The sequence below is a fragment of the Curcuma longa genome, chromosome 19 (genome assembly GCF_044706935.1).
Source record: "Curcuma longa cultivar G26 ecotype Majalengka, Jawa Barat chromosome 19, ITB_CL_G26_1.1, whole genome shotgun sequence".
NCBI classification, from domain to species: Eukaryota; Viridiplantae; Streptophyta; class Magnoliopsida; order Zingiberales; family Zingiberaceae; genus Curcuma; species Curcuma longa.
In genome coordinates, this window is record NC_133879.1 from 1,885,664 (window position 1) to 1,957,105 (window position 71,442).

Sequence of the window (71,442 nt, forward strand, 5' to 3'; positions counted from 1 at the left end):
TTTGGGTGGGCCCTTGCGGATCTATCTCGCGTTTCTTGTGGATTTGGGTGAGGTGGCGTGAAACGTGGCTTGTCTGGATTGGCAAATCATTTGTAACAAAATAATTGGTGCAAAGGAGTTTGATAACAACGTCTTTGAGACGTATAAGATAAAGTCACCAATATGTTTTAAAATATGAGCCAATTTTATTTTCCATGTAAAATAAGTTTAGTCAAGGAGTATGCTTCTGTGCTAGTACTCCTTATTAGTAGATGTTTTTTAATCTTAGCTTTTGTGTGATTTAAGTTTGACTTAATCTGAAACCAATTGGCTGATATAGGTTTAAACTAATATTAAACTACATTGATTAATTTTAGTTTAGGTGAGAATTAGGTTAAAAGTTACATTGAATTTTAGGAGTATCTAGATGATCCCTCCCTTGACATTAGAATTTTAAGACTCATTTTTGGCTTAATATAGTGCTCAATCAGTTGAGCTAGGGTTGAATAGTTATTGATTTATATTTTATTTTAGTTCAATTAAGGTGAAAATTAGATTCAAATGAGTGTTAATCTTTTCTAAAAGTATTTATCCAACTCTTTTTTTTTCTCCTTGACATCTCATATTTACAAGAATAGGATCTCTTCTTATTCTCCTCTCTTATAGAGAAGGATATACTAAAATCTCGAAAAGAGGGAAACAATCTTGCATATTTTTCCTTGAAACTTTAGATAAATTTTCTTATTTATAAATCCTTGTTTAATTGTTTTTAGATAAATTTTCTTATTTACAAACGTTGCTACTGTATTCCTTTCCATACTTGATGATCTAATTTTATTTTTCAACCGAGTATTTAATTACTTAAAATATATCTTATCTTTTACCATCACACCAAACTCGTATCTGATGACCTGATTCTTGGTTAATATGATATTGGGCATCTTGATTTATAGAAATAACTTATTGTCCATCATATTAATTGGTGTTAAAATCACATGTTCTGGCTAATATATCATGGATGATCAAGCTATCGATTCACGAACTGTTGACATGTACGCTCTTCGACAATAGCCGCTAAAGAAGATAAAAGAACTTGAAAGATACTCAAAAAGAGAATTAGAATGGTATCGGAGATAGGTTCCGACAAACCACTCCGATGCTCAAGTTAAGGTTTTGCATGAGGAAGGAGATTAAGGACTTAGAAAAATTAGAGTTTGATGTGTGCATACCTATGCCCACAGATATGGGTCTTCTTTTGTAGAGTTGTTAATATACGTTTAAATATTATTCCGAAATATCTGTTCCAGTTTTAGAAAGATTCTGATCGTCTGTGTCTTTTGAAGATATTTTTTTATTTTTTCGGAAGAACTAGTCTTAGGCTCCCTTGATTTCGCGGGTCGATTGCCTCCTGAGATTAAGCAAGCTCTAAGATTGAAACCTAAGGCTAGGATAAGATTGGCACGTGATGTCGAACAAGTGGTGAGGTCGAAACTCGAGGTCAAGACTCGAGGAGGAGATGAGGTCGGCATGTAATGTCAAATGAGTGTCAAGGCTAGAGCTCGAGGCCGAGACTCGAGGAGGAGATGAGGTCGGCATGTAATGTCGAGTGAGTGTCAAGGCTGGAGCTCGAGGTCGAAATAAAGTTGGCATGTGATGTCGAGCAAGTGCCAAAGCCGGAGCTCGAGGCCGGGATGAGGTTGGCACGTGATGCCTAGCGAGTGCTGAGGCTGAAACTCGAGGTCGGAACTCAAGGTCAAGATGAGGTCGACACGTGATGCTAACGAGTACGAAGGGCGGAACTCGAGGTTGGGACTCGAGGTCGAGATGAGGTCGGCATGTGATGCCTAGCGAGTGTTAATGCCGAACTCACGGTCGGAGTACTCCAAGCCCAGATGAGGTTGGCACGTAATATCAAGCTAGTGTCGAGGTCGGAACTCAAGATTGGGACTCAAGGCCGAAATGAGATCGATACGTGATGTCGAACGAGTGCCGAGGCCAGAGCTTAAGGTTGGGACTCGAGGTCAAGATAAGGTCGGCACGTGATGCTGAGTGAGTGCCAAAGCCGGAACTCGAGATCATGACTCGAGGTCAAGATGATATCGACGCGTGATGCCGAGCGAGTGTCGAAGTTAGAGCTCGAGGTCGGGACTCGAGGTTGAGATGAGGTCGACATGTGATGTCGAGTAAAAGAAATCTGGATCTGAGGCCGAGATGAGACTGACACGTAAAGTCGAGTAAGTGAAGTCGGGACTTGAGACCGAGATGATGTCAATATATGAAGGCGAGTGGATGTAGAGACTAGACCCTAGATCTTAGGGGCAATTACTATCCGGATCTGAAAATGTTGATTTATTAATTATGTGTCTTTTGAATATTTTTAATCTTTTAAATGATTTTACTCTTTTTTATTTTACAGTCATATGATTTTACTATACCGTGTCATCACAATTTCTAGATGTTTAGCTGCTATTTTTTAAAAAAATATAAAGTGGTTGACAAAGATACAATGGATACTAAACTGTCTTGTGGTGTGTGATTTTACTTTTGAGAAAAATATTTTTAATGGGAGGAGTGACGTTTTGTACGCATTCACATACACAAAAAAAAAAAAAATGCAAACATTCACGCAATCGATAAGATTTAATCAAGTTAATTATATGCCAACTATAAATTTAAGCTTCAAAAAACTAATGACCAATTAGATATTCATAAGTATTGTTATTTAATTAATTGATAATATGTGTTTTTATCAAAAATAATTTAATATTTTCACCATTCAACTATAAAGAGCAAATCCTTATTTCCTTTTTTTTAATTTGCAATAATTTTTATTAATAATATTAATAGATTGGTGTTTGAAAATTAAGATTTTATTAATATTTAGTTAATCTATATTTTAATTTTAAATTATCAAAATAAAATTAATTTTTTATTTGGTTACAAAGTGAAATAATATGATTTTAGTTGAGATTTTTTAAAATAAAAAATTTGAGTGGAGTTTAATTGTCCTAACTAAGTTAATAAATCAAAATATGTATCCTCAATGTGTGAGAGTGAACAATAATAATGATCATGATCAACTGTAATTTTTTGATTTACCTCCTCACAGATGGTTATCGGACCGATCGTGTGAAGCCGCTGGGGTGACGGATTTCACCTTTTACAAAAGAACAATAATAATGATGGTCATAGGTGATCAATAATGACCGTTCGATGGTGACAAAGTTTAGAAGTTCTTATTGTGAAAAATAAGATAAAAACCAAGCTAGAAGAAGATGGTTCGAAATCACTTAATTTATTATCAATAGTATTGTAGTATGACACTTAGATTGAAATCACTTAATTTTTTTTTTTTAGATTGAAATGTAATTATTAGCGAATTTTTTTTAGCTGTAATATTGTGTTAAAATATTAAAGAAAATTATTATATTCATGGATTAATATGCCCAAGATATACAAAATATAAAAATATTATCTGAAAAAAATAATTATAAGAATATTTTCAAATAATAATTTTATCAATGGTCTCTTGTGATCCCTTTTGGTCAATTTTTTAGAATTTGTTAATTGACCTAAATAATACCATTCCTACATTTTAGATGTGCTCCTCATTTAGGCCTCTTTTGCAACTTTAACCGTCTGTCTACTCGAACGGGGAGAGAAATAAATTTACAGTGGAAAGTGAGAAAATGAAGAGAGAAAAAAAATCTCGAGGAAAAGAGAAAAAGGAACGAGAAAAAAATAATATTGTGGCCTTGCACGGGGCCGCGTCTCGCGCCCGTGCGATCGAGGCGACCTCTCGCCTGAGGGCAACCGCATGCAACCACGAGAGGCGACCTTCGCAGGGCTACTGACTGTTGTGGCACGGGGTTGCCATCCACTGCTTTGTGAGGCTTGGTGGCGAGGTGAGGTGAGTCTGGGGAAATTCGAGTACAGGAGTTGTTCGATTTGAACGAATTAAAAAATGATTCATTTGCCATTAGGTAAATAAAAGAACGAAAAATAAAACACCCATTTTCACAAAGTAAATAGGAAAAAAAATTTCATGGTAAGATGTTAGGACTCGTACGAATTAAAGGAGTGAATAATTTCGATCATTTCTCGTTTTGATTTTGTAATCGTCATTTGATTATGTAGTAGATTTCTTGAATCAAATTTGATGTCATATGTAAAACATCTTAATTTTACTTAATATGCATTTTTTTTGATGTGACTAATCTAAAGGACCACCTCTGATCTCTCTATTAAAAAATTCTCTTTTTCGGATAATTTTCGGAAGTAAAAAATTCTCTTACAATCTTCATCTTATAAGAACACAATAAGAAAAGTAAATATAAATACAAATAAAATCGAAAACGACTTACAAAAAAAAAAAATCTTATTTTGAATGCTTTCTTGTTGCTTAGAATAAGCTCTTGTTGATCAAATTAAAAGATGCACTAGCTTCACTCTGAAATCTTCAAGAACTAGCAGCTTTAAATGATCATGAAACCTCATTTTCTAGGGTTGACATTGGGCTAATTTTTATCTATTAATCGATTGACCTTACTCAACATTTGATTGGTAGCTCTCAGTCAAATTGGTCAATCGATTTCGAACCCTTCTGTTCGCTAGCCAAGGTTGAGCATTCGATTGCACCAATCGATTTATTTGTCCTATTAATCGATTTTTGACCCTTTTGTTTGTTGGGTAGAGTCGAGCAATCGATTGTTTGATACTATCGATTGTTGATCATTGGCAAACCTAGAATTTTAGGGTGAGGATTTGTTAATCGATTGGTGAGGTAATTTCGGCCTTTTAAATATTGAATTCACGTCTTGCCTAGTATCTGATTAATCTCAACCTATCACAACTTCCTCTATTCAAAATTCAGTCATCTGTGACCTGTTCGAACTTTCTGTTGCTTAACATTCGGCCGACTTTGATATGCTAAGACTTCCTCTTCCCAACATCCAATCATCCGTGACCAAGACTGAATTCGTGTCTTGCCTAGTATCCGATTGACCTCCTATCAAGATTTTCTCTGTCCAATATCCAGTCATTCATCACCTGTTGGGACTTTCCGTTGTTTAACATTCAGTCAACTTTGACCTATCAGGACTTCCACTATCCAACATCCAGTCATTCGTAACCTGCTAGGACTTCCCTCATCACTAAGTGCTCGGTTCTCCATGATTCACTTAGACTTTTTGTTTCATGCCAAGTGTCTGGTCAACCTTGACTCAGTTAGACTTTCCTTTTACTAACTTTCCATTGGACTTTCAATCATTAAGTGTTTACGATTTTATAGCTGCTACAATTGAGCTATCACATGGTTGTGGCAGCTATGGTTTTGTAGCTGTTACAATATAAAAATTTTTTAAGACTAAAATTGTTTGAAGTCTTCGAAAAAATTTAAACAATGTTTTTTGAGTCTGAAATTGAGTTGTTATGAGTTCCACCCCATAATCAGTTATAGATCTCTAAACGAGCTTTGATTTGATATATTATGTATCTTGTGGTTCAACCCGAGTCAAAAGTTATAGTTTTTCAAAGTTTATGATTTAACATTCATATTGTAGTAGTTACAATTTCGTAGCTGCTACAATGTGAACGTAAAACTTTAAACTTTGAGATATCATAATTTTTGACTTACACGTGACACATAATATATCAAATTGAACCTTGTTTAGATATCTACAACTAATTTTTAGGTGAAATCCATAACAACCCGATTTTAGGCTAAAAAAATATCGTTTAAAGCCTTTTTAGAGGCTTCAAACAATTTGTCTTAAAATTTTTCCCATATTGTAGCAGGTATGATTTCGTAGCTGCTACAACTGTATAACAATTACAGTTTCATAACTATTACAACGTGCATGATCAGTTCAAGATTTAAGTGGGAGATATATGCAGGATAATAATGAGAATGGTACTAGAAGGTAGTTATGTCATTTTATAATAAGTGGAGCGCCTTTTTGATAAAAAATCAACATAGAGTGTCCCTTTGACGATTTGGTAAAAAATGAGTGCCCTTTTGACTTTTATCCAAAAATGTTTCCATAGTTTTTTACTTTGGTAAAAGTCAAATGGGTGTCCTTTTTTACTGAATCATCAAAAGGGGCATTCTATGTTGATTTTTTATCAAAAAGGTGCCCCCACCCCTTATAAAATGACATAAATATCATCTAGTACTATTCTCATTATTATTCTATATATATCTCCCATCTAAATCCTAAACAAGTTGGATGTGTTGTAGTAGTTACAAAACTGTAGTTGCTATACGGTTGTAATAGTTATGAAATCATAACTGCTACAATATGAAACTTTTTAAAAATAAATTATTCAGAACCTCCAAAAGGAATTTTAAATGATATTTTTAGAGGCTTGAAATCAGGATATTATGGATTCCACTCAATAATTGTTGTAGATTTTTGAGCGAGTTTCGATTTGATATATTATGCGTCGTGTGGTTCAATCTGAGTCAAAAGTTATGACTTCTCAAAGTTTAGAATTTAACATTCATCGTCACAACTACAAAACTATAGCTGCTACAATTATATAACAACTATAAAATTGTAGCTACTATAACTATGTGACAGCTTAGTTGTAACAACTATGAAACCGTATCTGTTACAACGTAAATATTAAATCCTAAACTTTGAGAAGTCGTAATTTTTGACTTTGGTTGAACCACGAGATACACAATAGATCAAATCGGAACTTATTTAAAGGACTACAATTAGTTAAGAGGAGAAACGTATAACTGCCTGATTTTAAATTTAAAAAATATCATTTAAATCTTTTTCGAAGATTTCAAATAATTTTAGTCTTAATTTTTTTTTATTTTGTAGCAACTACAAATAATTTTGTAACTGCTACAATATATCCGATTTAGATGGGAGACGTAATAAAAATGAGAATAATATTAAAGGATAATTATGTCTACAAAGATCTTAAATGATTCAATAAAAATTATGACAATCTTTTAACTATTTACCTTTTTTACTTTTGTAGTACATAGCGCCTAAAGAAACATTATAGCTATGGAATGACACATTATTATTATTTTCGTTGGCATTAATATCGTTCCATGACCTAATTAATGCTAAACCTTCATCAAGGTTTTCTTAGAGTCTAATTAATGCTAAACTGTCATCAACGTTTTCTTTGAGTAGGGTAAAGAGGAAAATTAATTATGTAACAAGTTTAAAAAAAAATAAAATTTTAAGGTAAAAAGTTGATTAAATCTTTTTAAACATTAAAGTTATTAATATTCTTTTAACATAATTGTTTAGATTTTTTGTCTTAAATTTTCAACTTTGGATTTTATCTACAGATACTGAGAGAGAGGGCTCCACCTAGTGGCCGCCAGCTGGCATCCAGACTCGAACTCCTCCCGCACAAACATACACAATGAAATACCATCCACTAGAATCGTTGGCCCCTGGAAGTGAGAGTGGTGACGCTCCTGCCGGCCATGTTATCTAGTGTCTTTACGGAATGGATCACGACAGCTGGATTAGGAAAAGTGGAGCTGTCATTGCCTTCGGCGTCCTACGGCTCGGCTCGCGCATGGAGTGGCCGGCGCAGCTCGCAGCAAAGTCACCGTCACGTGACTGGTGGTTCCTGGCGTCACGTATCGACTTCGGATCGTAACGTTCCTTAAAACCCGGTCCGAAACGTTACTTACCAATTTGGCAGTTTGCCGAGCATTAGTTTACTGAACGCCCACTCTCTGCTGTCCTCGACTCCTTTCTCCCCCTCCCTCCTCTTCTGCTGCTGCTGCTGGAAACCCTACTCTTCTTCACACCCAGATCCCGATCTCCTCTCTTTTAACATTCAATTATTGCAGATCCTCTGGTTTTCCGCTGATCGATCGCTCATCTATGTAATTCCTATATTTGATAGGTAAATTTCAGGCTTTGCTGTTTCTTAAGTTGGAAAACCGCCGCATTTCGACGGTTCAATCAAGCTCGGCGTTTCGCTTCGCTGGATCGCCGCATTGTCGTATGAATTGAATGACTGCGCCTTTTAATTTTTGCTGCCTCTACTCTCTTGATCCTCTTGCTCGATTTCTTGATTTTTTTTTTGTGTGTGGTCTATGCATGCATTTGGCGATCAACTCAAATGTTTAGCATTTGGACACATAAATGAATTAGATCTCTGGGATTGAAGCCGATTTTTATTTTCCTTTGCGGAAATTTGGTGTTTTTAAACGGGAGAATCAGAAATGGCAATGTTTGATTTGTTCGATTCCAGAATCATTCGCATGATTTTATGCATGTGTAGAAAACGATCCATGTTTCATGTATTATATTCTGGGCGAGTGGGTGGGTGGGTGGGGGACCTTCAACAACTGAACCTCCTATACCTATGTTGAAATCTTTCCTTCTTTTTTAACTCTAAATCATTTCAGTAGATCCGAACTGTGAAGAGAAATTTGTATCTTAAAAATATGTTTTTTTTATTATTAATTTACTACGAAGTTTCTGATTGTAGAATTAGATTAGTTTCGAATTTTTAAAATCATATTTGTGTTTGCTTTTTCCTTGCAAAAATACATCGATTAAGTACTGTACCATTTAAGATTTTGAGAAAGAATTGGCTTTTAGGAAAAATGCTATTTATCTTCTTTTAATGCGTTGGATGGTAGCCTGTCTGTGGTCTTCCTACTAATTGGATTGAGTTGAGTTTTCATACGTTAGCTTAGTCAGTATGATGTTGATGGCGTTGCTGTTGGTTTTTCCTTGTGCGGCCTTTTTCAGGAAGATAATGTCTCCACCTAAAAATTGTACTGCTTGTGAAGTGTTGTTACTTGCAACTGACAGTATTGCTATCGTAAAGATACTATCCAAAGTCTGGTAGGTGTTAATAGAACAATTATAAGCAACATTAAAAGAGTGTTTATTCTTCAATGTTCTATTTTCTTAATTCCAAAGAATTTTGGTAGCTCAGCTGATATTTTACTTGCTAATAGTTTGATGGTGACTCAGTTGGTTGGATATCAGGTTGTAAATTTATTGCTAGGTATGGAGGCTGAGCTTTGTTCTGTCAGGACAACTCTATCTCCTTCACAGTTTGAAAGTGGGGATGAAGAGCTTTCTGTGCTTCCCAGGCACACTAAAGTCATTGTAACTGGTAACAACAGAACTAAGTCTGTCTTAGTTGGACTTCAAGGTGTTGTGAAGAAGGCAGTAGGGCTTGGTGGCTGGCATTGGTTGGTTAGTGATTCTCTTATGCATTACAACTTAGAAACTCTATAGAATTTTGTTATTCAATGATTTACCCACATGCTACTTTTGTGTATCATTAAGAGTTGGATGATAACAGGAAGTGGTATTGTCACGTTGGTGTTTTATGAATTGGACCTCCAACTAGAATTTTTCTTTGAAATCAACGTACAGGATTATTAACTATTATGGTTAGAGAACCATTTCTAGAGCACTTACCAATAATGATGCACTTGCACTCATCTCATCAATGATAAATTGATGTCGCTGCTGCTGGTTCCTGAGGTCCTCAATTCATCTTACTTTTGATAACCTCCACAATCAGGGTTATCTTAGCTTTTGCACTCAATTGTGCCTAGGTTAGGTCTATCGCCTAGAAGAGATGGATTAGATGCAGACTGTAGTTACCACCAGTTATGAAATTATGATTGATCCCGAATTGAGTTTTGGACACCTTTGCTTAGTCACTTTATGACAAGCTTTGGATTATTTTTTTCTATGCAAGTATTTGCACAAAAGGAAGGATGTAATTCATATTAAGGCAATTTGTTGGCATTTTATTAGGTTCTAAAGAATGGGGTAGAAGTGAAACTGCAAAGAAATGCATTGAGTGTCTTGGAAGCTCCTACTGGAAATGAAGATGACGATGACTTCGAATATGATAATTCATTCTGCAGTAGTTCAGATGTGGGAGACAAAGACATTGATTACTGTAAGTTCCTACTGTTTACTAATTGGTAACTATAATTATCTTCACTAGTTAAATACCACTTGGCAATTAAGTAAAGCTGGCAGTGTGCCTGCCTGTTTTAAATGTTTAATTGTTATAATGTCTCAATAGCTAGCTTAGATTTACATAAGCCCACAAAGCCAAGGGTTAGGCATACCAGGCCGTGGACATCTTTCGTGAAGTCAAATGGTCAAAGCAGTTATCAAGACTCTCATACTAATGGCCGTAAACATCAATTGGTGAGTAAATATCATGTTAAGTAATTCAATATGTTCACAATGAATCCCGTTGTCGTGTTTGGATTTTTTTAGAAAGTCCATCTTTAAATCCTTTTGACTTGTATGGTTGCATATATTTTTCATGGGTGGTGGTTCTTCATCATTTGAATCATTCACATGATTCCTGAAGAATCTTAATATTGGCCATCTTGGTTACACAATTTTAAAACCAGTATATTGCTGAGAACTTATGCTAAACACTTCGTAAACAATGAACAGAGACTTAACTTGGCTAAGCTTGGGACGCCGACCTTACGGAAATACTGGAGGCACTTCAATCTCGTATGTTTCTCGACCATATTCTATTCATTAGAACCCTTATCTTATACTAAGCTTAACGCCAACTAATGAACAGGTAAACATCAACCCCAACCCAACAAAGGAACAATTGATTCTTGGGGTGCAAAACCATCTCCTCTCTCAGGTCATCCTTCTCCCCGATGTTTCTCGTACAACTTGCTCCTAACAACTAACACGTCTTTTAGCTGATCTCTTGTTCGTCTTCCTACTCGCAAGCAGCATTTGGATGAGATGCAGGTGATCATGGGCTTCATCCACTCTGCCAAAAGATTGAAAACAGTCAACCCATGAGAGGAATTAACAAGGTGGCGCTGTTGGATATATGGTAAAATATGAAGTAGATCTGGTGAAACAGAAGCGGCTCAACCAATGTGAGAGTCATATGCCATCAAACCAGTTCTACTTCTACAGAATGAACTCCACTATACAAAACCATGCTACATGATGGCTAGTTTTGTAGCCTAGTTAAAAAATACATATATCTATAAATTAGTATTGTTTCATTGAGCAATGGAAAGGACATCTTGGTTGTGGTGGTGGGGACAGCCTGCTCAAAGGATGAGTCGGAAAAGGTGCATAACCCCTCCGGCTTTGCAGTGGACAATGTGGCAATGTGCCTTTAACTCCAGCGCACTTGATAATCAGAGGAGAAAATTATGTAAAGGTACATTTAAATAATTAATAGATGCTAAAGTATCTTTGAGTGATTTCATCTGGCCTGGAAGTTGCAAGTTTTTTCTGTGCCTCTATCCACTGTCCCCAGCTCGAGTCTTCTTGGAATGAATGAACAATGTGTCTTTATTGGTGTACTTGGAAAACTCTCTCTCTTACCCCAAATCTATGGAGTTATGGAGGTCACTTTTGTCTGTGTGGTGAAAATTATTCACTCCACTGGTATTTTGAGTGAATGGGTTAAAATTCAGTTTTAACTATAGTTTAAAAAATATACATATGACAAAACTAATCTCTAATGTTTGAGTTGGTCTCTCTGGTTAGGTTTTCACAAAGGTTTATTATTTATTTATCGTCTAAAAACTTAGCGTTTTGAATGGATTAGGCAAGTAAATTGTAAGGCGTGGAATGGAATAAGGATGAAATAGTTATTTTTTTTAGAGAATATAATTATAGTATATAGTTCTTTACTTTGATTTATGGAACAAATAGATAGATAATTATTTTTATATTTAATTTTTAGGAATTTTATAAGAAAGAGGTAAGCAATCATTAAAAGTTTGCAATCATTAAAAGATTAACTTTTCTATCTTATCGACTTATTTTCTTTCAGCGGTTTTGTACGGTTAATTTCGGCCTAGATTAAATTGAGAAGTTGCAGTTGACCATAACGAAAGAGGACATTGCCTTGACTTCACCGAGATTCGATCCTTGTCCATTTCAACAACTCATTCATCGTAAAAATATATAGAATAAAAGAGTTCCTACCCTTTATCACTCATCTTATTTGAGTTCCTACCCTAACTTGTTGATTTGTTTGCCTCAATCTAATTAGTTCATTCATTTTACTTAAACCTCCCAATTAATTCAAGTTGTTTGAATTGTCAAACTTGATTGATCCAACCATGTCGGGCTACCTAGCTCACTTGAACTATTTAGGATTGCCCGAGCGACCTCACTAGCCCATCTAGCTTAACTAAACTGTTTACACAGTATCTCAATTTCATTAAAATTTAATATTTATCCATTTTAATATTTATATTCCAGTCGTAACTAATTCCCTAAGGAGGTTTTTTGACCTAATTCTAAATATTCGTTACATGCATCTAAATCAGCAACAAAATGTCATTTGGGTAAACCACTAATTCAAAGGATTTGCTCCCGAGCAATACGAGGAACTCCTTCAAAACCTAACGCGAGAGAGAGAGAGAGAGAGAGAGAGAGAGAGAGGCGATGCATTCGTTCGGTTACAGGGCGAACGCGGTGGTGACGTTCGCCGTCACCATCCTCGCGGTGATGTGCGCCATGGCCTCCCTCTCCGACAATTTCAACTCTCCCTCGCCGACTGCCGACGTCAAGGTAAGAACTCACGACTTACTCCCTCCTGCTTGACCGGTTTTCAGATCATCGATCCCTTGTGGTTCCATACTTACAACCAGTCATCCAGTGTGTTCAATTGCATCGCTTAATGTCGAATAATTTGGATTTCTATACGAGCTGTCGACAGATTTCTTGAAGATGAACGGATTATGTTGTTAGATGTTAGATGCTATTTATTTCATAAAAACTGATTCATTTTGAAAATAATTGGCGTCCATCCTGTTTCCAGAGCTGTAAAGGCATACAAGGTATTCGCACCAGGAAGTATTGTTAACGTAAATATATTTTGAGTGAAAATAGGAAGTATTGTTAACGTAAATATATTTACTTCAATTGACATCTTTTCCACAATAATTTATAAATGGAACCTTAATGGCAATAACTTATAAACATAATCTTGAAAATAAGTTGTAATTTTAGCATTAAAAATCATGACTTTTTTAAAAAAAATTTATGTCAAATTGTTAACAGATGACTATTTTCATGTAGAATTATTACAAACAATAACTCAACTTCTAATACATGCATGATTTTAAGTCAAAGGAATCTAACAAACATTGAAGTGGATTTTTTCTTCTTTTTTTTGTTTCATTCAATTCACAGAATAGCTATAATGCTGTATCTTTACACCTAATCAAATATTACAATCAGGAATCTGTAGTTTGGATATGATAATCCACATTTTCTATGTGGGTAAGATGTTAAACCTGGAGAAATCTAATTATGCAAAGGTTCCAATGCCTGGAGGAATGAATAGGATAGCTTTGAGTCACAGGCCTTGTCAGTTGGTAATAATAATGGCTATTGGTGTCACTGAACTTGATACTGTGATATATGCATGATGACCTGAATTTCTGAATGATGCATTTAAGATCATAGTTACAAATCTGGAAAGAATGATGCTGACTGTTGGCTGTTCAATCACTAATATTTAATCTTGTTTGAGCAATGCTCATTTTCAATAGTTTTAAGCCATTTTAGGATCACTTTGCGCATGAAATTTTATGCATTGTTCCTTTTTATTGTTGTTGAGAACACATTATCTTGACAAACATGGAGAGAAGACAGAGGGAAACAAGATACCACTCTGCTGCTGAAATATTTTATTATGGTTGATTGGTTAACTATTTATTCCAAAATCCCAAGCTATTAGGATAAACATCAATCTTTTATTTACTTAATACTCCCCCATCCCTTATCATGTATGGGTGGCATAATTGACTCGACTGACCCATGATTTGATGAGGCAATATTTTTAACACGGGTCATTCTAAACAGGAATTCTTGCTTTGATATTGTCTTACAGTTAATGGGCTAAATATGTATGCTAAAAACTCAATCTGTTAGGAAAGGAACCAATCTATCTATATTCTTAATATAGTTGACTTGTTCCCTTTTGGTTCACACATTATAAATAATATTTCTCTAACTCTAGATAACTCCATGACTAACTCCCTAGATAACCACATGTAACGAATGGCAAACTCTCAATTAACTTCATGGCACAAAACATGCCTAGATAATTATAGAAATAACAAAGTGACTACTTGCTCTGTCCTTTCAATCATCATTAACTTTTCATAATTAATAATTTTCAATTGAATTGCAGGATCTATTTACAAATTCATTGACTTTGGTTTAACAATTTCTTATTGGATTATCTAGGTGTTTGTTTTTGTAGCAGTTGAGTATAAGACACCTCAGAATGGCTTGAATCAGGTGAACTTAGTATATTATATTTACTTATCTTAATTTGTTTCCACTACAACTTTAGTAATGGTATTTGCTATCGTCATGTTTTTTTTAATTTTATTTTTGTCATGTAGACTGAAATCATGCAATTATACATTATCATCAAAACTCTGTTTTCTAGTTTAAATATGGTTATTGACTCTGACACTTATGCTCATATCTTGGTACTAATTGTCTCTTGATTTTTTTCATAGTTGCCTAGGTAAGGGTTTGACATCATGTGAGATGTTCATTAAAAAGTGAATCCTAGTCATCAGATATCTGTTATCATTTTCTTATTGCCTTTCATGTAAAAGGACCAAAAAGAGACTGATAGATGTTTGCTTTAGAAAGTTGTCCTCTATCTACTAGGGGCAACACTTATTATTCTAGAAAAAATTGATTCCATATTCCCCAAAGGAACCCCAATACATTTGTCTTCAGTATGCTTACTGATGCAATAAAATATGAGGAGGTAATTAGCTGTGATTCATGATCTGATCATTTGCTTCGAATGCTTGTTTGCTTCAACAAAATTGGGAAGGACAAGGGACATGTAAGCTTAGTGATTCCGCTTTATGACTACTGTTGAAGGCTTTGGTGTATCAAGAGCAATACCCTTGTTCAGTTAAGATGAGTTCCACCATTTTGTTCAAAACTATAAAACGAGTTTTTTTTGTAGCATGCATTTCATGCTTCCTGAATCCTGCAGTATGTGTTGTAACGAGCATGGGATGCTAATTGTATTATGCTTGCACACAAGTGGGGAGTGAATTGCACACCACGAGATGCTGAAAGGAGTGTGTATTTGTGCTGCTTCTTTTCTACTTGAAACAGGATTAGCTCAGACCTTTAGTGAAAAAAAATGTATGCATTATAAATTAATCTACAACTTCAGATCAAAGATGTAATACATCAAATCAAACTTGAGATTTTCTGTAATGCCCTATTTAATGATGGTAAGTACCATTTGGAAGAATCATCATCAACATCAAACTTGAGATTTTTTATATCAAGGCATTCCTAAATTGAGCTCTATGCTAAACTATATATCGTTCCTAAAATTGAGATCTATGCTAAGCTATATCATTAGTAATATTTAAATCAATTAAATATATTTCTATTTCTTTAACCAAAAAGTTTTCTTTTGTTTTTTTTAAACAAATTGTGCCTACAATTTAACTCTTTCTATAAGAGTATGTTGATCATCTTTGATTGTATCCATAGCATCTCAACCTAATAGAGCTGTGTCTGATCGAGTCTCAGATATTAATATTTTTTTACCTCACCCTTTCTAGTTGATGATTGGAATAGTTTACTTGGGACACAAGTAATGGTGATGAGTGATTGAGAGTTGGACCATTCTACACTTCTGTACTAGTGAGCATACTCCTTGGGATTTGGCTTTAACTACACCTGTCTGCTAAGCATGTTAGTGTAACAATTATACATAACATACCTGGATATTTTGTCAAGTTTCCGAAGAGGCTTTCATTTTATATGCAAGTACCGTGCATTATGCTGAAGGTATTAGTGACTGACAACAATCAGTGCATGTCTCTCAGAACATCTTCTATGACTATCATCAGTCAACATACATCAACTAGTTTAAAGAAAAGATTTTCTATATGGTTTATGTAATTGGTGTTTATGCAACGGAAGCGGTTCGAATCGTTAGAGGGGAGGGGTGAATAGCGACTTGCAAAACAAAAGCTCAATTTCTCTTGCTAATGTTTTAGCAAGGACACATTAATTAAAAACACAAATATAACATAAAAAATTACGAGGCACGAATATACTTGGTTACAATCCTCGGATTGTTAGTCCAAGAACTATGAAAGCTCCACTAAAATCTCTTCATCGGAAATGATCCGGAGGCGGAGAAACCTTGTACAACGGTCGAGTGTAAAACTATAAAAACAAACTGAATGAGAATGAAAATCGAGTGTCTTCCTTTCTTTTTCGAGCTTCAGTCTATTTATAGCCCTCACCTCGATCTGACGTTGTGCTGACGTGGTACTTCCGGGCGCTTGGACTCGTTGAAACCCCATCCACTTGGCAACGGTCTATATAAATGGCTTTGGCTTATTCTGGGAGCGCTTGGAACTTGCTGATGTGGACATCACCCTTATCCGTTCGACAACGGCTCGCGCTGACCTGGAATTGGTATCTGGGCACCTGGACTTGATCTGAGCACCTTGAACAACTCCAGGCACTTAGAATGGTCAACCTTGGCTTGACCATTTTCCTCCGTTCTGTCTTAGTTACCTTGCGTAGTCTTTTTTTTGACTTCTCATCCCTCGGATGCATTGAGGCCTTTCGGCTCGCTTCTGTGCGTCATTCTCGATTCGTCGGAGTACTCTTCCGCAACTCCTTGTACCTCGGATGCACCGAGCTCGTCGACTCCTTTCTCGTGTCATCTTTTTCGCTCGCTTGCGTCTTCTACCAAAGTTCGTCATATGGAATATGTGTGTTATCCTAAGTCTCTGTACACTTAGACACACATAAAATATAACTCTGACATAATTTCAAACTTAATTTACTACACATCAAAATTTCACTGAGGTACTAAGAATCACTCTTTTTTTTGGTGATGGTCATACTATGTTTGGAATTAGGATAAATAAATAAATAAAAATAAAGCAAGCATAATGTAAATAAGTTAACCAATTTAAAAAAATTCTAACTCCCCCTGCATTTATGCCTAATTCTCTACTTTTCTCTCCCTTTTGACAACAACAAAAACTGGAGTTATAAAAAACTCAACAAGAATTATTCAGGCCATAGAAAATTCTAAATTTTTTATTAGATATAGAAAACAATATCTTCAATCATGGAAAATTGATTTTCACCGAAAATGCATTTTAATTAATTTTCTAATTTCAAGAAATATGATTTTCTTTTGATAATTATTTAAAAATATTAAAATGTTCAAAAATGTTGAAATTTTATATGTTGACAGAGAACATGCCGTATTTTCATAGAAAAATAATTTTCATGAAAATTTCGTATAGAATATACCGAAAGATTATTGTTACATATAAGTTTATAAATAATCTTTTTCCTTGGTTGACTAGCTTATAAATTTTTCTAAGTGGTGAAAATAGATTTTGGAACTCAAAATGAAGTTAAATTTACAGGATTTATCAAATATATTTCTGGAATAAACAATTTTGGTACTTTTCTGATTTGGCTCCTGAAATTTCTATAATTATATCTTGATCCTTTAAATTCTAAGTCTTTTCTTCCATATTTTGTTCTTTTGTTCAAATTATAATGTGAAAGTTTTTCTAATGTTGATTTTAGGGAATCTACCTAGTCCCTTAGCCTTAAAATTTCATTTTCCAAATCTTTAAATTCTTCTTTAGGACATGTACTAGCTAATTTATTATTTAGTTCAAGATTGGTTCATTTTAACTCTATGCATTTATTCCTTACTTTAGAAAATGGCCTAGATAGCATTTTAATTGCGTCATATAATTGATCAGAGGGTAGGTTATGTACCTCACTTATCGTTTTTGATTTGTTTGTTGAGGCTTCCCCTGCATAATTGCTCTCTTCGGATGAGTCAAGCTCTTCTTCTTCATGGTTCACCATGAATGCAAGACTAGCTCTATGCTTGGTCTCTGATTCTTCTAAGGAAGATGTGTCACTCCATGTTGCCTTTAGGTTTTTACGCTTGAGTTTCGCCTTATCATTCCCCTTTTCTTTATTCTTCTGTTTGAATTTAAGGCAGTTGTCTTTGATGTGACCTTTGTCACGGTTGAAGCAATTTACCTTCCTCATCTGCTTCTTTAATAATTTGGTTGCTTGTCTCCTATCAAAGTTATTAGTCTTAAAATATCTTTTCATTTTTCTTATCAGATAGACTTCTTCATTTACGTCCGAGGATGTGTCCGAGTCTAACTTGTTCCCCTTTTGCTTGTAGAGCGATGTTGCGGTTTGATATCTCTGTTTCTTTCAAACCTGCACATCTAGATTCGTGTAATTCCAAAGTAGAAAATAAATCTTATAAACTACTTACCTCTAGATTCTTTGAAATATAGTAGGAATCTGCTATAAACATCCATTTTGGAGTCCGTGGAAAAACGTTCAATGCATATCTCAGACTGTCTCAATTTGACACTCTGTCGTCTAGATTATGGAGATTTGTTAATATCTCCTTAAGCCGTGCATGTAGTTGATCTACTGTTTTCCCTTATCTAGTTTTAGGTTGCTTAGTTGATTTTCGAATAGATCTCTTCTGGCTAGCTTGATTTCCGAGGTGCGTTCATGGAGCTCGAAGAATTTTTCCCAGAGTTCTTTGACGGACTTATAGGTGCCAATTTGGTTTAGTTCCTACACTGGTAAGACACTTAGTAGGTGGAACTCTGAATTGGTCTTGTTTTTTGGTCCATCTGTGTTCTTCGAGTTCATCTCCGTCTTTATTCTTGGTTGTTTTAAAATCGTACTTAATACATAACATAATTTCAAAATCGATTTTAAAGTATACCTCCATTTTCTTTTTCCACATGGTCAAGTTGCCTTCGAACTTGGGTGGATGAGGATGAATACATGATCTAGCCATTCCTCCCGATCTAGTTGCTGAGTTGACAGTTAATCCTTCTGAGCAGTCCTGCTCTGATACCAATTGTTGGTGCAGCGGAAGCGGTTTGGATCTCTAGAGGGGAGGGGTGAATAGCGACCTACAAACCAAAAGCTCGATTTCTCTTGCTAATGTTTTAGCAAGGACACACACTAATTAAAAACACAAATATAACATAAAAAAATTATGAGGCACGAATTTACTTGGTTACAATCCTCAGGTTGTTAGTACAAGAACTATGAAAACTCTACTAAAATCTCCTTATCGGAAATGATCCGGAGGTAGAGAAATCTCATACAACGGTTGAACGTAAAATTATAAAAACAAACTGAACGAGAATGAAAATCGAGTATGTCTTCCTTTCTTCTTCAAGGTTCAGTCTATTTATAGCCTTTATCTCGATTTGACCGCTGTATTGACGTGACACTTCCGGGCGCTTGGAAGGCTTTCGGGCCGCCTGGACTTGTCGAAACCCTATCCACTTGGCAACGGTCCATATAAGAGCATCCCCAACGGATGCGTTAATGGGGGTGTTATAACACCCCTTGGTGTTAAACACCAATGTGGAGGGGTGTTATAACACCCCTCCACTTGAACGCGTTCAAAGTCTTGAACGCGTTCAAGTGACAGTGGGGTGGGCTAGCCCCCTGGTTGGCCCACCCCACATGCAAATTTTTTTAATTTTTAATTTTTTTATTTTTTAATTATATTTATTAAACGGTTAGTTTTAACGACTATTAACGGTTAGTTTTAATTTTTATTAAAAAATTATAAATTTTAAAATTAAAAATTAAATAAAATGGTTAGTTTTTTAACGACTAGTTTAAAATTTCGTCTATAAATATCTATTAATGTGTACACATATTTTCATTCCAACTCACTTTTTAATATTATTTTTTAAAAATAGTAAAATTATTATTTTAAAAGTAAGATTATTATTAATAATAATAATAATTTTAATATATAAAAATTTTAAAATGTATTTATTTAATATATATAATTTTAAGATGATTGAGTAGACGATGGGACCCATAAATAATGAGTGTTAATGTTAAAAGGAATGTGGGTGAAAGAGATATGTTGTTATAATGAGTATGTGACAGTGGACCCTATGCTTTTTAATGAGGTGGAGGGTGTTATAACGAGGTGGGTTGTGGATGCCCTAACGGCTTTGGGCCTTCTGAGCGCTTGTAAGGAATCCGGGTGCCTGGAACTGCTGACGTGGATATCACCCTCATCCATTCGACAACAGCTCGTACTGACCTAGAATTGGTATTTGGGCGCATGGAGTTCGGGCGCTTAGAGCAGCTCCAGGCACCTAGAAATGGTCAACCTTTCCTCCTTTGTTCTGCTTTGGATGTACCAAATCCGAGCTCTTCTGGGCTCCTTTTCTCTGTTGGAGTATTCTATCCGTACCTTGGATGTACCGAATCCGTCGCCGTTTGCCCGCTTGCGTTTTTGTCGAGGTTTGTCATCTGGAACACCCGTGTTATCCTAAGTCCCTGTACACTTAAACACATGCATCAAACATAACTCTGATATAATTTTAGATTTATTTGATCACACATCAAAATTCCACTGGGTACTAACAACTGAACCATGGCAGCACGAAGAAAAAAATGTGACTTATAATTCTACCACGACAAGATAGCACTGTGGTTATTTAAGTGATGTCTGATATAGACTTATATGCTTCTATTGGGAAGTTCTAGGATACTGTCCACATGTGTTCCTTGCTAAGGTACAACCTGGAAAGGTAATCAAATACTGACTTCAATTAATGGTCAAGTACACAGTCAAATTCTCATAAAACAAGAGGGCTACCAGCTCAATGACTTTGTAAAATAGTTTGAAGTTTGAGTACATCATGATACCCCAAACATTTGATTGCTAGCATGATTCCTGTGATTGAACCCCATATGCACCTCCACAACTCTATCAACTTCTCTAATATTATCACAACTGATACAAGAATCTGTATGACAAACTGTTGTATTTTTCATGTGTGCTGTCATTTACAGTCTTTAGTTTTACAAATTCCTAAAGAGGATCAATAATGCCACTAACTTATTATTGTGCCTGCTTTGGTTTGGATATGGCAGGTTTCACTTTGGGATGGAATCATACAATCTAAAGAGCATGCTACATTTTGGATTCATACCACAAATAAGTTATCATTTTACTGACCAGGCAAGATATTTTATGTCCTGTCTTTGAAAATGATAGAAGTATATTGTATGTGCATCAGAAATAATATTCTCCTCCTTTTATATCATGCATTGTGAATGGTAAATTCACAATTTGTTTAAGAAAATAAATCTTCATTAGTATTGGCTCTCTGCTATTTGGCTACATGGTTTTGAGCCATTATTCCAGATGTTATTCTAATAATGCATGGATAGATTCATAATTGCTGTGAAACAAGTGACAATCTGTTAAGTATATTCTTTCCTCATATCTGTACAAAATCTGGAGTACTCAGTAGGTTGGCATTACAAACTGATTGAAAATCAGACTTGCTTTATCCATCCTCAGTTTCAATCTTTCTTCATTCTTTTGATAATGGACATCTATCTGAAGTATCATGATTGTTCACATATTTTATCATTTTTATCACTGCATGAATTAATATGGTTTCTCTATCTGAATGTCTCATCCCGATGGTTTCTTTCCAATCTCTTGTTCATATTGTTTGGTGTCCACTGCTTGCTATATACAAAGATGGGAAGCTGTTCGATTGACTGACCTCTTACATTTCAAACTGCACGCAGGGAAACAACCTTAGAGGAAAGGATTACAACTTCACGCTTCATTGGCATATTATGCCCAAGACTGGCAAGACGTTTGCTGACAAAATAGTCATGACTGGATATAGCCTTCCTGAGAATTACAAATAGGTATATCTCTCGTCTGTTTGAGAAATAGATGCCATGTTGTATGATGCTAGCAGCAAATTTTTGCAAATGGATAGGAATTTATGGGTTCTCTCTCCTTATCATCTTATGGTGGCTTTTGCTTGAATAGCAGCAATGGGATTCAGTTCTCTCTTTTTAGACTATAGATTTTAGTTTTAAGCTATTTCCTTCTTAGTCCAGTACTCTTGCAACAATCCTTAACAAGCGTCATGTATGTTGCTTCCTGCTTTATGATATATTCATTCAAAACCAAGATCGCTCCAAAGGCAGACTAGCAGTGCCCATTCCTCTGACACACAGCCAAGAGCCCTCCTAAATTTCAACGAGTTTGAACGTGAACCCAACACAAGTAGTAAAGAGTGTATGGTGGCAGCTGCTATGCTACCCATTTACAGCAGCAGACATACACGCATTTGGAGACACTTCCTCCAGTGGCGTGTTCAGATTCTGGCTCACAATTTCATGGGCACTTCTGCACCTCCATTATTCAATTCCCTTTTCATAAAATATCAACAGACATTAGGAGAGGCTCTACGTAACTCACCATTTCATGATTGCACTGCTCTGAGGTGAGTCATACGTGCTGTGCATGTCCTACCTCATGTTTCATGAATTTGAGCAGTTGCTTGCAGTCTCTTTGAAGGCTTAGGATACACAGACATGGCGAGTACAAGAGACAGCAAGAGCAAGGGCAAGGATACATGGGTGATGATGAGCAGAGGGTTGTTCCTTAGCGAAGGCTTCATGTCATGGCCCCCCAAGAGGTCATACTCTTGTTGCTTCTGCAAGAGAGTTTTCATGTCAGCTCAGGCTCTTGGGGGCCATATGAACGTCCACAGGAGGGACAAAGCTAGGCTGAGGGGGGAGCCCCCAACTTATTATTTGTGCCTCAACCCTGACCCTGATCTTGGTTGCTCCTCCCCTGTTCCCAACCTCAACATGCCACCACCACCTAGCACGGCAGGATACTGTGAGTTCACCACAATTATTTTCTACTATCTTGTTAATTCATTTGAAAAATTAAAAAAAAGTTAATGCTTATTAATTAATGATTAGGTGAAAATTTGAAGAGTGCTGTGGAAATAGTAGGGTTCGTAGATGTTGATGGGGAGGAAGGCACACAACTACTTAACTTGGATTTGGAGATTGGACCCTTTGGTGGTCATGGAGATCATGAACTTGATTTAGAACTTCGACTTGGGTAATTTTAATTGATTTTGTGCTATTTTATCATGTGTCAGACATAAGCTATTCTATTATATATGCATATTAGTGTAAGGGGAATGTTCTTCTTCTTCTTCTCATTAATTGTCTCTTCATGACGATGAAGTGTTGGGGTCGACGACTGTGATTATGTGTATGACAATGACGATGGTGGTGGTTTAAAGAAGGATGAAAAGGAGAGGGATGGGATGTGTAGGAAAAAGTGAAGTGGCTTAACTCTCCTTTCTCATTGGGCACTCATTCACAATGGTAAAAGTCAATAGATAAAATTAATAATGGATCATTGTAGTGCTACAACGCCAACATAATCAACTATTTGATAAACTATGGTGGCATGTAATAAATTTAATGATTATGGTAAATTGAGAATAGTCAGTTAATAGACAAAGTAAATTTAATGAATCGTGTGTATGTGTGCATGCATTTTGTTGTGCATCTCTCTGATGCATTATAGATCTTCATGTGGATAGAGTATCTTAATGATGAATGACTAGGTTAATAGTAGATGGCATTGGTAAGATAGTTAAGATTGGTTGGTCATTTCACTAAGAAATTGTTTGTGTGGAAAGTATGCCACATTATGTCTAGAGGTGGGTCTCAATGCTTATTGTTGTGATTGGGTTGCTGGTGGAAGACTTGACGGTCTAAAATGAGTGATAGAATTTTGGAGGAGCTCAGAGGACTCTAAGGTATTGAGCATTGAGTACTTACTATTGTGATCAGAGAGATCATGAAAGACTCAAGGGCCTGGATCATAGATAGGGGGTTGGATGCTTGAAGGCTCAATTACCTAGATTGCTTCAATCTGAAGATCTGAATGTATAAGAACTCTAAGAAATTACAAAAGTAAATATATTTTCTTATTTTTTATTTTTAGTTAGTGTCATTGGAAAAGCTATCAGATTGCTTTTATTAACTGAATAGCAACCAAGGGTTCGTGGGGTTGAACACCTTTCCGTTTATCATTCACTGTAGTAAAAGATGAAATTTATCATTCTAACAGTCTTACACGGTCGGTCTCACGATTATTTGTAAGGAGGTAAATCGAGAAGCTGCAGTTGATCACTACAGGGAGGGTATTATCTCAGCTTCATTCGCTTATCATTCACAATTGTCAATTTGGCGGTCATGATCCACTTAATTAACATGATCACTAATGTGATGATTGATCATGATGTTCAATTAAATACGACATCTGACCCCATAGCCAAATGATCTAATTTAATCATGATAATGACTACCTATGCGATCAATATAAGGTTTTATATAAAATTGGGACTCTAATCATTGCTCCCATTTATGTAGTGATAGACAATAAATAAGAAGCATCAATGACATCGACCTCACGGATTAAACAATGGTTATGATCTAGAGGAAATAGGATCTAAATCAACACAAAGGTTGTCGTATCCTTTTCTATTGTTAGAGCGAGCATTTATGGATGGATATAAAAAGGTATCAAAGTGGGAAATTTAGCATCATATTAAAATCAATAAAGGAGTACAATTTAATCCTATATTACACTTGAATAACACTTTCAATAATTAAATATATTTATAATAAAAAATAGAACAGCTGTAGATAGAAAAATATATATAGAATATAACAAAGTTATTTTCTCAAAAGTATATATATACTAAAATATCAATAATTAAAATTAAACAAGTTATGGTATTTTTTTTTAAAATTTAAAATTGAGATGTATTACACAAACTACCAATGTTGTATATATCGCAAGTTGACACATAAAATGAATAGATAGATGGTGGGTACTCCCCACCGTTTTTATTCCACTCACCAGAAAAATAAGCAACAAGTACTGTTGTAACAACTTGTTGAAAAGATAATAAAATGAATAAATAAATAATTTTTAGTCAACTTAAACAGTGATTTATACTTTGTATTCTTGATTAATTATATGGTATCGATTCAGGCATTAACTCCCGAAAAGCTCCTTGCATTTTGTTTTTGGATATTTGACTCTATTAATTTAATTTTGCACGCTACTATTGCTGCAACTTGAATGGCATCAAAGTGCCAATAAAATATTTTAATAATTTTTTTTATGGTTTGATTTTGCTTATTGTTTGGAAAGTGATTCCAAAGTATGCCCTAAAAACTAAAAAAAATTGAAAAGGACAGTACATTTTGTTTTAGTAATCTAGATATCTGAATCTTTGATCCAATTCTGAAGGACGACCTTCCTTCTTGATTTGCTTACTGAGTAAATTAAAAAGTACAATGATTCCTCATTTAATAGTCGATTTTGTTCAATTTTTCAAAAAAAAATAAATAAATCCCAATTAGTTTTATTGGCTATTTGTAAGGTGACCGATACAGAAGTTTTCTACCGACTAAGGTAAAAGGACAACACATGCATCCTTTGATTACATTCCCCATTTGAAGAAAAATTTTTGTAACGCCGTAGCTGGTGATCAAACTATAAATATCTGGATGACAGATATGACACCATTACCTCAGGGACGACACATGAGTACAAATAAAGTTTACAGATAGAGGTAATTGGAAAAAGTCTCTACCTATCAAACTTTCAGTTTTCACAAATGGAAATTATAATAGATATGTTATAGCAGTTTCAACAAATAGTAGATAATGCATAACTGCCACAATAAATTAAAATAAATTTACTCAACTTAATAAAAATTATAACACATAAAATATTATTATATTAAAATATTCTTTATCCACTTTATTAAAATTAATTATTTTAATTTGATCAAAATTACTTCAATACTATTATAGTAACAATTGGTTTTGACTAAATTAAAAATGATTTTGATAAAATTTGAACAAAGTTAATCAAAATTACCATTTTAACCTTTTTTTTTAAAAAAAGAAGCATTTTTCTTTTTAACAATTCTATTAACTAAGAGCCCCCTTCTCATTTTTGCCCAACAAAAATCACACTTAAAAGGAAGACTATAAACTTGAGAGGAATCTATGTGCACAAATCAAGCAACTACCATTATGTTACTATGCTGCAAGAAAAGAGAGCATGCACTTTGTTTAACATCAATTGAACCTGCATCTCTTTAGGCTTGGAGCAATCCCACAACACATGAAGAGTTGCTTCCTTAACATATGAACAAAGATGACAAGGAACCCCATGCTTAATTAAATGCCTTTGATGTGGAGGGAGGTATAGGCAACACATGATATGTTCAGGACTCAATCAATGCGAATCCTAACCAATTCAAGTCAAGTCGGAACTCGATTCAAGTCGGCTTAATTCTGTAGGGTCTCCAAGGATGTCTGTATCTCCACAATGGCATGATATTGTCCACTTTGGGCCTAAGCCCTCATGGTTTTGTTCTTGGGCTCTCCCAAAAGGCCTCATGCCAATGGAGATATCTTCTATCCTTTTAAACCCATGATCTTTTCCATGTGTTATAGATGTGGGACTATGTTTGCACCTTTGCAACCCAACAATCCCCCCTCAAACAAAGGACCACATGCCCCCCTCAAACGGAAAGCCTCCGTTTGATGTCTGAATCCTCGACCCACCAGGACTTCCTGCCCAGCCGCACCAGGACTTCCTGCCCAGTCACAACCAGGACTTCCTGCCCCTCGGTCCACCCTGACCTACTAGGACTTCTTGCCCAGCCGCAACCAGGACTTCATGCCCCTCGGTCTACCCGACCAACTAGGACTTCCTGCCCGGTGTCTGGTCCTTCTTGATTCAAACACGGAAGCCCCCACTTACTTTGTTTTAAGGTTCAACCCACATGGTTAGATCTGAATCATGGCTCATCCGGCGGTTAGTCCGGTGAAGAGCGGCCTCGCTCTGATACCAATTGTAGGGTCTCCAAGGATGTCTGTATCTCCACAATGGCATGATATTGTCCACTTTGGGCCTAAGCCCTCATGGTTTTATTCTTGGGCTCTCCCCAAAAGGCCTCATGCCAATGGAGATATCTTCTATCCTTTTAAACCCATGATCTTTTCCATGTGTTATAGATGTGGGACTATGTTTGCACCTTTGCAACCCAACAAATTCAAGGTGAGCTCGGGTCAAGTTTGATCAATCCACCCATGTCTATTTCCAAGGAATTCAGTCCAAGTTAGCCTAACTCAGGTCAAGTCAGATTAGTCCTCCCGAATTTGTTTTCAAGTGGAGTTTAGTTCAAGATGGTCTACCTCGTGATGAGTTCAGGCCTGACCATTTCTCTCGAGTAAACTCAATAGGATGGCTAAGCTCCTAGCAAGTCTTTTCTGAGTCAGTTTTGAAGTAGAATCGATGACTCTCAACCAAGCTTAGAAACAGTTCGGTAGTTATAGAATAGAAGAGGTGTCTGTTATAGGGGGCGCATGTCATAGAGTAGTATTGCCAGTAATAATGACGTCAATTAAAAAAGGAGGCATGTCGATTATAAAGGTGCATAATGACACCAAGTACAGGAGGCACGTCGGGTACAAAGATGTGTCCGTTAAGAACCTCACACGCCTCCTTTCCTATATAAGGTAACAATGTTATTATGGAAGGGCATGAACAACAAAAAAATCTCACTATTTTTTACTTTGTTATTCTCTTCTCTAACTCTTTTCTCTCCGAATATGACTTGAGTGTTAGAGGGGCTAAGCCAAGGTACGCCTTGACCTCTCTTCTAACCTCTCTTTCTGAGTCTTTTTGGTCGTCATCACTAGAACTTCATCGGACAGGAGATGATTCGGCAAAAACCGACCCAACTTGAACTTGACCTGACAAGAGACTACTCGGCATAACTTGATTCGATAGGAGTTAACCTTTCCTTTGATCTCAGACTAGATCAACCTCCTACCTATTCTAGGCTAGTAAGTAGACCTCCATGAGTAAGTAAACCAATAAACTTCAAATATGGTCTCAAACTAAGCACCATTACATGATTGCATCTAGGTAACTTCATCACTTTCACTATTCTTACTCAAGAAATGAAAGGTCACAACTATTGGGTTCTTTTCAGAGATTAAACATAAAATCGCAATGGAAAAAGAAATCCACCAATGATCCATGCGAGTTCAATTTGATCGTTTGTTTGGAATGTTACCTCTTGATGCGTAAAACCTTTGCAAATCTAGAGAGTGTAGACAATTGGAGCACGATCAATATATTTGCGCCTTTATGGTATCCACACGAGCACAACCACTGCATGTTTCACAAGCACGATTAGAGAATCATATAATTCACGTCATAGTGCTAGCTACTATTTAAAGTTGAGACTGAACCCTAACTTTTACTATTGATAGGATCTTATTAAATAAGATCGTAGTCGAAACTAGTTAACCTCCAAGTCTTATTTAATAAGATATTATTTTCGTGTATATCCAAATGCAAACGAAAATACAAACGTGGATATTAAACCGTGGGTTTTATTTGGTTTGAGCTTATTTGAAAAACTCAAACCCATATTAGATTAACCCATTAATCTAATATGCTTAAGATCCAATTAGATTAACCCATTAATCTAACAAATTTAGGATCTATAATAAATTTCAAATTTAAAACTTAGGCCCACTTTATCTTAGTCATACTAAAATAAAACTTCAAAATCGATACGCTCTGTGTGTACCCAATAGATTTTCATAACATTGGCAATATTTCTAAAATCTCATTTTAAAGTCACAAACAATGAGTGACATCTAACAATACATCATGCAAGTAATGAGAATGTCATGATTACTCAAGTGATGAGAATGTCATGACACTCACAATTGCATTCGACCTAACCTGTTTGTAAATATTTTATTTTATAACTTAGTCTTTTATCCATGATATCTAAATTGATTTACAAGACATAGATAGTATTATCCTCTCATCAATCTATGTGTTTCTTATCTCTAAGTAGATTTACTTAACCAAACAAATTCAATATTTTATATTGACTTATTTGAGCATGACTAGGTATTTTAGTAGTTCTACTTAATCAAGGGGCCACAGATATCACTTCTATTATATGACAAAAACAAATTCAATCTACATTACTCACATCCCTCCTTATAACTTATTGTATACCTAGTGAATGACTTCATAATCAACCTTATTACAGGTGATATTTGTTGATACTAAAGTACACAAGTCCTTATGTAGGGAATCATAGTGACTTCAGGTCAGAGGATTATTTATACCAATAATTACTATAAGAATGTTTATGACACTCATATAACAATCCATGAAATATTCTCATAGTAGGTCAATTCAGTACATATTTTCTAATAGATACTCATATGTTAACTTGATATTTCATATCCATGACTAGTGATATTAAATTATCAGTTAACCTACATGTTAGTCTCAATGCATTAATATTACCCTTATATATTAATACATGATTAGAGATAATTAAGAGTAGTATTTATATATATATATCTATAATCGCTTATAATCAATTCAAATAATTGATATGCTATAGAATAGAAACTACCACTATAGGATATTATTATATTTATTCTAATTTGCATAAATTTCAATATAAATATGATAAAATAATATGTTATTTTTTATTAAAATATGATACAAAAGTCTCAAATCATTCATCTCATGATTGCCTAATAATAACTTGCATCAAGATGGTACGTATCTCGGTCCCAACTAATCGTTGCCCTTCAGACCTTCCCACATATTTGTTTGGATGTCGTAGGAGATGACTTGGATAAAACTAAAGAGCAAAGTTGTTTCATTGAGGGAGGTTATAAATATCTCCAAAATCTCACATTAGAACTAGTAGTCACTTTACATTGAAGGATCAAATATGTGGTGAGCTAATGGGGAATCAGTCCTAGGATATCATTTGAGATCCTTTGAATTTGGATAAATTACTAAAAAAGAATGGATGATAAATAATTAGAGAGCCACCCTAAAAGCTTCATTTTCATCTTATCTAGTTTATCCATGTGTTGGCTCTTAGAAACTCACCCTTTACTAAAATTGATGTTGAGTATCTCCTCTTTATCTAGTTGAAGTTATCATACACCTCTATGTGTCCACTTCGGTAGTGATTCAGAGAGGTTCACATCCAAATAATATCTTAATCTTCAAGCATTCTCGAATAAAGAGTAAACTTTTTCATAGATACTTGTCGAGCAACTAGAAAGTTAAAGGGGCACTATTGAAGTTCCTAATTGAGGGTGGATGCAATTATAGTACTAAGTGATGGTGGTTAGAGTAACTCTAGAAACAAATAGATGTGCTCACCTTTGAAAATAGGATTCCCTTGTTAGCATTTGCCATTGTGTTCGACTTGTGATATAGACAAGGAATGCCTTGAGTCTGGTCAAATGTACGAGTAGAAGAAAGTCCTAAAGCCAACATCTAGAAACCACTATTATTATGAACCTACTAAAAGGTAGATATATGTTGCTAAAATTGGAATGCCCACTTAATTTTGAAGTTTATGCAAACTTGTTGTAGTTTTTATTGGTGCAATCAGGCTAAGCTTGGTCCTGATAGAACAATGTTTGTGTTGATATTTAAACAATATGTTTATTTTTTGGATGTCAAGTAGGTCAAACTTACTAAATACTTACTATTGGATAAATTCCAAACAAGTTACGGTTGACTAGATAATTAACAATGGGAAATCCAATAAAGAGTTGACTATGGAGAAGTCTAATAGGTGTTAATAAGTTATGAAAGTCTACTTAGCTCAAGGAGGATTTATGCTTGAAAGTGATGGAATTCCAAACAAGTCAAGAAGGATTAGATGCTTAGTAGTGATAGAAGTTCAAGCACATTAAGGAGGAAATGATGCTTGGTATTGATGGAAATCTAGGTAGGTCAAAGAGAATCCAATACTTGACAGTAATGGAAGTCTATGCATATTAAAAAGGAATATATGTTTAATAATGATGATGTCCAAGCCAATGCTTGATAAGTGATGAAATCCTAAATCAAGATTGACTGGATGTAAATCAAGGAAAAAGTCCTAAAGAAATGAACTTTAGGCACAGGAAGTAAGCTGACTTAAGGCTGGGCAAGTGAAAAACTTGATGAGTTAAGATTGGTCGACACTAGGCAAAGGATGAAATTTCAAAGAAATGGTCTCTAGGTTACAAAAGTCTTAAGTTAAGATCAATTTGCACTAGGTAGTCAAGGAAGTTCCAAAAAGTTCCTTGACATGATACAAATTTAGCCTTAAATTGGTTAGAATTAGAGTTTTAATTGACTAATATAGAAATTCAGTTGAGTGATGGAGTAGTTGGCTAGATAGTTAACTTAGACTGAGTTGCTAATAAATAGAAGGTTTTCTAAATTGGAGAATAGTTAATTGAGATTGGTATTTAGTCGACTAATGTAAGGAGTCAACTCAAACTAAAATTCAAACAAACATAATATTTTTGTTCGAAGGAGTAGTAGATTGATATGGTAAGATTAGTAGATTGATACCAAAATAAGAATTCAAGAAAGAGCCATTGGAGCATCAAAATAGTCATTATAGAGGCAAACAATCAACTATAATGCATATCACTCAACTAGTTAGAGGCAAACAATCAATTGGAGGACAAAGCAATTGATTGATTGGTGGATTCAAAGGTGTTGTCATTTTCAATAAGGATATATGAGAGCATGAAAAACAATCAAAGCAAATAATGAGTAACAAAAGACTTTAATCAGGTAATCATTCATATTTGTCTTATTACTGTAAATGATAAATATTTAAGAGCTTTCTTACCCTTCGAAATTCTGAGAAGAAGAAAAGATAGTAGGATTCCAAGGAGAGATCCATTGATAAATTATAAATCATGGAGTAAGAATCAAGAGTTTTGAACTACGTAAATGATTTGTGCTGGTGCTTGTGTGTTTTTAATTTGTTGTTAATGTTTGTTCATTACATACTCTTATAAAAGTACGAACGAAGTTGAATCTACACATAAAAAAGTGACAGTCTATTCACACTCTCTAATCACATCTGTAATCTAACAATTTTAAATAATCACCTATGGATTAAACATATATTGTAGGACTGGTGGGCGCATTAGAGGGGATGAATAGCGTTCATCGTTCTTTACTAACACAGAAATTTAGCAGTGGATTAGATAAAGAAATAGGGGACTCAAGGACTTACTTGGTTCCTAACCCCCCAGGATTAGTACATCCAAGCCTTATGCACGGAAAGACGCCCATCCACTAATGGTCTCATTTTCGGACCTTTGTCTGGAGGCAGAGAAATTCGTCTTACAGTCCAATAATTAAAACAGAAATGAAATACAGGACAATAAAAATTAAAAGAACACAAACTCCCGTATAGCCGATCTGGAAGTCCTAAGCGCAATGCGTCCTTTCTAAAGCTTCCTTGGTCGCATGAGTAGCATGTTGTTCGCATTCAACAAGCACCATAGGATGAAAAATGAGGAGTATTGATGTTTTTCCCTTGGGTGCACGTTGAGACTCTTATAAAAACCTTTCCGGGCACCTGAATTCTTATCCGGGTGTCTGGATCCAATCCAATCTGATCCCGATCTCTTTGGCCTTTATCAGGGTTGATTCTTCTTGATCTGGGTGCTTGGACCATCCAGGAGCGCCTGGACCATCCGGGCGCCTGGAGTAACATCAGGGTGTCTGGATTCAATCAACTCAGGTTTGATCTGAGTTGACCCCAGGCTTGGTTCGATTGTTTATGTTTTCTCCTCTTATGCTTCCTCCATCTTGCTTCCAGCTCCTAGTCCCTGTAAGATCAACATACAAATAAACAAGCAGCCTAAGTCTACATGTAGTCTGTCTGACTTATTAGGTTTACCTAAGCCTTACTCTGTAGGTCTAACCTACTGACTTATTCGTACCTAACTTTTCGTTAGGACTAGTCACTTTCATTAGTAGACTTCTCACTTGTCAAACATCTTGTTTGGACTTTCTTGTACCTAACCTCTAATTATGACTAGTCACTTTCCTAGGTAGACTTCTCACTCGCCAAATATATAGTCACTCTTGACCTGCTTGGACTTTCCCTTGTCTAACTTTCAATTAGGACTTCCTTGCCACCTTCACTCATCAGGACTTCCTGCCCAGCCTCCAACTAGGACTTCCTGCCCAGTTTTACTCATCAGATTTTCCTTGCCCAGTCCTCCAAACTAGGTCTTCCTTACCCAATCCTCCAGATCAGGACTTACTTTGTCTAACTGCAACTAGGACTTTCCCTGCCTAGCCTCAACTAGGACTTCTCTTTGTCCGATCTAACCTACTAAGACTTTTTATCCGGCCCAACTAATTAAGACTTCTCGCTAGCCTTCTAATCAAATTGACCTGACTAGACTTCACTCACATCCAAACATTAGGTCCTATTTGGATCAACCCTTGGTCAAACTGATCAGACCTAGATGTATTATCAAATATCAAAACTCTGTAGACAGACTAGTGCTCCTTGCACCAACATATACATGGTCTAGTAAACCACCACCAAGGAAAATTGTCCCCCAATAATAATTGTGTGGATAAATTAATGGTCTAAAACATCAATAAATATATATATCATAGCTAGATCCCACCTAAGAAACCTAAGCATCCACATGACATTTATGAAAAGATGGAAAACCCTTCTCCCTTGAGTCAGACTAAAGAACTAGTAATCATAGATTCAAGAATCAATTATATATGTATTCTAACTAATTGTTAAGATCTCTTAATAACTTGGGGTTATATGAAAAATATATTCTTAGAGATTGGAATAAGTTGAAAATGATGAACCTTGGAATAAGTTGATGATTCAACATTCTCAATATAGTATTGCTCCCCCTTCTCCGTCCCTTCACTAGGGATACTCCTCTCACTAACCATGGCAAAACAAAGTTAAGAAAAGGGTCCACCAACTCTTGCATACACTAGTGTTGTGTGAATCGCAAGTGAATAGTTATTGTCAAGTAATAAAAATATTATTTTCTAGATTGTAAAATTGACTACTAGTCTATATGCAAAGTAGATTATCTAAATGGATTTAAATCGAGAGAATTATGTGTGAAGAAAACGAACTAAGAAAGTAAATGAGAATTTATGAAAAAAATAAAATTTTGAAAACAATTCTAGGACTTCAATTTCACCACGATGATTATCAATACCCTAAATATAATTCACTCTTTTACCTCTGTGATCGATATACATGAAGGTGGTCTATCCCGAGGTACCCAATATTTTCTTTCGAATAATATCGGTGTATATACCCAAATGCTGTGTCTATTTTCGGAGTAACGTTACTAAAGCAATCACTTTCTCAGAGAGGTTCCTATCATGATGCTCCATGATCCTCTAGATACTATCTAGCACTGTTAACATATATGCATACTAAAGTCGAATCATGTATCAAACACACTATGTGATAAAAAGAGTTGAATCAATCTAAATCAAATGTTAATAATGCATCGGGCTACTCCCTAATCCTAGAATTAAGAAAATTACTCCATAGAGATGGAGATACAAGCCAAAGACATAATAGAAAGTATTTTACAACTTCTATCGTCGAAGAAAGAAGAGTAAGAAAGCTTAGTTGTGATGTGCACTATCGTCTTTGGAAGGTCTCCAAGCTTCTTGGTGGACGGAATCCTTGTGGCTCCTTGGAACGACTCTCTCCTAGGATTCCCTGTCAAGGAGAAACCCCTTGATAGGGAAGAGGAGATTCTCTCAATTCCAAATACCTTAAACAGGTGCCCCCTTAGTCCTTTCATAGCTTCCAAAATTATCAAATCTTAATAAACTTTTTTAAAAAGTTGGGGGCACTACCACCATACCACAACCATATTAAGAACCATGGCCCGACCATGTTGGCTTTTGATCATCAACTGTCAATCGAACACGACCGTGTCAGGAGATATGACCAAACTATGTTCGACTCTGGAAACTCCTTGTCAAGCGACAATAAGGAGCACAACCATGTCAATGGACACGACGTGTCCATGTTTGAGGTTGAAAGTCTAATCGCCGCTCTGTTGCTCATCTTGCTCCATAGGTATGCACAATTGTGTCAGGGGGCACAGTCAAACTGTACACTGTCTAGAATGCATGCTCCCAAGGTTTCTTAACTCCAATTGAAATCCAAATTCACATCTTGTCAATGAAAACACATAAAGAGCAGTTCTCCAAATTAAAAGGATTAAATTAATATAAAAGTTATGAAACCATGTAAAATATGCTTATGTAATAGAACAAATACATGCTAAATAGTATTGAAAATCTATTCATGAAATACACACATCAAATATCCCAGACTTAAATATTTGCTTGTTCTCAAGCAAAATCTATAATTTAAACTCATGTGTGTGAATGCCACATCATAATCCCTAGCGAATTTATCTAATCCTATCTAGCAGTTTCATTAATGTGCAAAGGCATATTAACCATTTCAATGTAGCCTAACTTGAAAGTTCTCCATGTGCAGTGCAAAGTGACTCGACTCTAAAGTTTTAATTACCAATTACAGTCATTTCATTATCCCGCTATGTTCCCTAAGCCTCTAGTGTAAGAGACACTTACTTGCCACCCACAAGGATCATCCCCCCTAATATTATGTATTATCTACCTATGGTCTCAAAAGAGCACTCGATGTCAAAGGAAGCTAATAGGTATTTTTTCAGTGACCTTGAGATTTCAAAGGAGTACTTATTCGGTATTTTCTTAGTAATCGCTGTGTCTCAAAGGCGAACCATATCGCTTCAACTCCTCAAAACACTCATTTTTTCATTTCACAATTTCCAACAATAATTTTTTCATGAGATTATCGACTGTGTGCTTCTCTAATAATCAAAATGTAGTGGGGGTCACCTAAGAAAACAAGTAGACCAACACTAAAATTATCCGATCCAACAGTATTCATATCATAATACAACAAATAGAAAGAAATAAATCATTAAAGATATGAGCATATTTTTTCACAAAAATATAAAGTTCTTCATGCTAATATTGTGTTATAAGAAATAAATAAATAATGCATGATGACATGGTAAGCATGATAATGCAAAAAGAAAAAAATGATGACTAAAGAAAAATTCACAAACTAACTAAAGGAATGCTAAAACTAAATATAAACCAACTAAAAGTTAACTAAACCCCCTAGATATGAAACAAACATTGTCTGCAATGTATAAAAGGAATCTAATGACAAAGAAAAATTACTGAGGGGAAAGAGAGATTTGACCTTGAAAAATATGATTTAAGAGGCTTGTGTGCTCTATGGTCTTGTCAAGGGACACGGGTGGGCCGTGGAGCTTGTTGTGCTGTGTTACCTCTTCCTGAGTTAAGGACCATGACCGTGTCAAGGGGCATAACCAGATCATGGAGCATTATGCTAGCCCTGATAAAAAATTAAATTGCAAATGAGAAAAATAAGAAAATAGAAAATAAACTTGGGTTGCCTCCCAAGAAGTATTTGTTTTAGATCATAAGCTTGACCCCTTTCAATCTTAATCTAGTGCTCATGGTTGGTGGAGATTGTGCTTCCTTCCTCTCTCCATAAACTCATTGAGGGAGTATCTCTTAAATCTTGCTCATGCTAGAACAAGATACTTCTCAACTTTTCTATCTCTACCTCTTGTCCCTCCATCTAATATGCTCAATTTCAAAGGATCATCATATCTCTTAAACCTTGCTCGAGGAGAAACAAGGTACTTGCTAGCTCCAGCTCTTAGTCCTTTATCGAATATGCTCAACTTCAAAGGGTCGTCAGGAATTCGTCCATGATATTCTTCTTTTTCCACCTATTGCAAACAATGCACCCTATAACAAACATCCTCAATAGAAAATGGATTAGTAGCCTTAGATACTTCAAATGTAATTTTATATTCGCCAATCGCTAAAGAGGGTTTAATATCAGTACGACTTTGACGGTAGCTAAGAAAGGCTCTCATGAATTATTGAGTTTTGAAGGAAATTCATTCTGAATTAAAAAACTACACTTCTTCGTCAAAGTCTCAAATTCAAGAGTGGCTTCATCCTCTTCATTTCTTATGTCATCTTCGTCATGCTCGTTCACGTTTGGCTCCTCTAAAGCTTCATTAATCTTTAAAATGATAGCATCAAAAGGATCGATCTCAAGTTGATTTGAAAATCTATTTGGAGTCTTCGAAAAGGAACTAGGAACTTGCGCAATTTGAGTTTCCAACATAGTATAGTTAATTAAATTATCGTACATACCTTTGAGTTGTTTGATTGCGCCTACATGGATTTGATGTTTGTGCTTAAACTCTTCGTTCTATTTGGCTTTAGTCACAATGAAGTTTTCTAGAAGAGTTTTCAAGTTGGATTTTGGGTCTTGTTGGAATCTTGATTGTACCCATAAAAAAACTTTTGAGGGTTCCTCCAACCAAGGTTATAAGTGTATGAATCCTAATCATCCGGCGACCATTAGTTGTAGATATCATCCACTTGTTCCACATAAGAAGTTGTAGTTATTATTGGACAATTAGTAGTTGCATGACCTGTTACACCGCACATCCCACAATAATCATTAACAAAGTTTACAATATCAAATCAAATTGGAGCATCCATATTTGCACATCGAAGATTTGTTCATCTGATTAAAAAATCTAAAATAGTAGTAAAAGATAAGGGAAGAAATAACAGTAAAAGAAAAAGAAATAAAAATAAAAAATAAAAAATAATAGTAAAAAAGATAATCTAGATTAACCAAATCATAAATAGAATTAATATCGACTTGACATCATCTCCAACAATAGTGTTAAAAATTTAGTGTGACAATGGTGTCAAAAATTTATTATGTGAATCTCAAGTGTACAGTTGTCGTTAAGTAATAAAAATATCATCCTTTGAGATTGTGAAATTGAGTACTAGTCTGTATGAAAACTAGGTTATCTAAATAGATCGAAATCGAGTGAATTGTGTGTAAAAAAATAAATTAAGGAAGCAAATGAAAATTTATGGGAAAATCAATTTTTGAAAACAATTTTAGGACTTCAGTTTTACCGCGATGATCGTTGGCACCCTAAATGCAACTCACTCTTTTACATTTGCTTTTAATATGCATGAAGGTGGTTTATCTCGAGATACTTGATATTTTCTTTCGGATAATACTAGTGTATCTATCCAAACGCGGTGTCTACTTTCGGGGTAACCTTACTATAGCATCATTTTCTCAGGGGCTCCTATCATGATGTCTTACAATCCTCTAGGTGTTATCTCTTACTTTGTGACGTCGAATTGGGGTAAACCCATTAAGCTCCGTGATAGCCAATGATACCCTCAAGAAATTTTAGACTACTTTCATGACACGACAAAAAAACCAGCCTTCTGCAACGAATTTTGCAACGAATTTCTTAAAAAAATTCGTTGCAGAATTTTTTTGCAACGAATTTGGCAACGAATAAAAATTCGTCGCCAAATACTCATCGCAGAAAACTGCAACGAATTTTGGTGATTCGTCGGTAAAAATAGCGACGAAAAAATTAATTCGTCGCTGAGTTCGTCGTTGATTGGCGTCGAAAATAATTTCGTCGCCGATTGGCGACGAAAACTGGTTCGTCGCGACAATTGGCGACGAAATTGTTTTCGTCGCTGATCAGCGACGAATAGTTTCGTCGCCAATCGGCGACGAATAATTTCGACGCCAATCGGCGACGAAATTATTTTCGATCGCTGATCGGCGACGAAAACAATTTCGTCGCCGATCGGCGACGAAAATAATTTTGTCGCCAATCGGCGACGAATAAGTTTTCGTCGCCGATTGGCGACGACATTATTCGTCGCCAATCGGCGACGAAAACTTATTCGTCGCCGATTGGCGACGAATAATGTCGTCGCTGATCAGCGACGAAAATCTGTTCGTCGCCAATCGGCGACGAAATTTACAACGAAAAAAATTTTCGTCGCAATATATCGATACACAGTAACTTACGATACTATTGCGACAACTACGTTTTCGTTGCAAATTTCATCGCAGATCTGCAACGAATTTCATTTTCGTCGCAAAATTCATCGCAAATTAAAAAAAAAATTTCCATGCCCCATTCATTTGTTATTCATCCCGAAGGATACATACATTATAATCAATATACCTGCACACAATCAACAATATATACAATCATCCACACTCCATATACAACCATATACAAATCAATCCAAATCAATATACCTGCACACAATCTACAAATCAATCCAAATCATATAAATCCTAATATACATACATCGACACTCCATATACAACCATCAATCTCAAATATTAACAATATCTAAACAAGTCATAAATCCAAATACAAAACTAAACTCCAAACAGCTACATCAAGTCATATAAATCCTAATACATCATCAGATAATAAAAGGGTGAAGAGAGGTAACAACAAATAGAAGAAAATCCATCATCGTGCTCCGGAGACTCTACTTCCTTCTCCGTCACTATCTGTTGTTCTCCTGTATACGAAAAATAAAAAAGAGAAAGTATCAATTTTAAAATTATAACTAAAATATATAAGTTAATTATGTCAAAAATTACCTCTTCTTCTGACTTCTCTTCAAAAAAACTGTAAAAAAAATAAACACGGTTAGAAAAATTAGATAAATTAGTAACTTGCAGATGTAATACAATGATAAATAAAATAATAATTATAAAAATTTCATACACAAAAAATCAGCTAAGAACCACCACCATCATCGTCGTCGTCGTCATCGTCATCATCACCCGGAGGGAACGACAACTGAAGATGTCGGAAGAGCACGTCTTGTTGTCTGCGCAATCTATTAATTTCTCGATCTCTTTGTCTCATTTGCTCTTCTCGTTGTCTCATTTCATTATCTCGTTGCCTCATGTCTTCATCTCGTTGCATAAGTAACCCTTTCAACTGGGTTACCTCCTCAGTCAAACTGTGGATCTGAGATGTCACGGCTGGGGAAGTGATAGAAGATGAACCAGCAGCTCTATAGGTTCTCCCCAAAGAACCCATACCCAATATCCTTCTACCACCTTTGTCTCCCCCAGTGGCCTCCAGCCATAGACTCAAATCATTACCCACTGAGGGCTCAGATCCATCACCTTCAGAGCTAGCAGTTGAAACTCGTGCTAGCTCGAGCTCATCATATTTATCCTGTATTATCAAAATATTTATTAATATATTAAAATAATTGATAAATGAAATATAATAAAATTTAGACTAATATTTAAACCTTAATAGCTTTTGCTCTGTCCCCACTCCAGGTCTTGTCTTTCTTTTGAAAAGTGCGAGTAAAAGTATCAATAAAGTCAGGATCTCGCCCCATTTCCTTTACCTAAAAAAACATTGTTAGAAATAATTAATAATAATATGAAATAAAATAAAAATAAAATAGGTGGAAGAATTTACCAATCTACGTGTATGCTCATCAATATTGATTGAGCCGCCCGCGTATGTCACAGATAAATTTCCCCTATGGATTAATAGGTAGGAGAGTTAGGTTCACCTCTTGATCCTTCTCCTTCCCTCTATGGTATGATAATGCACACTAGCACCGTTAACATGTATCAAACACAATGGCATGCGATAAAAAGAGTTGAATTAATCTAAATTAAGTGTCAACAATATATCAGGCTACCCCCTAAACCTAAAATTAGAAAAACTACTCCATGAAGATGGAGATACAAGTCAAAGATATAATAGAAAGTATTTTACAACTTCTATCATCGAAGAAAGAAGAGTAAGAAAGCTTAGTCGTGATGTGCGCTGTCATCTTCGGAAGATATCTAAGCTCCTCGGTGGATGGAATCCTTGCGGCTCCTTGAAAATGACTCTCTCCTAGGGTTCCCTATCATGGAGAAACTCTTCAATAGGGAAGGAGAAATTCCCTCAATCCCAAATACTTCACACATGTGCCCCTTTTAGTCCTTTTATAGCCTCCAAAATTATCAAATCTTAACAAACTTTCTTAAAAAGCCATTGTACCATGACCGTGTTAGGAAGCACTGTTTGACCATGTTTGCTTTTGGTCATTAGCTGTTGATCGTACATGACTGTGTCAGAGGACAAGACCAGACTGTGTTCAACTTTGAAAACTCATTGTCAAGCGACAGTAAGGAGCATAACGATGTTAAAGGACACAACTTGCTTATGTTTGGTGATGGAAGTCTAATTGTTGCTTTGTTGCTCGTCTTGCTCCATAGGTGATACATGACCATATCAGGGGACACGGTCAGTGTAGGATCATTGAGAGTGCTAGAGGGGGGTGAATAGTGCTATCGAAGCGTTTTTAATTTTTGTAAAGATGCTCATAAAATCTTGCGATTAGAGTTGACTAAGAATGCAGTAGAAAATGACGAACACAAGAAAAGAGCACACGAGTATTTACTTGGTTCACAGTCATAAGTTGCTACTCCAAGGCCTACGATCATATGATCGTTTTCGACGGACAATCTACTATATAACTCCCCTCTTACAAAAGGAAGTTAGTGAATACAAAAAGTAGGATCGATAACAACGATACTGTCCTTTAAAAATGAAGTACAAAATTAAGTTTTACCGAAGGAATGAAGATGATGACTTCTTACGCAGCTCTTCGGTGTTACGACGACGTTACTGGTTGATGCTTTCGTGTGCAGACGGTTATCGCTTGTCTGTAGATTGATGCACTGAGGGGTCTCCCTCGATGCTCTTTTATTAGGCTTTCCGAGCGCTTGCAAGCCTTTTCAGGCGCCTCCACTTTATCCGTCGATCCACCATCGACGTTGCTGACTTGGCACTTCCAGGCACCTATATCCCTTTCCGGGTGCCAGTATGTTGACGTGGAGGTCCCGGATGATTCTTTGACTCCGTAACGCCTATGCAGATCTAGGGCATCTGGAACTGATCCGGGCGCTGGAAGCTGAGGTGTCCCTACACTGGGACTCTACCACCTCATTGCTCCGTTGGCGTCCAATCGCCTGGATCTAGATAAGGGTGCCCGAAACATAAAGTTCCAATCCCTCCTTTTCTGCATTACAAGTTAGCACAAAATCAGAAAATTAACAAGAAAAGATAACAATTTCACAACTGTTTTGGTCTTGACTTTGGATTTCTAGTGAAATTCTGAGTCAGACCGACATCTACTATTTCCATGCTGGGAACGCGCCCTTACCCACTCCAATCAGTAGAATTTACCTATTTGTCAATCAAGTCCTCCAGACTTGTTGGACTTTTGCTTAACCTCGATCCTCGGCTCCCAGGATTTTCTGTTAGACATCTGGTCCACCTGACCTACCTAGACTTCCACTGCTAGACATCTGGTCCACTTGACCTGCCTAGACTTTCACCTGGTACACTTAATCCATCAAGTCTTCCTGCCTAGTCCTCCAGACCAGGACTTCCCACCTAACCCTCCAAGTTAGGTCTACCTAGCCTCCAGCCAGGACTTCCATTGCCTAGTTTCCACTAGGACTTGCCTGTGTCTAGCCTCAACTAGGATTTTCCTGTGCTACTTGCAGACTTAGATTAGTTCATTAGTAATTACCACACACTTAAATTGAACCTCTTGCCATTATGAAAACTAAGATATGATCATCTGATGCTCCCTACACTAACAGTCAAACCATGCACCATGTTAGAATGTACGCTCCCAAGGCTTGTTAACTCCAATTGAGCTCCAAATTCACACCATGTCAATGAAAATGTACAAAGAATAATTTTCTAAACTAAAAATGATAAAAACAATGCAAAAGCTATAAAATCATATAAAATATGCTCATGTAATTACAACCGTCAATTTAGATTGGACCCGTCAGGTTGGCCCACCCCGCCAACTAATTTAAGCGGATTGGGTTAAAAATTTATCAACCCATCATCTGGTGGGCCTAAACGGGTCAACCCAAGTGGGCCACGGGTTTAAGTGGGCCAACTTGTGGTCGGCTCGGATGGCCCGTGGGCCTGGAAAAAAATTAATAAAAAATTTAAAATAACTAATAAGTTACAAGCTACAACTTATAATAGCCTAAACCTAAATCCAATGACTGATAAGCGGAAAACCTAGATCTAATGGCGTAAGGGAAATCTTTACTCTCTGTTTCTCTTTGTATCCCTATCCCATTCCGCCGACTGCCACTTTGGTCATTCCCTTCCCTTTCCTCCCATCTGCCTTGCTCTGTCGCTCGTTGTCATTGGTCATTCCCTTGCCTCCCATTCGCCTTGCTCCGTCGCTGGTCATTCCCTTCCCTCCCATCCTCCTCGCTTCGTCGCTCGTCGTCGCTGGTCGTTCCCTTCCCTCCCATCTGCCTCTCTTCGTCGTTGGTCGTTCCCTTGCCTCAGTGTCCTCCGTGCCTCCCCGTGAACCAAAAAATTGAGAGAACGACCGTCCCTATCTTTGATCTCCACACACGAATCTCATTCCCCTCACTCCGACAATCCCCTAATCTCCAAGAATGAATCCCATCAGTTTGGCATCTTTTGATCTGGTGAGATTTGTTAATTCCTTTACTAGTTTCATTCTATTTTCCTTTTTTTTTCTATGTTTGTGATTCACATGACTTTTTGCTCCTTTTCTGCCCACGTCCTGCATTGGATGATCTATGTGCCGAGCATGGCATTGGCAAGACACAAACTATCGTGCTTGTTGTTTCCTTTTTATTCATTGTTTGTTTGATTATCAAGCTTGGAAGTTGGAATCCCTGCAATTAGCATTAATTTTTTCTCCAATGGCGAGAAAAATTTGTTTGCTTGTAGCGTTTGAGTTTTGACCAATTAATTTGATGTCGAGTGCTCTTTCCATTCGATCTTAGGCACGAGATCCAACTACAACCTTTTATTAAGTAAAGACTCTACAAGAAAGATTGAATATGATATTTTATGTGTAATTGTGTGAAGTGAATTTTTTTTATAGGAATTTGTATTCATATAAACTATGCAAATTAGATTATTTATTTTTAAATATCAATTAAGATTTATTATGACCTTTGAAAATATAGAATATTTTATTATTTATCTTGCAATAATATTTCATCATCTAGTTCTCTCTTTTGTACTCAATATATCTTTGAGAAGACATGACTTTAGAAGAGCCAAGTTTTGATTTTTTATTTTTGAGATCCAAAAGGGTAACATAAAAAATAAGTTTATGCTGTTTAGCTATTGACATTTTTTTGTATTTGATTGATTTTATATTTTTTTTATTACAGATTGATTTTGAAATGGTTCTACTTCTCAAAAGCAAACTATTAGTTTAGATGTTGATGAATTGGAAAGTGCTAGGCATGATAAGGGGCCACCTAAAAAGTCTAGAGAAACTTTTGATATTTGGGTGTAATTTAAGAAATCACAGGGACTGATGGTATACATCAAGCTGAATGATTCTTGATCAAGATGGAAAGATGAGATAAAAAAATAGACCAAAAGATTTCACGTGAATTATTAGCTTGTGCAATCATAAGACATGATTTATCATTTTCATTTGTTGAGCACGAAGGTATTAGAGCTTGGATGAAGTACATAAATCCTAACGTTGCTTATATTTTCAGAAATACTCTTGTTTCTGATATTAATCGAATCTACTTGAGGGAGAAAAAGAAATTCAAGTAAGTTTTGGCTACTATACAGAATAGAGTTTGTACGTTTAACTTTAGATTTGTGGACGACATGCACTAGTGAGGGTTGCATTTGCTTGACTGGCCATTTTATTGATAATAATTGGAAATTGAACAATAAAATACTTATATATTTCTCATATGCCTCCTCTACACTCAGGAGTTGAATTAGCTGAAAAATTATTTGAATTTTTGAAAGAATGGAGGATTGAGAAAAAAGTTCTCTTTGACATTGGATAATGCATCTAGTAATGACAACATGCAAGCTCATTTGAAAGAGCAACTCTCTTTGCATGATAGCTTATTGTGTGATGGTGAGTTTTTTCATGTTCATTGTTCTGCTCATATATATATTGAATCTCATTGTCCAAGAAGGTTTGAAAGTTGCTGCTGTAGCTTTAAATAAAATTAAAGAGTCAGTCAAGTATGTTAAAGATTCAAAGACTAGGATGAAGAAGTTTGGAGAATGTGTACAAGCAGTTAGTAACATTGATACCAGTATTGGTTTACGATTGGATGTATCTACTCGTTGGAACTCAACATATTTAATGTTGGATAGTGTCATCAAATATAAAAAAGCTTTTGCTTCTCTTCAATTCAATGACAAGAATTATAAATATTATCCTTCAAGTGAAGAGTGGAAAAGAAGAGAGAAAATTTGTGAGTTTCTGGAGCCATTTTATGACACTATTAATTTGATTTCTGGTTCTTCTTATCCTATATCAAATTTGTATTTTATGCAAGTTTGGAAGATTGAAGTTTTGTTAAGGGAAAACTTATCGAATGAAGACGAAGTGATAAGTTGTATGTGTAAAAGAATGATGGAGAAGTTTGATAAGTATTGGATTTAATATAGCATGGTGCTTGCATTTGGGGCTATTCTTGACCCACGAATAAAGCTTTCGATATTGGAGTTTTTTTATTCAAAGGTTGAAAGTGATTTTTTTAAATGCCAAAAGAAGATGGAACTTGTGAAGACAAAATTGTATAAGTTTTTTGACCAATATTCTAATACTAACAATACAAGTTCTTCATAATCACATTCTTCTTCTACCACACATACACATTCACAAAGTGGAGGAGGAGTTAAAGGAAAGAACAAAAGAATCTTTGATGTAAGTACTTTAATATTTTTTTCTTGTATTCTCTAATTGGTTTATATTTTCTTATTATTACTATTCCAATTAATATAGAAAATTATGGCATATGAGAGCCAAACAATTACAAGTGCTGAAAAATCTCAATTGAATCTCTATTTAGAGGAGCCAAAACTTGAATTCGCATATTATCAAGATTTGGATGTTTTAGAGCATTGGAAGAATCAAAAGCATCGGTATCCAACCCTTGCACTAATGGTTTGTGATGTTTTAGCTATTCCTATAACTACTGTTGCATCAGAATCAATTTTTTCCATTGGTGCTTGTGTGCTTACCAAGTATAGAAGTTGCACCCTTCATGAAAAAGTGCAAGCTCTTATTTGCACCCGTAATTAGTTACATACTATTGGTAATTTTGTTTACTTTCGTGTTCTTGACTTAGCTGATATATTAGTTTATTGTGATTTTATTTTTAACTATCTCCATCTTTGTGTTTTTTATATGTAGATAAAGGTAATGAAGACAATGTAAGTATCAAAACAACATTGTCCAAGCAGGGATTAAATACTCTAGAAGAGGATATTAATGAAGAGAAAGGAGATGGAGGAGAATTAGAAGAATTTGATATGAATGATGTCCTGATTGATGAACTTTAAAACATATTATATTATTTGGTTAGTTTTATAGACTTTATTGAATTATTTGGTTATGTAAATAATACTTGATGTGTGTGGTGTGGAATCTTTTTGTTGTGGTGAAGTTTTAGGTCATTGTTTTTATTAAATGTGCACGGTTGTATATTGGTTAAATATGAGTTTTGGTGAAGTCTTGGAATCTTTGTGAAGTCTTGGTTAAATATATTTAGTTATATATATTTGTATTTGTTGGGTTGCAAGGGTGCAAACATAGTTCCACATCTAAAACACATGGAAAAAATCATGAGTTTAAAAGGATGGAAAATATCTCCATTTGAATGAGGCCTTTTGGGTAAAGCCCAAGAACAAAACCATGAGGGCTTAGACCCATAGTGGACAATATCATACCATTGTGGAGATATTTTAATTCCATTGGTACTAACAAGTGGTATTAGAGCGAGACCGCTCTTCACCGGACTAACCGCTGGATGAGCCATGATCCAGATCTAACCATGTGGTTTGAACCTTAAAACAAAGGAAGTGGGTGCTCCCGTATCTAAATCAAGAGGACCAGACACCAGGTGAGAATTCCTAGTAGGTCGGGTGGACCGAGGGACAAAAAGTCCTAGTTGCGACTAGGTGGGAAGTCCTAGTAGGTCGGGTGGACTGAGGGGCAAAAAGTTCTGGTGGATCAAGGATTCAGACATTAAAAACGACGTTGAGGGGGGACCTATAGTCCTTTGTTTGAGGGGGGATTGTTGGGTTGCAAGGGTGCAAACATAGTCTCATATCTAAAGCACATGAAAAAGATCATGGGTTTAAAAGGATGGAAAGTATCTCCATTGGAATGAGGCCTTTTGGGTAGAGCCCAAGAACAAAACCATGAGGGCTTAGGCCCAAAGTGGACAATATCATACCATTATGGAGATATTTTAATTCCATCGGTACTAACAGTATTCTCTACAGGTGTATAATTATAAGCCACAAAATTAAATTGCAAAAAATAAGAATTTCGAGTAAATTTTTTTTATTTATTTTATTTTTTTAGGTTTGTGGGCTGGCCTGCTTAACTCGCAACCTGCCTTGAATTGGGTTGGGTTGAAGATTTTACAATCCGCCGAAATGGTGGGTTGGCCCACCCCGCTGAATGTTGGGTTTTTGATGGGTTGGGCCGCCTCACCATGGGTCAGCTTGTTTGATAGCTTTACATGTAATGGAACACATGCATGCCAAATAATATTGAAAATCTATGTATGAAATACACACATCAACTAGCTCTTCTATCGAACAAAATAATGATCGTGGAGAGAAAGCCCAACCACTACATCCAAATTATTGGTGCAATCATTCCTCAAGTTGTCCGATGTGACCTTACATTTTTTATGTTTGAGCAAAGAGTTTAAATTATGTCTTATACTGCATAGTTAATGTGTGTTTGAATGTGTAGGGACTTACAAGAACATGCATGGACTTATAGAGCTCGTGTTGATGTTGGCTTAACATCACCAAGGTGGCATGCTTATTGTCTTGGAGGTTCGAAGAAATTAGAAAAGGATAATATGAGACATCTAAGAAACTACAAGACAAAGAGTTGAGGTGGTGTTGGAGCAACTTGGAACATTGATCTGGTGCTACTAGGTTGGCATCTATGACTTGAGGTCATAGAGATTGGAGAAGATTTCACAAGAGGGACCATAAGATGAGGATCATTGAGACAGTGATAACAACAACTGATGGAGGTGTACTTCGTAGGTTATAGGGGTGAAGGATGACATGTGAAAGAGTTGTGGGCTCATGTACATTCAAAAGACTGAGTGACTTGATAGGAGATGAGCAATGAGTGAAGTCAGGTTGCAAGAGTAAGTCTCTGGCGAGCTTGAGTGTTAAGTGATTTGTATCTCATGGGAGCAAGGTAGAACCCAACATGTGCTGACTCGACCTCAGGACTAGTCATAATCAGGATCAATAGTCAACTAGTGATGAACAATCATCAATTGGTGATTGTAAAGACCTAATACCCTAAGCGGATTCAAGGGTTGAGGTTTACCAGTCGATGGTGTTGGAATCTAGTCGATTTGTGAATGAGTCAGCTGACGAAAGAGGCAGTCAATCGTAAACCAAAACTCCAAAGTTGTGATAAGTTGGATTATGATTAGAGTAATCGATCGCTATGGATTTCAGTTAATTGGACGAACAATCATTTGAGATCGTCAATTGGGTTTGAGGAGACAATGAATAAAATGATTCTATTAGTTGTTAAGTCGATTGAGAAATTGATTTAATAATAAGTGACTAGTCGATTGTTGGCCAACATGAAAAGCAAAAAGGAGGAATTATTGCATGATAGCATTAAAGATCATGAGGACTAGTAGACTAATAGGAAGAAACTAATCATTTGTTGGGCAACAAATAATAAGAGACATTGGAGGATTGAAGATTATAAAAGAGAAGTCAGTGATGTCAGGCTTTCGAAAATAGAATTGGTTAAGTTATTAGAGATTCTCCTTTCCCTCTAAGCCTTCATTGTAATTCCCTTATACTCTTGTGATTGTAAGAGGTTTTTCTACTTTCCATAGTTGACTGAAAAAGAGAAAGATAATGATTTGCTAAAGTAATTCACTAATGGATGATAGGTCATGGAGTAAAGATCTAAGGGTTGCTGAATCACATCAAATCAATGTATTTGTAATTTCATAAATTTAGATCTTATAAGTTTAATTGTATATATATTTTATTTTTACTATTAATTATTTATGTGATCTTATTATTGAGAGCAAGAATAGATAGAATTGCATTCATCCCTTTTAGCTTGACTAGAAACCACTCCTCTACTTTAATAGGATCAATCAACATCTATTCACTTGTTTAGGAGGACTAGAACTCAAACTTTGTCTACTTTGGTAGACTTCTAAAGGTAGTTAATGGGTCAAGAGTTGGATTGGTGGCATTGCAAATGACTTCTTTCCACAAAAGAATGGAATAAGTCTTAGTTGGTGTATACAAAACCATGTGATTGAACAATTATTGAGAGAGTGAGGTGAGGGATTAAATAATGATTCATGTTAAATTCTAATTGACTTAGGAATAGTAAACAAATAAGCACCTCTCCACAGTGAGTGTGCTTGTTTTAAGTTTCACCTTAATATTTTATCATCCAAACAAAATATGTAGCCTTAGTTGAGCATTCAACTTAGGCATCTACTGCTTAAGCTTTTCATATAACACATACACCTCTGTAAAGGACCACATTATGTCTTACACATGCCAAAAAAGTCTCATCTGGCATACCAAAAGCTGCAAGATGCACGAGTCAAAACAATCCCATTTTCACACAATGTTATCGTCAAATCTGCTTTTGTACGAGGACATATGATTTTATAAGAAAATCTCAGCTCAAAGACATTTTTGCTTAGAATTCCAAGATTTTTAAAGTTCCTTATTTTCTATATCTTTGACAATTCTTCTGGAGAACAATTTTATTCAGTTTGATTTAAAAAAAAAAAAAAGAAAAAAAATTGCAGACGAACTGATCTTACCGAACTCGTGCCACGTCACCCACCATTTTAATTCCAACACGGCTAGCTGTGAAGTCCGCGACCGCGAAAAAGAATACTGAAAACCGGAGGCGTCCTCCGTGGAAAATCGCAGCGATGGTGGGCCCGGGGGCGGCCCGAGGGGCGTCCATGTTCGCCTCACCTGAATATAAAAAATTAAAAATTTAAAAAATTTGGGGGCATTAAAACGCCCCCATTTATTTCCTGCTTAAAAGGGAAAAAAAAGGACAAATTGGGGTGCGAAACAATTTTCCAATAACTTTTCCATAAATTAATCTTTGAACAAACACTTCCGTTTGACCATTGATTACGTCGATTTTAAGATTATTTTAAAGGCCAAATTGGATTTAATTATTCGACGAGCGGCGAGATGGACTATGGAATTGCATCCGGCTTCAGGAGTTGTCTCGCGAATCGTGGCCGTTCGCTTGAAACACGTGGCCTCGAGTGAGGGCGGAAAAGGGTATAAAGTGAAGGGGGTGAGTAGCGAAAGGGGCCCGTCTGTTCTTCTTGCTCGGACTCCCTCCTCCTTCCCCGCTTTCCATCTTCCCGTCGCTTGCCGTTGCTCTTCGCCGGCGCATCGAGCCATGGGAATGCGGGATGAGAGATTAGGAGGTGCGGTGTCGGGGGGTTTTAAGCGGAGGTGACGCTTTCCCTTTCCTGGGAGCCGCCGCTTCTGGCTGTGATGATGGTGTGAAGGGATCTCCGCGGCCCATCTTGGGAGGGGCGGAGGATTGGTGATGGTAGTCTTGGAAGTGGCGTGCGACTATCTCGCTTGCTGCTAGTTGGAGTTGCCGCCTTTCTGGCAGGTGGCGTCTTTCTTTTGGCTTGGAACTGTTGGTTCCTGTCGGATCTCTTCCACCGAGGACTGAATTGGGACGGGAGAAGGTAAGGATTTTTTAGGAAGTAGATCCTTAAAATACTTTTCTCTGATTTGATAGGTGTTTTGTGATTGTGATTTAGAATCTTTTCTTCCTTTTTCAATAATTATAGTATTATTTATTCTTTTTTATTTTTTTTTTCTCGATTTGTTAGCTTTTAGTAGCTCTTGCATATTTCTTCATGATCCGTGTGGGAAAAATGATTGAATTTCGCTGGTTCTCCCTGATCTCTTGTTCGATCATCACAGTATGTTCTTGTAATTTTCCCGATGGCAAGGGTAGAAGTTTCTATTTTCTTTCTCATATTTGCGTAGGTGTTTTTTGTTTAGAAACTCAAAATATAAAGTATTTATTATTTTTAAAATTTAAATTTATTTTTTTATTAAAGGATATTATTCTTCAGACTCATTTCATAGGGTGCTTGAAAAGGTAGTTACTGTATAAAGATATTTTATGTGTTTTAGGCATCCGAATTCAGAGAGCAAAGAAAGAGAATTTTGAGGCTCTCCAGTGTACTTCCCTAATGAATTTTCGTCTATATTTTCAAGATTATTTATTAAGTTGTTCAATAATGAGAATGACCTACAACTGGTCTTCACATTGACCTGTTGGCAATTGAGATCATTGATTGTATATCTAAATCCAGGGTATTTTGGATCTAATTTCTGTTGGAATAACCTCAAAAGGATTGATTAACAAGGACCTTGAATTGCCTTTGATGTGGAGGTGTAATGTTCTCCAATTAGCATTACCTTTTTAGCACAGCACAGGTTAGATAATGAACAGTGCCATACAATTCATGGATGGAATTTTCATTATGTAATACAAAAGCAATTCTCTCTTTGGTCAAGTCTATCTTAGAACAGTTATTCTTGGTTATTCCTCTAACCTAATGGGATCACCCTTCATTTGAGGCAAGAGTTCTACCTCGTCTGATACTGAACCCAACTTTAAGTCATGAATCATAGCTAATGATTTTCTTCTACGGTTGCTGCCCTAATATGAATAAGAACAATATTTTAGGAAACTACAAGTGTGAACGAGATACTCGACAACCAAGGTTTGTGAAGGGGTTTTCATTATGTCTTTAGTGATGGTCCTTTTTAAAATGTTGGATTTGAGTAGAATTGATCTCTATCACTGATTTATTAATGACTAGGGTTAATTTCCCTTACAAATGGGAAAATCAAGCATTTGATATTTAGTCTTGGCCATTGCGGAATTTTCTTATAATATTTTTATAAATTGATCTAAAGGTAAGTGTCCATTTGAAGTTGTATATAGGTCTAAAGCCAGTCCCTCCCATTGATTTGGTCTCATTACCAACCATTTTCTTACCTATCACCTTCAACCTTTTTGAATGCTTTAGAGCTTTTCTAATTGTATTCGAGAAATATCCAATGTCATGAGAAAACTTGCACTGATTAATGAATTTAATGAAATTAATGTAGATGCACATTGCAAACAAAAGTAATCCAATGTAGGAGTCTAGGAGATTATGTAATGAACTTTATGCATTCTTCACTGGTACTTTTCACATTATAAATAAAGTAGGTCCTAATATTTATATTATTGATTTACAATTAAACATTAGTCCATTTTTAATAGAGAGAATCCAATATCATATGGAAGACATTTATAGCCCCTTCTCTGTTTGATGATTTACTTAAAGTTGTACTCCTACCACTTCGATGTTAGTCATCCTCTCCCATCGCATTTGACTCGTATGATTAAATGATATTTGAAGTGCTAACTCCTTGCGGAACTACTAAAAGAGTCCTCTCCCAAACACAAAAGATCTATGGATTACAAAAGAACTACTACACATGACACCCAATGTATTTGTTGAGATATAACAAGAGGCACTAAAACAATCTTCCATAGAGATATTTCTAAGTTGCTCGCTTTCACACCTATGTGAGGCATCACAAGATTTAACAAATCATTCTTCTCTCATACGATATGGAGGCAAGGTTGCAAAGTCTTCTTGGTAGGAGAGAATGACATAGCTAGGATTTAATTGAGAAAATTGTTATTTTAAAAAGAAAGTTATTTCAATTTATTAAGTGAGTTAGATTTGTTCAGGGTGTTAGAATTTCTTAGGATAATGGAGTTGTATGTTTATACAAAAGTGATCTTATTTCCACTCTATAAAATGGATTATGATTTCTTTTATTGAATAATCTTTCAATTAATTATATATATATATTTTTCCTTCTAGTGAATTGAATTATTCTTAGTGTTGAATCAATAGTATAAATAGAGTAGGATGACACTAATTCATAATAAGATATAAGTTCATATCTTACATTTATTGCTAATGCATACATTATTGGTTGTTTTATTAAAATAGAGAGAATGATAGTAAATTTCTCATCATTTTTTTCATGAAAGATTGCCATCAAATGGATGATGTGAATTGTAAATTACCAGTTATTTCATCCTAATTATCATTTTATATATCAAGGTTTATTCTCTTATTAATTGTTTGGTGCCTAGCTCACTGTGACTATTATTGACTTTAGAGAAAATTTCAAAAAGCGCATTTAAGATGGAACGTACATGCACTTAGACAATGAATAAATGTTCTAGTTATATGATGTGAAACTATGACGAATGCATATTAAACAAGAAAGTGGAACCAAAAAAGACTTGGCAAGCGGCAATAAAGTATAATAAATTTTATTTAAATATAGATGATGATACAGTAGGGGATAGAGCCTAATGACATCAAAGAATCTATATAGCCGACCTCACATAGTGAGATAGTTATTGTTATATCATTATTGACTTTGAGATTCCACTCTTTTCAACTTTCATACTTCTCTTCTAATATAAAGTTCATTATTTTTTCTTTTATAATAATTATGGTTTAATTTCTAATATATTAACCTAATTTCTTAACAATTTAATTTATTTTTAATGGATTATATTTAACTTTTAATATATTTTCTTTCTTGTTTTCAAAATCATATAAAATAAAATAATTATGAATCATACAATTCTAATGTCTATGACTATGAGGTCAATATATAAAAAAGTTTATGTTCTTTCATATTACTGACAATTGCTAGAAATCTTGAAAGTGTTTTTCTAAGAGTTTTTCAAATGTCCATTTGAATAGTTAGGGCATCAATTTGTGAATAGTGATAAATTTCAGGCTCTTAAAGAAGATTATATTCGCATTAGTGAATATTGATCCCTTAATAGGTCATAATGGGAAAACATTTTCTTTACTAAGGTCCTTATGTGATGCCTATCTTCTAATCCCTGCATATGATGTCAATTAAACCAATAAAAAGCTGATTATATGCTCCAATTAGATTACATTTGTATATTTGTACACTAATTTGTTATGGCTAAGTTTTGTGACAATTTTTTTGGTGGAAAATAATTGTAAGATATATATAATACAATCATTTTGAATATCATTCGACATCCTAACATGCATAAATAACATGTGGGATTATTCTTACTTGGAAAAAAAACATAAACTAAGAATAGATGAATCCCTTGCACATAATTCCATGGCAGGAATGTTTGCATGAGATAGCTATTTTGTGATCTTTAGCATGTAATATTTTATTTTAAATTATTTTGAACCTTATATTTGGTGCCCTTATCAATTTAGCTTGCTCTTAGTTAAATGCAAACATGCATGAACAAATAAGAATAGATGCAGTTCGAAATTATAGTTTATCATTTCATAACATGTTAATAAGATGTTACCGATATGCTAATAATGTTGTGTACGTATAGTGTGATACTAATATATAAACAATCATGCAATATCTTATTTATTTTTGCATGTGTTTATACTTGTGCAGATAATCATTTTTGTTTAGCATGCATATATTAGTGATACTGAAATTCTACATTTTATCATATACATAGTTTTTATTATCATGTTATTTATTGGTATTTAATTACCTTATCATTAGATTAATTGATTCATGAAGCTAAAGTACTTGATCCATTACTATGCTGATTAGCATAAGTTGTGTGAAAAGAAAATTAAAATATTATCTTATTGAACACAAAAATAGGACAAACTATTAAATTCATCTAGCGGGTTTAGTCTATAATGGGCCTTCTAGCGATGGTAACCCAACTTTTGTGACAAGGGATCCATTGACAAAAATTCAATGGCTAATAACAAGCTGATTAGTTTGCCAAGAAGTGTACTTTAAAATTATATGACAAAAATACAATACTTTGTGGAGTTTAAATCCAATGCCATTCTTGCTTGTGGTGATGGTTTAGTACAACATATATAGGCAAACTTGAAAAATAGCTCCTAAAGAGATCTGAGGTGGTAATTATCATAGAATGTGAATGTGCACATTCTTGGTAGGGACTCTTATATGTGAGTACTCTGTTACTGCCACGGCTAAAGACAGATAATCCTTAGATGCTCACATAATGACCATTAATGTGAAAACTAATCAACTAAAGTATGTAGACTATATGTATTTAAGCTGATCTTTAGGTTAAAGGAACTACTTCCAAACTTTTTCACTTGGTTTCCTTCAAATGGAAGCTATTATACTAAATGATTGTATTGTGTCTCATTGGCTGTATAGATTGAGCATCATAATTTCTTTATTTTTATTAGATTTATTTTTTAAAGTTTGTTGGGGAATAGTTGGAAAATTTTAATAAATAATAAATAATTAAGGACATTGTATTGTTCTTGACATGGAGATGTAATGTTCACCTCAAAGTTAACTGTAATGAAAAAGCTTATGCAAAAGGAGGTCTGGTCTTCCCTAAGATCACCAACCCTAATCTTAAAAAGATATTTTCTCTATTAATTTTTATTTCCCCAATGTCTCTTGATTTTGCTGCTATGCAGCAAAGGGAATTTCATCATCCTCTCCAGGATGGTGCTTATGGGAAGGTGGACGAGCCAATTGTATTTTGGAGCAACATTAATCAGCTATCATGTATGAGGGTTAGCAATTTGCCTTGGGAAACATTTATGTGCATCCAAATTTGTATTTTTAACTCTTTTTTTGTTCTAATTTATTGTTATATAAATTTTGTTAGATTATTTGGTCAGTGCCTTTTCACCAGCATTTGTTAATGGAATGTAATGCTAGGTTTCCTAGGCTTTATTTTTTCACCATTAATTAGAGTTTGTTTAGCTTTGAGTGTAGGAATCTGAGAAGACTCTTGGAAAACTTGGAGCGATATTAGTTTCAACCTGCAAACTTTGGAGTGTCTATCCATATCAAATGAACCCAGCGTTCTAGCTCAAATGTTCAAATCATTGTGTTATGGCCTTTTGACCTTTTCCTTGCTATTGTCTGCATCTGCAATTGAGATAGGGTACCCACGATGCCATTGCGATGGAGGTGGTTTTTGGAATGTTGAGAACATTTTCCAATGTCAAAAAGTGAGTGATCTATTGATTGCTGCTGCCTACTTCTCTATTCCACTTGAACTATTGTACTTTGCCACATGTTCCAACCTCTTCCCCTTCAAATGGATTGTCATCCAGTTTGGTGCCTTCATAGTGTTATGTGGACTGACACACTTGTTGAATGTGTTCACATACGAACCCCATTCATTCCTCTTGATGTTAAGCTTGACCATTTCCAAATTTTTCACAGCACTAGTATCATTTGCAACAGCCATAACGCTCCTGACTTTGATCCCTCAGCTTTTGAGAGTGAAGGTGAGGGAGAACTTCCTGAGAATAAAAGCCCGGGAATTGGACAGGGAGGTTGGCCTGATGAAGAGGCAGGAAGAGGCTGGTTGGCATGTAAGAATGCTTACTCAAGAGATTCGCAAATCTCTGGACAGGCATACCATCTTATATACAACTATGATTGAGCTTTCAAAGACATTGGGCCTACAAAATTGTGCAGTGTGGATGCCGGATGAGAATAAAAAAGTGATGTACCTAACTCATGAGCTAAGGTCTAGGAACACCTCTGATTTGTACAGTCATTCTATCCCTATTGATGATGCAGATATATTAGAAGTTAAAGAAACCACGGGTGTGAAGATTCTCAGTACTGATTCTGTGCTAAGCTCTGCAAGTAGTGGGGACAGGGTTGAGTCTGGAGCAGTGGCTGCTGTACGCATGCCAATGTTAAAGATAACCAATTTCAAAGGTGGAACCCCAGAAGTTGTTGAAGCAAGCTATGCAATACTGGTTCTGGTCCTCCCCAAGGATGCTTCAAGGGATTGGAGCAATCAGGAACTAGAGATTATTGAGGTGGTTGCAGATCAGGTTGCTGTTGCCCTCTCTCATGCTGCACTTTTAGAGGAATCACAAATGATGCGAGAGAAGTTGGCACAACAGAATCGAGATCTGCTTAAGGAGAGACGGAACACTCTAAGGGCAAGTGAAGCAAGGAATCAGTTCCAAGTTGCCATGAGCCAGGGAATGAGAAAACCCATCTATTCCATCTTGGGTTTATTGTCCATGATGCAACAAGAACACTTAGGTCCTGAACAAAGACTGATTGTTGATACCATCGCAAAAAGTGGCAGTGTGGTTTCGGCATTGGTCAATGATGTGATGGAAATTTCTAGAATAAACAGCAAGCAGGTGTCTTTGGTATTGAAACCCTTCCACTTGCATTCTATGATCAAGGAAGCTGTAACTGCTGCGAGATGCCTTTGTGATAGTCGGGGATTTGGTTTTGGATTTCAAGTGGAAAATGACGTGCCTGATCAGGTTGTTGGGGATGAGAAGCGAATTTTTCATGTGATACTGCATATGGTTGGTACAGTTCTGAATGGGTGCATTAATGGAAGAGAGTCTCTTATGTTCCGAGTTATGGGGTATGATGGGATCAAAGATAAAGAAGAGCAGGAATGGTCTGCATGGAAATTGAACTTCTCTGATGGTTATGCTTGTGTGAAGTTTGAAATTGGATTAAGTAAATTTGAATTTGAAAGATTGAGCTCTTCACCAGTTCAGCATTCTCAGATAGCTGATTGTGAAGGATTGGAGATGGGCCTTAGCTTTAGAATGTTCAAGAGGCTTGTTCAGGTACTGTTTAAATCTTTTCATCCATTATTATTTTTGATTCAGTGGAAACCTTATTATTTTACAGATATTGAATATTTTTACCCCCATTTTGTTATGCATATAGCTACCTATTTTGTTGTTTCTTCTTTATAGGTTGCATGGGCTAGTCTAAATTCAAAACATTCTAGCTACGAATATTGGAAGTTGTATCTATCATCAATAGTTTGAGGGATCCATATATAACATTTTCTTTTGTTTTATGCTGGTTGACTTTTGGGTTTTGAATGAGAGGATTTATATAACCCCACCTAGTGGGATAAAGACTTAGTTGTTATTGTATAAATGAATATATAATAGGGGATCGAACCCAATATCACAGGAAGATCTATATAGCCGACTCTAGGATAAATGCTTGTTTGTTTGTTTATCTATCTTCAACTACATAATTGGTTTTTATTTCTCATTCTTTGCATTTTGTCACATTATAGACTTGTCTGCAGCTTGGTCAACCAATTCCCTTGCCCATTTGATTTGAAAGGTCAAACCGACTTGTAGCCGTGTTAAATCATTTGGCCCTATGGTTTTCTTATGACTCCATAGAATATCATCATCTTACCTTTTTCTGAATTTTTGTCAATCTTGGGTCTTAACGTCATACCTTGGGTATAACCAAGAATGGTTTAGCAGCATGCATCAAGTTATGCCGTAATATCATTGAGAGAAGTTAGAAGATACTAAGCCACTAAAGTTCATTGATTTCTTACTCTAGATATTGTTTCAGTTGCATTACTGCATTAGATCTACATCTTTAATGCTAGTTCACGAAAAATATCTTGCCATTGGTTGAGAGTAGAATGACAGGTAGCAGCCATTGACACTTTTGCATGGGATGAAACTGAAATTGTTACTTCTACACAGAAAGCTGCAGCACATGTGTTTGCCAACCTGATCCTTCAAACAGGAGAACCATATTGGTAGTTTTGATTTGTAATTCATGCATTTAGGGGAATTACATAGTTGACTAACTATTCCAACCAACTTATATTCTAATCAACCTTAGCTTTTTAACTTTATTTCATGGCTTAACTCTAAGAAGATAAGGAGCGTTAAATCCTAAACAACTCACTTATCTTTCTTTTCATTTAAAGATGATGCAAGGAAATATCTGGGAATTTAAGAACTCCCAAGGCCTCACAGAAAGCATAGCTCTCGTTCTTCAATTCCAATTGCAATTGTTGACCCGAGTATCAGAGAGCAGAGGATCTTTTGAGCTGCATTCTGCATCTTCCACGCCCAAGTTCAAAGGTCTTAGGGTTCTGCTAGCTGAGAGTGATGATACCAACAGGGCTATTACTCGTAAGCTCCTTGAGAAACTGGGTTGCCGTGTCTCATCTGTCAGCTCTGGAATTCAATGCATTAGCTCATTTGGTTCCCCCATCACACCCTATCAAGTCATAGTATTGGACCTTCACATGCCCCAAATGGATGGTTTTGAAGTAGCGATGAGAATCAGGAAGTTTAGGAGCAGGTCTTGGCCTTTGATTGTGGCTTTATCTGCAAGAAGAGAGGGTGATATATGGGAGAAGTGTCTGCAGTCTGGGATGAATGGCCTGATAAGAAAACCTGTAACATTACAGTCATTGGGAGATGAACTATACAGGGTCCTCCACAATTCATAGAGGCTTCAATGCAACTAAGCACTAATGAGGTCCATTCCTGTGCAATTCTCAATTTCCCCCACCTTTTGTATTTGATAGAGTTTTGTAACAGCAGTGATGTACCACTATGGACACTCGAAGCGTGCATACAGGAATCAGTTAAGGTTTTTGATTCAACCAGGGTAGATCACGCCAGTGGAATTGAACACAAACCTCTTCCGAACTCACTTGGAGTAAACTCATTGAAGTCCAATTTACAGATTTGTATGAGGGTTGCAGCTAAAATGTGGGGAATATTGCAAGTCTACAAGGATTTATCATTCTTCTTAATTTGTAAGCAGATTTGCATCTCACCAGTTATGCTATATGGGAATCTTCAGAATTCTCAAATGGAAATATGGGTCACAGCATTCAAACACACATTTAGAAGAAGCATCCTAGCATGGAACCTGCAACACTGAAGGTCCTTCCGAGCAGGCTTGATGACTTGGGGCACAATTTGGTGAGTTAGAAATATCACAAAATCCACAACATATTGAATTAACCAAACAATCTCCATGTCTGAGTCGATGCTGAATGTCAAATGGTCTAGGTTTTGTCAACCACCACTCGAGGCCATGTGGATAATTATGAGGTGAAAACTTGGAACCAACTATTTTCTTGTTAGCTATAGTAATTATTATGCTCGTATTTTTTTTTATAATTGAAATTTCTGTATTTTCATCACTATAAATTCCACTTCTTTCAAATACTTTATTAAGGACTTGCCTTCCCTTTATCAGCTGAGAAAGTGAAATCGCAATGTAAAGCTCCCTTCCCTCAGCTCCTTTTCAGACCTCTTCAAGAGAGGTAGAGAAATCTTTTATAATTTCCTCTTATAAAAAAATTTTACTTGGCATAAAAAGTAAATACAAAAATAGAACAATTGAAATTACAATATAGTTAAGGCAGAAGAAATAGTATGAACACTTTTCTATTAACTTGTCGTTGCTCTTTTGTTCCATGTTTGGCTATCAATCAACTTTCATTCAGCCTTCATTTTGTTTTCCCATCACGAATACACTCGAATTATTATCCTTTTCATACTAGTTTTACTTGTCATCATTCGACTTTCTTGCTCCCTTCAAAATGAGACAAACAAAAATATTATATATATTTTTTCATTTTACCGAAGTTAACTAATTAGTCAACTCAAATGTCAATCAATTGAAAAATTACGTTTGTCTTCTTTTATTGTACTTGCAATATCTATGTCATATAACTTGCATATACACATTTGAAATGTTGTATTCATAATCACAATATAGTGTAACATAAAACTTTACGTAAAAATCAAAACTATATACTTAGAAGTAGTATGATTGCACCACACTCCTCACTACAACTATTAAACCACCAAACATTCATGACTACCATAACCTAATCAAATGCCATAGCTTTCAAAATAAAATATTAATATAGTTGGATAAAGAACCATGAAAATTTTAGAAGATAAAAAAGTCTAAGTTTTATGAAGATTTTCATATTAATATACAATTTTATGAGATATATAACATAAATTAGTTATATACTTAAAAAAATAACTTTCTAAGGTCTAAAATTAATTAATTAACATATAATTATAAAATTTATAAGTTTTTTAAATATATATATATATATATATATATATATATATATATATATATATATATATAATTTTGATGACAATAAATATAGGCAAAATTAAAAGAGTGCTTCTTTTTATCTATATTATTAAAAGGATTTCTTTTTTTAAATTATCAAAATACTATTTTACCTTTAATTTTCTATCTAAAATACCATATGATGTGGTGGAATCTTGCTATCCCACATGGCTCATATGGTCAAAAGTCGTATTGATTTATTAGTCAAAGTAAGATGGATTAAATAGGATCCAAAGGGAATCAAATCCGGTCCGAGTAAGATTCAGGTTTAATCGAATCTACTTGGTGCACTCATCTTAAGGAATAGAATTTGCCTACAGATAAGACATCTATTAATACTTGATCTCAGTCATTGATACCTTCTCTATCTCGACCTCAGTCCTCATCATCATGACTTAACTTCGGATCCTGACACCATCGTTGTCTTGGCTGTAGACACTAGTCTCACCTCTGACTTAGCCACAGTCGTCAAGTTTAAACATCAATCTCATCCCCAACTCGGCCGTAGACATTGACAACGAAATAAAAACTTTAATAAAACAAAAAAACTTTAATAAAAAATGAAAATAAATTATCTTAGAATTATTTTGATCAAAATAGTTAAATTGCTTTGGTTAAAGCAATATCAAAATTAGAGTTGTTTTGGTCAAAATAGTTCTAAAATATAGTTAGAACTATTTTAAGATATTTTATTGCTCAAAATAATGTTGCTTTGTCTAAAGTAATTTTAAGGTGGAGCGTTAGAGATATTTTATGTAGAAAAATATGGATGGATGTTGTTTTAATAAATTTTAAAAAAGATGTATTTTTTGATAATATGAATAAAAAATGTAAGATATACTCTTATGATTTTCTACCATAATTTTATTATTAAAATTTCCAACCTACGCGTTGTAAATCAAAAATATTAATGATAATATTAAATTCGTATGTTATTTAAATATGATATAACTTTTTGACCAACATAAGTTACGAAAAGTAGTGATGCAGAATGCATGTATGGCTCGTTTACTCGGACAGAATTTGCTTGCTTCTAGTTTTAAGGAGCTTTTTGTATATTATTAAGCAAATCAAAATATATAGAAAAGATAATACAGGTCACTCCCACTCTTAACTTGTGGCGAGAACACTGAGATATATATAGTATAGTATAGTACGGAGGCAGCTATGCTATGCTATGCATGAGCCCATGCCACTACGTCGATCGGGGCTTACCAGCGCCCCTGGATACCAGATCGGGTGGCAAGTTCTTGTAAACAATATCCAACGACGATTGCTCCTCCAGTCCGCTGCACCCGCCGGCTTCCTCCTCCTCCTCCTCCTCCTCCTCGAGCGGCAACTTCTCGTAGGCGGAATTACGAAACGTGGCGACCACCACCATGACAGGCCAGAACCGAAAACACACATTTAGAAGAAACATCCTACCTCGGACCGCTTCAGATACAACAGCGGTTCAGTCCTGGGCTTGACTTGGGCCCCCAAAGTCATCTCGGTCTATCTCATCTCTACCACCTCAGATGTCTCATCTTGGCCAACCTCGTCTCGGCCTCTTCAGGCGTCTCGTCTCGACCACTTCAGACATCTTGTCTTGACCACTCCATGAGTCTCGTCTCGACCATTTCAGACATTTCATCTTGGCCAACCTCGTCTCGACCACTTCAGACGTCTCGTCTCGGCCAGCCTCATCTCAACCACCTCAGACGTTTCCTCTTGATCACTCCACCTTACTCTGCCTCATTCGGGGTTCCCTTCTCAGGCCTTTGACGTACCGACATATTATGTAATCAACTAGAGGAAAATATGTTGTCAATCAAAGAAGGCGAATATTCTTACAAGCAGGCAGCCACCTGAGAACGTATACCAGCGGCGGTTATAGATCTGGTCCCCTTCGATACCTCTCTTTTTTGCACATAAGGCCAAAAGGAATACAAGGTTGTCAAACGTATCCTCTCCGATACCCTTTTTCTGCGCATAAAGTCAAAAGGGAATAATTGTTGGAGGAGATCTTCTCTTTTGCAAGCGACTATAGGAACGTCGCCCTACCTTGTGCGGAGAGGCTCGGAACAGGTTATAAAAAGATTAGCCCGTCACCATATTGAGGTTGGCTTCTAAAAATTCTACTAGCATTGTCTTCTCTCCATCATCTTCTCCAGAACCTTAACTTGAACGTCGAAGTAGCTTGCCAAAACTCCTCGGCGTTAGTCTAACCTCTTCTCTAAAGTGTGTTTCAAATTCAGGGTTCGGATCATCTCCCGCTCCCTTGCTTGACTCGAAGGTCGTCCGCATCAAATTGTTCGTTGACGGATGGTTTGATCATCCGCGGTATCTAATCAAAACATATAGTAATCGTATTTTATGTAAATATAATTTTATATTAAAATAAGTTTAAAGTCTTGAAAAACATATATAAGGGGTTAGTGACTTCTTAAATGTTTGAATGAATTTGAATGAGAGTATGTGCAACATATTTTGGACAAAATGTTAACTTACATGAGAATGCTTTGTGCCCAAAGTTTTTCAAGTTATAATGCCAAACAATCATCAACATATTGAAACATATATTCATGCTTTGGTTAAGGATTACAAATTGCCAAAAAACAAAAACTAAGTCAAAGTAAATGTTCGTCACTTTCATCATAAAAACATAAAGGACAATGGAGCTGCACGTTAGAAGAGAATTCAATGCAGCGTAGCATTGGTTACACATCAATAGGTAGCACATGAAAATACTGTCCCCCTCCTAACCAGTCTATGTCCCACATTAACTTCACTAGTAGCATTAAAAGCCCAGGTCCACTCTGAAGAGAGGAAGGAGTTAAACAACCATAAAGATCCATAAAATCTGTAGGGAATGGCAACTACCACGATTCAAGTGGTTTATGGAGAAAGTTAAGGTTCATTTCTGAGCAAAAGCTTTGTGCTTGAAACCACAACTCAAAACAAGTAAATGAATCTGAAAAGAGGATTCATTTTCATTTTGATAACTACATTTTTGTGTTTTTCAAACAAAACATGCACAACCTCATCAAAACAATAATGTTTATGAAATGAATGTGACCAACTCACATGATTAATACAGAGAAAAAACAGAAAGATGACAGTGAAATACTCTTTTAAAACACAGGGATAGGGTCTCATGCACGTAATGTTATTGACCATAAGGATGCAACTTTGAAACTACAGTATGGACAGTATCAAAATTGTATTTACAGTTGTATTGTGGATACTGCATATGGAAGCATAAGTTTTGCTACTAGATCAATGTCAAGGAACATGGGAAAATATAGTAAATTGATGAAGAAATCTAGCCAAAATTGCAGTTGCAGGAAGAATAACCAACTACTAATAGAAAGTCTGTCAGAAATAAAACAAAATCATATATAACATGAAAAAAAGAGAAAATAGGGCCTTTTAGTTGTTGAATAAGCAGGTGTACACATGAAGGTACAAAAGAGTTACCAAGCTGAGGAACTTATTAGAACAAAGCAGCAAACACAGCTTTAAAAGTTTTCAGTCATTTATGCCATACAAGATACAGAAGCAGCTAGAAAATAAATCTAAAAAGCACAAAAATGCACTTTGAAAATTAGAATGAATAAATAATAAATTGCACTTGGATTTTCATAATGGCTAATTAGAAGAGAACATGACATCTTAAAATAAAAGATTTTTTCTTGTCATGAGTTTGAACAGACAACAAATCCAAAAATGTTAACTTACAAAACTAGAAAACATAAAGTTCTTTGTAAAAGATGCAAGATAGATACATGTTAAATGCATTCATCTCCAGAAAGATTGAGTTAGTTCAAACATAAAAGTATAGGCGAACATTTTATTAAGATATTTTAAACAAAATAATCCAGCAGCCTACAGTGTATAATCTATTTAGATCAAACAAACTATGTCTAAATACCAACCAATTCAATAAGTACAAATAACTTAGTCTTATATTTGTCTAGTCCAGTTCTCTAGTTTATAGTTAGTTATTCTCCAATCTATGTAAACATGGGCCGTATTCCTATTCCACTAATTAAAAAAAAAAATCCATGCTTTAAGTTGGAACCAGAGCTTACTTGACTTTATCCTTCCTACAATGAGGTCCCTCTTCTCCTTGATCCATCTAGCTAGTCCATCCACTTAACCAAATCACACCCCCCCCCCCCCCCCCCCCCCCCCCCCCCCCCCCCCCCCCCCCCCTTCTCAATTTTTTAGTGCAAGAGGTATAGGAGTAAAAATAGGAAGCGAATGAGAGACAACAATATGGCTACTCTCCGTCAACGTAAACACATATCCCCCCCCCCCCCCCCCCCCCCCCCCCCCCCCCCCCCCCCCCTCCCTCCCCCGCGCCAATATGAAGTTTTTGGCTCTGTCCCTAACTATATACCTTAGCACACAAGTTCTTTATGCTTTTACAATAGAGCCCGCTTCCTCTTCCCCATTAAGCTATGGTTCATATTGCCAGATGAGATCGTGGAAGTGGAAGACAATATCATGGTGGTCAATGTACCTCATATCCTCCCTCGTGTTCATTGTTGTTACACAAACTATCCATCAAGTTTAAAATTTCAAGACGTATTAAAATTTTAGTATATGACTGGAACAATACAATTTTGATACCATATCGTGCTATGCTGATATGGTTTCAGCACTTTTTAAAATATATTAATTAAAAATATTTTTATTAATATTTGATCATTATAGGTGCAATATTATATTTGAGATATTGAATTAAGTTAATATTATCTCGTGAAATTTTTAATTCTTATTGAGTAAAAGTCGATTTAAGTTAACTGAAGTTCATTAATAAGGTTTAAGTTATATTTAATTTAAATATATTTTCATCAATTTAAAATTAAATCCAGTTTATATATAAAATAATTTAATTTATTAGTAGTAATATATTTTATAAAATTAAAAATTATATTATATTTAATTTTTTTATCTAAGAAGGGAAAAGAATAATCATCTTTAAAGAGGTTTTGTTTTTTCTCTATTTACCTTAAGAGATATTTTTTTCCCTTTGTTTATTTTGATGGAGAAAAAATTCTAAAATAAAATAAAATCGCAATTGTTGTCACAACCCCTCAGTAGCCTTCACAAGGTCACAATGGCATCTGCGGGGTCGCGACGCCCTCCGTGCCCCCGCAAGCGTCATGACACCCTTTGCGCTATAGAGGCCGCTGCGGTGGATCGGGCACCCTTCGCACCCTACCATGTGCTGACTGGCATAACATGAGATTTAAATCTTTGATTCTAATAACTTTGAATGTTCACCTAATTGGTTAAATTCTAATATGAAGCATCACGTACCATTTTCTCTTAGTGCTCATAGATGTCTCTTCTCCCATTTGCCTAATTCTGTATGACATAGAATTCTAATCTTGTATCTAGTAATAGTGAATTTTGTTATTTCTGTACTAATATGATATTGATGTGTACTTATTGAAACATCATTGTAAGGGTCTTGATATATTTCAAAAAAAATATCATCAATAAAGACAATTCCCACTTCTATTAAAATATTACATGATGATAATACTCTAGAATACATGCCATCAGCTTGTACTTAGTTCCATGTTTCATGAGGCATAATCCACCAAACCACATGTATTTTAATAAAATGTCTTCCTTGAAAACAAGTATACAAAAAGCCACATGTATACTTCTAACAAGTATACATCCACTAGGCATCCTATCACAGATTTTATTTCCTTCAAAACTTATAGTTCATCCTTTAGCAAGTTTGTCATATCCTTGTCATTTGTACATATTTCCAAGTCGCACGAAGAGGCTCTTAGAGACAAAGCCATAAGTGATGTCCACTCTTCTACCACAACGAACGCGGCAGCTTGTTCCTCTTCCAGCTAGTGTACAAATTATCTTCCCAATGGGCGTTCAACTTTCTCAATGGCCAAATTAATGATGTATACACAATATGTATATTTACTTCCTGTTTTACTATTGCAGCAACATCTAAGTTTTAACTAGCAAAAAATTAGAGAAAACCTTTGTTTCAAAATTACAGGTTATCTTGGTAAAAACCAAACTTCTAGTCACAAATCCTAGTCAACCATGAGATATGCTGTATTGTTTCAAAAAATGTACAGCTAAAAAAGTATAGATAAAATGTTGTTGGCATAAATTGTTAACTAGAATATGAATTCATCTCAACGTCTTTGAAAGTCAATGATGATACTCTTTTGTGGATAATTAACGGATGGCATTGTAGAAGATACTGATTTATAACCTCAACAAGAATTCAGTTTATCCCATTTCCCATTTGCCTAATGTGACACAATTTACATGTATTTCACTTTACTAAGAAACGCCTAATCCATAGCATGTGAAATGTGATGTCACAAATTAGCAAGAATATGGACGTGAATCAAACAAATTGAAAAGAAAATTAGCACACAGGAATTATCAGAAAACTTTTTTCTGAAGTGAAAAATTCCAGTACACAGACACAGAAACTGAAAAAAAAATGTACAGAATCAACTAAAATAGCAGGGTAAGACAAGTGAAGAAAACTTTGAAATTTCTACATAGATATATCATTAGATTGTGAACTCAGTCTACGTATATTAACCAAATACTTTTTATACCTTAAACAAAAGGGCATCAACAACTCATTGACTTTCATTGGATGCACAAGTAGGAAGATATTTGCAAACACCAGATCCTTATTTAAAATCTGATGATTCACAATTGAGTGAAGATACAAATTGCATGTGCAATGCCATAGAATTATCAAAATCCAAACTGCTCGTACAATCCAACAAAGCATTTTGCTGCTGCTCATACCTGCAAATATAGTTCAACCCAACCAGAAGTTCACATATAACTCCCTCTGTCTTCTGCCTATCAGCAAAATATAAAGTCTGGAGCAATAGAACATTTGTTCTCAATATTATTTGCTGTTGCTCAAAGTTCCGTTCAGTTTGCCAACGAATCGTATCATGAGCCATGGGAGAAAACCAGCTTAAAATCTCACCAAGATCTTCTTTCCAATCATGCGCAAGAGGAGCATCATAAATTTCTAAATTCTTTACATACGACTTCAGGTTCTTTCTAAGAGAAGCTCTTAAGCTTGAAGGCAACATCTGGTATAAATCATCTCTTGCATCGTCCCCAACCAAATGTGGATACTTCAGTAACTTTTCTATGATAATTATGATGTTTGCATAATGCAAGGCAAGAGCTGAACCACCCACAGTAGAGAGCGGGGCAAGCATCGTTAGTTTAGTCATTGGTCCAAACGCTGTCTTCTTCCCACTAATGTTCTGCAACATTTCACTACTAAATGGAACCAAAGCACCAAATGCAGGCCGGCTGAGCCAACTCTCGCTCTCGAATTGCTCGCTACTTCCTCTATATTCAGTAGAGCTGCCTAAACTTAAGCAATCCATGAAAAGCCTGCTGGGACTCGTCCCACAATTGAACTGGGGACCTTCTCTCCTAAAATTCACACTACTGAGTGCACCAGAAGCCAACTTAGGAATCTGTCCAGATTTTCTTTCAATGGAATCTGATCTTATAGGACCAGAATGAACTTGGTGATGAGGGTAAGTAAAGATTTCGCCTGAAAGCTGACAAGTTTGATCAGTAACTAAGCAATCCAAGCTCCCAATTGTCTCCCCGAACATAAGGCATATCCGTAAATGAGTGGTGCAGACAGCTCGCGCGAGGAGGAGGACGACCTTATCGTAAGTCTGATTCCAAAGTGAGGAGTTACGAAGGCGCTTAATGTCGCGCCGTTGCCATTGGATTTTGTGATCAAAGGCCCGGCGACTCTCGTCGTAAACAGGGTTTTCTTGAATCTTCTTCGCAGCATGCTCAAGCTCCGTAAGAACCTCCAGCTCGGCATAGAGCGCAGCGGTAGAGGATACGAAGCGTTCCATCTTGCGGATAGTCCCATCCATGTCCTTGGAGAGGAAACCAAGGCCGGAAGGATCGATGCGGGCGGCGAGGAGATCGGAGTAGACGTGCTCAAATCCAACGAGTGCCGGATGGGAGCAGCGGCGACCGAGGCGGGAGGCAACGGCGGCGACTCCGTTGAGGTCGTCCAGCTTCTCGGCGAGGGCCAGTGTTAGAAGAAAGGAGTCGGAGGAGGACACAAGATGGCGGACGCCATGGGATGCGAGTTTCTGGGACCGGAGCCGCTCCATCTCAGATTCGGAAAGGGAGCGGTACAGACTAACGGCACGAGACATGGCGCTGGCTACTTCGAAGGAGAGTATACCGACGGTGGCGGTAGAAGGCGGCGCCTTTGACTCCTCGCTCATCTTCTTCTTCTTCTTGGTCGTGGAGGAAACGACAGCGACGGAAGTCCGCATCTTGTGAATCCAGAGCTCGACCACCATGAACACGGCGTAAAGCCTGAATTTGAGAGATCTGAAGTGCCCTTCAAAATTGGTCGTCTGAAACGCAAAGCCTTCGAGTCACCAAAACAAGATAAACACACACACACACACACAAAAAGGAAGATCAAAATTGCAAAAAAAAAAACGAAGAAAAAGAAGAAACTTTACATAATAAGAAGCTCACAAGGGTTCGATTCTGAAGTAAAAGAACCTTTTTTCTGCTCCACGAATCCGAAAATCGCAACCTTCCTGCTTCTCCTTCAACCTTCTACGCCGCGCGACGTACCAAAACCAACAGATCTCGTCTGATGGCGATACAAAGAGGGGAAAAATCACCGCCGTTGGAGTTCATTTCCCCCCTGATTACATTTCAAAAAATAGGATTTTGGACGAGGATTCCTTCTTCCACCAGTCATCAGAGAGCAGAAGACCAATTTTGCGTGAGAAAGGGAGGGACGGGGAGTGCGTTTAAAAGTAGGGAAGAACAAGCGCCGCAGCTGCGGGTTGCGCCTGCGATGTGAATATATGTACACATCGTCACTCACCGGTCTTGTACTCCTCCCAACTACCCAGGCGGTGAGTGGCCAAAACAGTGGAGCCCACGTAGGTTAGTTGTCGGGGAAGGAAGCTGAACCGCAGCCACCTCGTTTGAGCGTGTAAAAGGAGGATAAGAAGACAAGGGTGCAAATTAAATAGCGTTGTCGCGACGGAGCGGAGCCACCTGGCTGACTCAGCCGGGCAAACACGGACCCCACCCGGAACGTAATGCTCGTCCATACCACGTCGGTCGTACAAATTCCCGTGACACTTGTATTTATTCGTATTCTAGTTCCTTCTTTTACAAATGTTCTACAGATTTTTCCAGTTTTTTCATTATTATAAATAAGAGAGAAATTCTTTTTCCTTTTTAAAATTCTCTTATGAGATAAATTTAAAGATATCAATGTCATCATGAGTAGTTTCTTGGAATCATTTGACGATTAAAATAAATCAAAAATAAATTCATAGTCATGATTCAACTTATCACATGTTTTGAACTAATCTTAAGGAAAATTATAAATAGAAATAGGATTAAAGGTTACTTATTTCTCTCTTTACGTTCAAATGGAGAGTATATTCCTTTTTTTTTTTATATATATATATATAGACAAGTAAACTAGTTTAGGTAGTCAAACATGGAACTAAATGGTAAGGCCAATCAAATTTGGTTGGATCCATTAGACTCTAGTTGACTTGGAATTCTAATTCATAGGTTCAATCAAATAATCAAGAGCTAGGTTTGACGAGTTCATCTCGATTTCTCCATCCAATTCTCTCCGTAGACCCTAGTTGACTTGGAATTTTCATAGGTTCAACCAAATAATCAAGTTTGACTAGTTCATCTCGATTTCTCCATCTAATTCTCTTCATCTTCCCCTTATATTTCTTTCACTCTATTAGAGTCGTCGATTGAGATTGGATTCGTCGGACTAGTCCGTTCTATCAAATAATTTAGACGGATTAAATTAAAATTTTATCAATTTATTTTAAAATGGGTTTGGATGGGTCGAGCCGCCTAGACCCGCATGGGTTAACTTGTGGCGGCCTTGAATTTATCCGCAGATTGAGAAAATTTATTTATTTATTTAAAATTTAAAATTAAATTAGAAAACTCAATGGACTAATGAGTTTGATCTAGTCTAAATCGCAATCCAAATTTAAAATTTTCAACTTGACCAATTTAAACTGTAATCCAAACTTAAATTTTTCAATATTTTTCAATTTTTTTTATTTTTTGAGGCTCGTAGATTGATCTGCCTAATCCACAATCTGTCTTAAGTTGAGTTGGGTTGGAGATTTTTCAACCCGTCAAATTGGTGGACCAGACCACTCCGCTCCACCCCGCATGAATTTTTGATGAATTAACCCCCCAATGAATTAGCTTATTTGACAGCTCTATACTCTATGAATTCATTCTTCTTCCCCCTATCTTCTTTTTCACAAGTTTTTTTTTCTATTTGAGCCTTTAAGGAAAATGAAGAGAAGGGAAAGAAGGGAAAAATACAACAGAGAAAAGATGAAAAGAATAAGAGAAGTTAGAAAATTAAATACCTAGAAGAAGAAATAACTGGAAAAAGGTTTTAAAAAATTAAGAACTA

At 35.9% G+C, this 71,442-nt stretch overlaps 5 protein-coding genes, 1 long non-coding RNA gene and 1 pseudogene across 12 annotated transcripts; 5 read left to right on the top strand and 2 right to left on the bottom strand.

Annotated features, from left to right (window-relative positions):
- Window positions 1-7,732: 7,732 nt before the first annotated feature.
- On the top strand, window positions 7,733-11,104 carry LOC141812502 (uncharacterized). 4 transcript variants are annotated; one of them, XM_074700491.1, is made up of 8 exons: window positions 7,733-7,869; window positions 8,727-8,822; window positions 8,970-9,182; window positions 9,756-9,903; window positions 10,033-10,160; window positions 10,419-10,481; window positions 10,555-10,623; window positions 10,719-11,104. In XM_074700491.1, exons 3-8 carry the CDS (start codon window positions 8,991-8,993, stop codon window positions 10,788-10,790), a joined length of 672 nt encoding a protein of 223 aa, XP_074556592.1. In that variant the 5' UTR covers window positions 7,733-7,869; window positions 8,727-8,822; window positions 8,970-8,990; the 3' UTR covers window positions 10,791-11,104. The 4 variants fall into 4 exon arrangements, with proteins under 4 accessions (XP_074556592.1, XP_074556590.1, XP_074556591.1 ...); XM_074700489.1 differs by lacking the exon at window positions 8,727-8,822 and having other exon boundaries at window positions 8,955-9,182; XM_074700490.1 differs by lacking the exon at window positions 8,727-8,822.
- Window positions 11,105-12,395: 1,291 nt separating this feature from the next.
- Window positions 12,396-23,292, top strand: LOC141812503 (transcriptional regulator SUPERMAN-like). Its single transcript, XM_074700492.1, has 6 exons — window positions 12,396-12,530; window positions 20,970-21,057; window positions 21,639-22,351; window positions 22,405-22,752; window positions 22,839-22,983; window positions 23,113-23,292. Exons 4-6 carry the CDS (start codon window positions 22,443-22,445, stop codon window positions 23,210-23,212), a joined length of 555 nt encoding a protein of 184 aa, XP_074556593.1. The 5' UTR covers window positions 12,396-12,530; window positions 20,970-21,057; window positions 21,639-22,351; window positions 22,405-22,442; the 3' UTR covers window positions 23,213-23,292.
- On the top strand, window positions 12,405-21,764 carry LOC141812728 (signal peptidase complex subunit 3A-like). Its single transcript, XM_074700732.1, has 3 exons — window positions 12,405-12,530; window positions 14,217-14,270; window positions 21,639-21,764. Exons 1-3 carry the CDS (start codon window positions 12,405-12,407, stop codon window positions 21,762-21,764), a joined length of 306 nt encoding a protein of 101 aa, XP_074556833.1.
- Window positions 23,293-39,131: 15,839 nt separating the features above from the next.
- LOC141812406 (uncharacterized) lies at window positions 39,132-40,177 on the bottom strand. The gene is made up of 3 exons (XR_012600286.1): window positions 40,093-40,177; window positions 39,425-40,013; window positions 39,132-39,342 (listed from the first exon to the last, which is right to left on the bottom strand). It is a non-coding gene; the product is annotated as an uncharacterized LOC141812406 (long non-coding RNA).
- A 4,658-nt stretch (window positions 40,178-44,835) lies between these two features.
- LOC141812440 (zinc finger BED domain-containing protein RICESLEEPER 1-like) lies at window positions 44,836-46,199 on the top strand (annotated as a pseudogene).
- Window positions 46,200-50,247: 4,048 nt separating this feature from the next.
- On the top strand, window positions 50,248-59,957 carry LOC141812645 (ethylene receptor 2-like). Of its 2 annotated transcripts, none has more exons than XM_074700658.1 (3): window positions 50,248-50,620; window positions 55,761-57,622; window positions 58,750-59,957. In XM_074700658.1, the coding sequence occupies exons 2-3, from the start codon at window positions 55,874-55,876 to the stop codon at window positions 59,278-59,280; spliced, it is 2,280 nt and encodes a 759-aa protein (XP_074556759.1). In that variant the 5' UTR covers window positions 50,248-50,620; window positions 55,761-55,873; the 3' UTR covers window positions 59,281-59,957. The 2 variants fall into 2 exon arrangements, with proteins under 2 accessions (XP_074556759.1, XP_074556760.1); XM_074700659.1 differs by having other exon boundaries at window positions 55,773-57,622.
- A 7,597-nt stretch (window positions 59,958-67,554) lies between these two features.
- Window positions 67,555-69,765, bottom strand: LOC141812554 (protein PSK SIMULATOR 1-like). Of its 3 annotated transcripts, none has more exons than XM_074700556.1 (2): window positions 69,516-69,765; window positions 67,555-69,361 (listed from the first exon to the last, which is right to left on the bottom strand). In XM_074700556.1, the coding sequence occupies exon 2, from the start codon at window positions 69,302-69,304 to the stop codon at window positions 67,625-67,627; it is 1,680 nt and encodes a 559-aa protein (XP_074556657.1). In that variant the 5' UTR covers window positions 69,305-69,361; window positions 69,516-69,765; the 3' UTR covers window positions 67,555-67,624. The 3 variants fall into 3 exon arrangements, with proteins under 3 accessions (XP_074556657.1, XP_074556656.1, XP_074556658.1); XM_074700555.1 differs by having other exon boundaries at window positions 69,489-69,765; XM_074700557.1 differs by having other exon boundaries at window positions 69,473-69,765.
- Between the last annotated feature and the right edge of the window lie 1,677 nt (window positions 69,766-71,442).

What these genes read in the sequence shown, in the direction of transcription:
- LOC141812554 (XM_074700556.1), bottom strand. Translation starts at nt 69,304, where the DNA reads ATGGTGGTCGAGCTCTGGATTCACAAGATGCGGACTTCCGTCGCTGTC.
- LOC141812503 (XM_074700492.1), top strand. Translation starts at nt 22,443, where the DNA reads ATGGCGAGTACAAGAGACAGCAAGAGCAAGGGCAAGGATACATGGGTG. An exon ending in ACCTAGCACGGCAGGATACT is followed by an intron (nt 22,753 to 22,838) that starts GTGAGTTCACCA and finishes ATTAATGATTAG; the next exon opens with GTGAAAATTTGAAGAGTGCT. An exon ending in GATTTAGAACTTCGACTTGG is followed by an intron (nt 22,984 to 23,112) that starts GTAATTTTAATT and finishes ATGACGATGAAG; the next exon opens with TGTTGGGGTCGACGACTGTG.
- LOC141812728 (XM_074700732.1), top strand. Translation starts at nt 12,405, where the DNA reads ATGCATTCGTTCGGTTACAGGGCGAACGCGGTGGTGACGTTCGCCGTC. An exon ending in CGCCGACTGCCGACGTCAAG is followed by an intron (nt 12,531 to 14,216) that starts GTAAGAACTCAC and finishes TGGATTATCTAG; the next exon opens with GTGTTTGTTTTTGTAGCAGT. An exon ending in CTCAGAATGGCTTGAATCAG is followed by an intron (nt 14,271 to 21,638) that starts GTGAACTTAGTA and finishes AACTGCACGCAG; the next exon opens with GGAAACAACCTTAGAGGAAA.
- LOC141812645 (XM_074700658.1), top strand. Translation starts at nt 55,874, where the DNA reads ATGTTCAAATCATTGTGTTATGGCCTTTTGACCTTTTCCTTGCTATTG. An exon ending in TGTTCAAGAGGCTTGTTCAG is followed by an intron (nt 57,623 to 58,749) that starts GTACTGTTTAAA and finishes TTTCATTTAAAG; the next exon opens with ATGATGCAAGGAAATATCTG.
- LOC141812502 (XM_074700488.1), top strand. Translation starts at nt 8,943, where the DNA reads ATGGTGACTCAGTTGGTTGGATATCAGGTTGTAAATTTATTGCTAGGT. An exon ending in TTGGTGGCTGGCATTGGTTG is followed by an intron (nt 9,183 to 9,755) that starts GTTAGTGATTCT and finishes GCATTTTATTAG; the next exon opens with GTTCTAAAGAATGGGGTAGA. An exon ending in ACTGGAGGCACTTCAATCTC is followed by an intron (nt 10,482 to 10,554) that starts GTATGTTTCTCG and finishes ACTAATGAACAG; the next exon opens with GTAAACATCAACCCCAACCC.